At 29.8% G+C, this 72089-nt stretch overlaps 2 long non-coding RNA genes across 12 annotated transcripts; both read left to right on the forward strand.

Annotated features, from left to right (window-relative positions):
• Positions 1-20303: 20303 nt before the first annotated feature.
• Positions 20304-23017, forward strand: LOC147801923 (uncharacterized). Its single transcript, XR_015430530.1, has 3 exons — positions 20304-20332; positions 20761-20902; positions 22920-23017. It is a non-coding gene; the product is annotated as an uncharacterized LOC147801923 (long non-coding RNA).
• Positions 23018-24405: 1388 nt separating this feature from the next.
• LOC147801924 (uncharacterized) lies at positions 24406-59235 on the forward strand. Of its 11 annotated transcripts, XR_015430492.1 has the most exons (12): positions 24406-24535; positions 26130-26245; positions 28013-28121; positions 29737-29837; positions 34588-34643; positions 36127-36201; positions 40877-41014; positions 43765-43795; positions 44621-44759; positions 46958-47031; positions 51241-51404; positions 55897-59235. It is a non-coding gene; the product is annotated as an uncharacterized LOC147801924 (long non-coding RNA). The 11 variants fall into 11 exon arrangements; XR_015430497.1 differs by lacking the exon at positions 29737-29837; XR_015430495.1 differs by lacking the exons at positions 29737-29837; positions 34588-34643; positions 36127-36201 and adding an exon at positions 42737-42762.
• The last annotated feature ends 12854 nt before the right edge of the window (positions 59236-72089 follow it).

The following is a 72089-nucleotide window of genomic DNA, read 5'->3' on the forward strand; positions in this document are numbered from 1 at the left end:
ATTCTGACGATTTCGGTACTTAGAAAAATTCTGTTGAATTTGGTACTTAGAAAAATTCCGTCGATTTCGGTACTTTGAAAAGACTCAGAAGTTTTCGGTACTTAGAAAATTTCTGACGTTTTCGGTACTTAGAAAAATTCTTACGATTTCGATACTTATTAAACATTCATAAGTTTTCAGTACTTAGAAAAATTCTGCCGATTTCAGTACTTAGAAAAATTCTGTTGATTTCAGTGCTTCGAAAAGTACTGTCGATTTCGGTACTTAGAAAAATTCTGTTGATTTCGGTACTTAGAAAATTTCTGCCTTTTTCGGTACTTTGAAAAGACTCAGAATATTTCAGTACTTAGAAAATTACTGACGTTTTCGGTACTTAGAAAAAGTCTGACGATTTCGGTATTTAGAAAACATTCAGAAGTTTTCGATACTTAGAAAAATTCTGTTGATTTCGGTACTTCGAAAATTTCTGCCTTTTTCGGTACTTTGAAAAGACTCAGAAGTTTTCGGTACTTAGAAAATTTCTGACGATTTCGGTACTTAGAAAAATTCTGACGATTTCGGTACTTAGAAAAATTCTGATGATTTCGGATCTTAGAAAATTTCTGACCTTTTCGGTCCATAGAAAATTTCTGACGTTTTCGGTACTTAGAAAACATTCTGAAGTTTTCGGTACTTAGAAAATTTCTGCCTTTTTCGGTACTTAGAAAACATTCAGAAGTTTTCGGTACTTAGAAAAATTCTGCCTTTTTCGGTACTTAGAAAACATTCAGAAGTTTTTTGTACTTAGGAAAATTCAGTCGAATTCGGTACTTAGAAAAATTCTGTTGATTTCGGTACTTGGAAAATTTCTGCCTTTTTCGGTACTTTGAAAAGACTCGGAAGTTTTCAGTACTTAGAAAATTTCTGACGTTTTCGGTACTTAGAAAATTTCCGATGATTTCGGTACTTAGAAAAATTCTGACGATTTCGGTATTTAGAAAATTTCTGTCTTTTTCGGTACTATGAAAAGACTCAGAAGTTTTCGGTACTCAGAAAATTTCTGACGTTTTCGGTACTTAGAAATATTCTGTCGAATTCGGTACTTAGAAAAATTCTGTTGATTTCGGTACTTAGAAAATTTCTGCCTTTTTCGGTACTTTGAAAATTTCAGACGTTTTCGGTACTTAGAAAATTTCCGATGTTCTCGGTACTTAGAAAAATTCTGCCTTTTTCGGTACTTTGAAAAGACTCAGAAGTTTTCGGTACTTAGAAAATTTCTGACGTTTTCGGTACTTAGAAAAATTTTTACGATTTCGATACTTATTAAACATTCAGAAGTTTTCAGTACTTAGAAAAATTCTGCCGATTTCGGTACTTGGAAAATTCTGACGATTTCGGTACTTAGGAAAATACAGTCGAATTCGGTACTTAGAAAAATTCTGTTGAATTTGGTACTTGGAAAAATTCCGTCGATTTCGGTACTTTGAAAAGACTCAGAAGTTTACGGTACTTAGAAAATTTCTGACGTTTTCGGTACTTAGAAAAATTGTGATGATTTCGGTACTTAGAAAAATTTTGACGATTACGGTACTTAGAAAAATTCTGCCGATTTCGGTACTTTGAAAAGACTCAGAAGTTTGCAGTACTTAGAAAATGTCTGACGTTTTCGGTACTTAGAAAAATTCTTTTGATTTCGGTACTTAGAAAATTTCTGTCTTTTTCGGTACTTTGAAAAGACTCAGAAGTTTTCGGTACTTAGAAAAATTCTGCCGATTTCGGTACTTAGAAAAATTCTGTTGATTTCAGTACTTCGAAAAGTACTGTCGATTTCGGTACTTAGAAAAATTCTGACGATTTCTGTACTTAGAAAAATTCTGATGATTTCGGATCTTAGAAAATTTCTGACCTTTTCCGTCCTTAGAAAATTTCTGACGTTTTCGGTAATTAGAAAACATTCTGAAGTTTTCGGTACTTAGAAAATTTCTGCCTTTTTCGGTACTTAGGAAACATTCAGAAGTTTTCGGTACTTAGGAAAATACAGTCGAATTCGGTACTTAGAAAAATTCTGTTGATTTCGGTACTTGGTAAATTTCTGCCTTTTTCGGTACTTTGAAAAGACTCGGAAGTTTTCAGTACTTAGAAAATTTCTGACGTTTTCGGTACTTAGAAAAATTGTGATGATTTCGGTACTTAGAAAAATTTTGACGATTACGGTACTTAGAAAAATTCTGCCGATTTCGGTACTTAGAAAAATTCTGTTGATTTCAGTACTTCGAAAAGTACTGTCGATTTCGGTACTTAGAAAAATTCTGTTGATTTCGGTACTTAGAAAATTTCTGCCTTTTTCGGTACTTTGAAAAGACTCAGAATATTTCAGTACTTAGAAAATTACTGACGTTTTCGGTACTTAGAAAAAGTCTGACGATTTCGGTATTTAGAAAACATTCAGAAGTTTTCGATACTTAGAAAATTTCTGACGTTTTCGGTACTTAGAAAAATTCTGTCGAATTCGGTACTTAGAAAAATTCTGTTGATTTCGGTACTTAGAAAATTTCTGCCTTTTTCGGTACTTAGAAAACATTCTGAAGTTTTCGGTACTTAGAAAATTTCTGCCTTTTTCGGTACTTAGAAAACATTCAGAAGTTTTCGGTACTTAGGAAAATTCAGTCGAATTCGGTACTTAGAAAAATTCTGTTGATTTCAGTACTTGGAAAATTTCTGCCTCTTTCGGTACTTTGAAAAGACTCAGAAGTTTTCAGTACTTAGAAAAATTACTGACGTTTTCGGTACTTAGAAAAAACCTGACGATTTCGGTATTTAGAAAACATTCAGAAGTTTTCGATACTTAGAAAATTTCTGACGTTTTCGGTACTTAGAAAAATTCAGTCGATTTCGGTACTTAGAAAAATTCTGTTGAATTTGGTACTTAGAAAAATTCCGTCGATTTCGGTACTTTGAAAACATTCAGAAGTTTTCGGTACTTAGAAAAATTCTGTCGAATTCGGTACTTAGAAAAATTCTGTTGATTTAGTAACTTAGAAAAATTCTGTCGATTTCGGTACTTAGAAAAATTCTGTTGATTTCGGTACTTAGAAAATTTCTGCCTTTTTCGGTACTTTGAAAAGACTCAGAAGTTTTCGATACTTGGAAAATTTCTGACGATTTCGGTACTTAGAAAAATTCTGACGATTTCGGTACTTAGAAAATTCTGACGATTTCGGTACTTCGAAAAATTCTGTTGAATTTGGTACTTAGAAAAATTCCGTCGATTTCGGTACTTTGAAAAGACTCAGAAGTTTTCGGTACTTAGAAAATTTCTGACGTTTTCGGTACTTAGAAAAATTGTGATGATTTCGGTACTTAGAAAAATTCTGACGATTACGGTACTTAGAAAAATTCTGCCGATTTCGGTACTTTGAAAAGACTCAGAAGTTTGCAGTACTTAGAAAATTTCTGACGTTTTCGGTACTTAGAAAAATTCTTTTGATTTCGGTACTTAGAAAATTTCTGTCTTTTTCGGTACTTTGAAAAGACTCAGAAGTTTTCGGTACTTAGAAAAATTCTGACGTTTTCGGTACTTAGAAAACATTCTGAAGTTTTCGGTACTTAGAAAATTTCTGCCTTTTTCGGTACTTAGAAAACATTCAGAAGTTTTCGGTACTTAGGAAAATTCAGTCGAATTCGGTACTTAGAAAAATTCTGTTGATTTCGGTACTTGGAAAATTTCTGCCTTTTTCGGTACTTTGAAAAACTCGGAAGTTTTCAGTACTTAGAAAATTTCTGACGTTTTCGGTACTTAGAAAATTTCCGATGATTTCGGTACTTAGAAAAATTCTGACGATTTCGGTATTTAGAAAATTTCTGTCTTTTTCGGTACTTTGAAAAGACTCAGAAGTTTTCCGTACTCAGAAAATTTCTGACGTTTTCGGTACTTAGAAAAATTCTGTCGATTTCGGTACTTAGAAATCATTCAGAAGTTTTCGGTACTTAAAAAAATTCTGTCGAATTCGGTACATAGAAAAATTCTGTTGATTTCGGTACTTAGAAAATTTCTGCCTTTTTCGGTACTTTGAAAATTTCAGACGTTTTCGGTACTTAGAAAATTTCCGATGTTCTCGGTACTTAGAAAAATTCTGCCTTTTTCGGTACTTTGAAAAGACTCAGAAGTTTTCGGTACTTAGAAAATTTCTGACGTTTTCGGTACTTAGAAAAATTCTTACGATTTCGATACTTATTAAACATTCAGAAGTTTTCAGTACTTAGAAAAATTCTGCCGATTACGGTACTTAGAAAAATTCTGCCGATTACGGTACTTTGAGAAGACTCAGAAGTTTGCAGTACTTAGAAAATTTCTGACGTTTTCGGTACTTAGAAAAATTCTTTTGATTTCGGTACTTAGAAAATTTCTGTCTTTTTCGGTACTTTGAAAAGACTCAGAAGTTTTCGGTACTTAGAAAAATTCTGCCGATTTCGGTACTTAGAAAAATTCTGTTGATTTCAGTACTTCGAAAAGTACTGTCGATTTCGGTACTTAGAAAAATTCTGACGATTTCTGTACTTAGAAAAATTCTGATGATTTCGGATCTTAGAAAATTTCTGACCTTTTCCGTCCTTAGAAAATTTCTGACGTTTTCGGTAATTAGAAAACATTCTGAAGTTTTCGGTACTTAGAAAATTTCTTCCTTTTTCGGTACTTAGAAAACATTCAGAAGTTTTCGGCACTTAGGAAAATACAGTCGAATTCGGTACTTAGAAAAATTCTGTTGATTTCGGTACTTGGTAAATTTCTGCCTTTTTCGGTACTTTGAAAAGACTCGGAAGTTTTCAGTACTTAGAAAATTTCTGACGTTTTCGGTACTTAGAAAAATTCTGACGATTTCGGTATTTAGAAAACATTCAGAAGTTTTCGATACTTAGAAAATTTCTGACGTTTTCGGTACTTAGAAAAATTCTGTTGATTTCGGTACATAGAAAATTTCTGCCTTTTTCGGTACTTTGAAAAAGACTCGGAAGTTTTCGGTACTTAGTAAATTTCTGACGTTTTGCCTTTCTCGGTACTTTGAAAAGACTCAGAAGTTTTCGGATCTTGGAAAATTTCTGACGTTTTCGGTACTTAGAAAAATTCTGTCGATTTCGGTACTTAGAAAACATTCAGTAGTTTTCGGTACTTAGAAAATTTCTGCCTTTTTCAGTACTTAGAAAACATTCAGAAGTTTTCGGTACATAGAAAAATTCTGTCGAATTCGGTACTTAGAAAAATTCTGTTGATTTCGGTTCTTAGAAAAATTCTGTCGATTTCGGTACTTAGAAAAATTCTGTTGATTTCGGTACTTAGAAAATTTCTGCCTTTTTCGGTACTTTGAAAATTTCAGACGTTTTCGATACTTAGAAAATTTCCGATGTTCTCGGTACTTAGAAAAATTCTGCCTTTTTCGGTACTTTGAAAAGACTCAGAAGTTTTCGGCACTTAGAAAAATTCTTACGATTTCGATACTTATTAAACATTCAGAAGTTTTCAGTACTTAGAAAATTCTGACGATTTCGGTACTTAGAAAAATTTTGATGATTTCGGTCCTTAGAAAATTTCTGACGTTTTCGGTACTTAGAAAACATTCTGAAGTTTTCGGTACTTAGAAAATTTCTGCCTTTTTCGGTACTTAGAAAACATTCAGAAGTTTTCGGTACTTAGAAAAATTCTGACGTTTTCGGTACTTAGAAAACATTCTGAAGTTTTCGGTACTTAGAAAATTTCTGCCTTTTTCGGTACTTAGAAAACATTCAGAAGTTTTCGGTACTTAGGAAAATTCAGTGGAATTCGGTACTTAGAAAAATTCTGTTGATTTCGGTTCTTGGAAAATTTCTGCCTTTTTCGGTACTTTGAAAAGACTCGGAAGTTTTCAGTACTTAGAAAATTTCTGACGTTTTCGGTACTTAGAAAATTTCCGATGATTTCGGTACTTAGAAAAATTCTGACGATTTCGGTATTTAGAAAATTTCTGTCTTTTTCGGTACTTTGAAAAGACTCAGAAGTTTTCGGTACTCAGAAAATTTCTGACGTTTTCGGTACTTAGAAAAATTCTTACGATTTCGATACTTATTAAACATTCAGAAGTTTTCAGTACTTAGAAAAATTCTGCCGATTTCAGTACTTAGAAAAATTCTGTTGATTTTAGTGCTTCGAAAAGTACTGTCGATTTCGGTACTTAGAAAAATTCTGTTGATTTCGGTACTTAGAAAATTTCTGCCTTTTTCGGTACTTTGAAAAGACTCAGAATATTTCAGTACTTAGAAAATTACTGACGTTTTCGGTACTTAGAAAAAGTCTGACGATTTCGGTATTTAGAAAACATTCAGAAGTTTTCGATACTTAGAAAAATTCTGTTGATTTCGGTACTTCGAAAATTTCTGCCTTTTTCGGTACTTTGAAAAGACTCAGAAGTTTTCGGTACTTAGTAAATTTCTGACGATTTCGGTACTTAGAAAAATTCTGACGATTTCGGTACTTAGAAAAATTCTGATGATTTCGGATCTTAGAAAATTTCTGACCTTTTCGGTCCTTAGAAAATTTCTGACGTTTTCGGTACTTAGAAAACATTCTGAAGTTTTCGGTACTTAGAAAATTTCTGCCTTTTTCGGTACTTAGAAAACATTCAGAAGTTTTCGGTACTTAGGAAAATTCAGTCGAATTCGGTACTTAGAAAAATTCTGTTGATTTCGGTACTTAGAAAATTTCTGCCTTTTTCGGTACTTTGATAATTTCAGACGTTTTCGGTACTTAGAAAATTTCCGATGTTCTCGGTACTTAGAAAAATTCTGCCTTTTTCGGTACTTTGAAAAGACTCAGAAGTTTTCGGTACTTAGAAAATTTCTGACGTTTTCGGTACTTAGAAAAATTTTTACGATTTCGATACTTATTAAACATTCAGAAGTTTTCAGTACTTAGAAAAATTCTGCCGATTTCGGTACTTAGAAAAATTCTGTTGATTTCAGTACTTCGAAAAGTACTGTCGATTTCGGTACTTAGAAAAATTCTGTTGATTTCGGTACTTAGAAAATTTCTGCCTTTTTCGGTACTTTGAAAAGACTCAGAATATTTCAGTACTTAGAAAATTACTGACGTTTTCGGTACTTAGAAAAAGTCTGACGATTTCGGTATTTAGAAAACATTCAGAAGTTTTCGATACTTACAAAATTTCTGACGTTTTCGGTACTTAGAAAAATTCTGTCGAATTCGGTACTTAGAAAAATTCTGTTGATTTCGGTACTTGAAAAAATTCTGTCGATTTCGGTACTTAGAAAAATTCTGTTGATTTCGGTACTTAGAAAATTTCTGCCTTTTTCGGTACTTTGAAAAGACTCAGAAGTTTTCGGTACTTAGAAAATTTCAGACGATTTCGGTACTTAGAAAAATTCTGACGATTTCGGTACTTGGAAAATTCTGACGATTTCGGTACTTAGAAAAATTCTGTTGAATTTGGTACTTAGAAAAATTCCGTCGATTTCGGTACTTTGAAAAGACTCAGAAGTTTTCGGTACTTAGAAAATTTCTGACGTTTTCGGTACTTAGAAAAATTCTTACGATTTCGATACTTATTAAACATTCAGAAGTTTTCAGTACTTAGAAAAATTCTGCCGATTTCAGTACTTAGAAAAATTCTGTTGATTTCAGTGCTTCGAAAAGTACTGTCGATTTCGGTACTTAGAAAAATTCTGTTGATTTCGGTACTTAGAAAATTTCTGCCTTTTTCGGTACTTTGAAAAGACTCAGAATATTTCAGTACTTAGAAAATTACTGACGTTTTCGGTACTTAGAAAAAGTCTGACGATTTCGGTATTTAGAAAACATTCAGAAGTTTTCGATACTTAGAAAAATTCTGTTGATTTCGGTACTTCGAAAATTTCTGCCTTTTTCGGTACTTTGAAAAGACTCAGAAGTTTTCGGTACTTAGAAAATTTCTGACGATTTCGGTACTTAGAAAAATTCTGACGATTTCGGTACTTAGAAAAATTCTGATGATTTCGGATCTTAGAAAATTTCTGACCTTTTCGGTCCTTAGAAAATTTCTGACGTTTTCGGTACTTAGAAAACATTCTGAAGTTTTCGGTACTTAGAAAATTTCTGCCTTTTTCGGTACTTAGAAAACATTCAGAAGTTTTCGGTACTTAGAAAAATTCTGCCTTTTTCGGTACTTAGAAAACATTCAGAAGTTTTTTGTACTTAGGAAAATTCAGTCGAATTCGGTACTTAGAAAAATTCTGTTGATTTCGGTACTTGGAAAATTTCTGCCTTTTTCGGTACTTTGAAAAGACTCGGAAGTTTTCAGTACTTAGAAAATTTCTGACGTTTTCGGTACTTAGAAAATTTCCGATGATTTCGGTACTTAGAAAAATTCTGTCTTTTTCGGTACTTTGAAAAGACTCAGAAGTTTTCGGTACTTAGAAAAATTCTGCCGATTTCGGTACTTAGAAAAATTCTGTTGATTTCAGTACTTCGAAAAGTACTGTCGATTTCGGTACTTAGAAAAATTCTGACGATTTCTGTACTTAGAAAAATTCTGATGATTTCGGATCTTAGAAAATTTCTGACCTTTTCCGTCCTTAGAAAATTTCTGACGTTTTCGGTAATTAGAAAACATTCTGAAGTTTTCGGTACTTAGAAAATTTCTTCCTTTTTCGGTACTTAGAAAACATTCAGAAGTTTTCGGCACTTAGGAAAATACAGTCGAATTCGGTACTTAGAAAAATTCTGTTGATTTCGGTACTTGGTAAATTTCTGCCTTTTTCGGTACTTTGAAAAGACTCGGAAGTTTTCAGTACTTAGAAAATTTCTGACGTTTTCGGTACTTAGAAAAATTCTGACGATTTCGGTACTTGGAAAATTCTGACGATTTCGGTACTTAGAAAAATTCTGTTGAATTTGGTACTTAGAAAAATTCCGTCGATTTCGGTACTTTGAAAAGACTCAGAAGTTTTCGGTACTTAGAAAATTTCTGACGTTTTCGGTACTTAGAAAAATTCTTACGATTTCGATACTTATTAAACATTCAGAAGTTTTCAGTACTTAGAAAAATTCTGCCGATTTCAGTACTTAGAAAAATTCTGTTGATTTCAGTGCTTCGAAAAGTACTGTCGATTTCGGTACTTAGAAAAATTCTGTTGATTTCGGTACTTAGAAAATTTCTGCCTTTTTCGGTACTTTGAAAAGACTCAGAATATTTCAGTACTTAGAAAATTACTGACGTTTTCGGTACTTAGAAAAAGTCTGACGATTTCGGTATTTAGAAAACATTCAGAAGTTTTCGATACTTAGAAAAATTCTGTTGATTTCGGTACTTCGAAAATTTCTGCCTTTTTCGGTACTTTGAAAAGACTCAGAAGTTTTCGGTACTTAGAAAATTTCTGACGATTTCGGTACTTAGAAAAATTCTGACGATTTCGGTACTTAGAAAAATTCTGATGATTTCGGATCTTAGAAAATTTCTGACCTTTTCGGTCCTTAGAAAATTTCTGACGTTTTCGGTACTTAGAAAACATTCTGAAGTTTTCGGTACTTAGAAAATTTCTGCCTTTTTCGGTACTTAGAAAACATTCAGAAGTTTTCGGTACTTAGAAAAATTCTGCCTTTTTCGGTACTTAGAAAACATTCAGAAGTTTTTTGTACTTAGGAAAATTCAGTCGAATTCGGTACTTAGAAAAATTCTGTTGATTTCGGTACTTGGAAAATTTCTGCCTTTTTCGGTACTTTGAAAAGACTCGGAAGTTTTCAGTACTTAGAAAATTTCTGACGTTTTCGGTACTTAGAAAATTTCCGATGATTTCGGTACTTAGAAAAATTCTGTCTTTTTCGGTACTTTGAAAAGACTCAGAAGTTTTCGGTACTTAGAAAAATTCTGCCGATTTCGGTACTTAGAAAAATTCTGTTGATTTCAGTACTTCGAAAAGTACTGTCGATTTCGGTACTTAGAAAAATTCTGACGATTTCTGTACTTAGAAAAATTCTGATGATTTCGGATCTTAGAAAATTTCTGACCTTTTCCGTCCTTAGAAAATTTCTGACGTTTTCGGTAATTAGAAAACATTCTGAAGTTTTCGGTACTTAGAAAATTTCTTCCTTTTTCGGTACTTAGAAAACATTCAGAAGTTTTCGGCACTTAGGAAAATACAGTCGAATTCGGTACTTAGAAAAATTCTGTTGATTTCGGTACTTGGTAAATTTCTGCCTTTTTCGGTACTTTGAAAAGACTCGGAAGTTTTCAGTACTTAGAAAATTTCTGACGTTTTCGGTACTTAGAAAAATTCTGACGATTTCGGTATTTAGAAAACATTCAGAAGTTTTCGATACTTAGAAAATTTCTGACGTTTTCGGTACTTAGAAAAATTCTGTTGATTTCGGTACATAGAAAATTTCTGCCTTTTTCGGTACTTTGAAAAAGACTCGGAAGTTTTCGGTACTTAGTAAATTTCTGACGTTTTGCCTTTCTCGGTACTTTGAAAAGACTCAGAAGTTTTCGGATCTTGGAAAATTTCTGACGTTTTCGGTACTTAGAAAAATTCTGTCGATTTCGGTACTTAGAAAACATTCAGTAGTTTTCGGTACTTAGAAAATTTCTGCCTTTTTCAGTACTTAGAAAACATTCAGAAGTTTTCGGTACATAGAAAAATTCTGTCGAATTCGGTACTTAGAAAAATTCTGTTGATTTCGGTTCTTAGAAAAATTCTGTCGATTTCGGTACTTAGAAAAATTCTGTTGATTTCGGTACTTAGAAAATTTCTGCCTTTTTCGGTACTTTGAAAATTTCAGACGTTTTCGATACTTAGAAAATTTCCGATGTTCTCGGTACTTAGAAAAATTCTGCCTTTTTCGGTACTTTGAAAAGACTCAGAAGTTTTCGGCACTTAGAAAAATTCTTACGATTTCGATACTTATTAAACATTCAGAAGTTTTCAGTACTTAGAAAATTCTGACGATTTCGGTACTTAGAAAAATTTTGATGATTTCGGTCCTTAGAAAATTTCTGACGTTTTCGGTACTTAGAAAACATTCTGAAGTTTTCGGTACTTAGAAAATTTCTGCCTTTTTCGGTACTTAGAAAACATTCAGAAGTTTTCGGTACTTAGAAAAATTCTGACGTTTTCGGTACTTAGAAAACATTCTGAAGTTTTCGGTACTTAGAAAATTTCTGCCTTTTTCGGTACTTAGAAAACATTCAGAAGTTTTCGGTACTTAGGAAAATTCAGTGGAATTCGGTACTTAGAAAAATTCTGTTGATTTCGGTTCTTGGAAAATTTCTGCCTTTTTCGGTACTTTGAAAAGACTCGGAAGTTTTCAGTACTTAGAAAATTTCTGACGTTTTCGGTACTTAGAAAATTTCCGATGATTTCGGTACTTAGAAAAATTCTGACGATTTCGGTATTTAGAAAATTTCTGTCTTTTTCGGTACTTTGAAAAGACTCAGAAGTTTTCGGTACTCAGAAAATTTCTGACGTTTTCGGTACTTAGAAAAATTCTTACGATTTCGATACTTATTAAACATTCAGAAGTTTTCAGTACTTAGAAAAATTCTGCCGATTTCAGTACTTAGAAAAATTCTGTTGATTTTAGTGCTTCGAAAAGTACTGTCGATTTCGGTACTTAGAAAAATTCTGTTGATTTCGGTACTTAGAAAATTTCTGCCTTTTTCGGTACTTTGAAAAGACTCAGAATATTTCAGTACTTAGAAAATTACTGACGTTTTCGGTACTTAGAAAAAGTCTGACGATTTCGGTATTTAGAAAACATTCAGAAGTTTTCGATACTTAGAAAAATTCTGTTGATTTCGGTACTTCGAAAATTTCTGCCTTTTTCGGTACTTTGAAAAGACTCAGAAGTTTTCGGTACTTAGAAAATTTCTGACGATTTCGGTACTTAGAAAAATTCTGACGATTTCGGTACTTAGAAAAATTCTGATGATTTCGGATCTTAGAAAATTTCTGACCTTTTCGGTCCTTAGAAAATTTCTGACGTTTTCGGTACTTAGAAAACATTCTGAAGTTTTCGGTACTTAGAAAATTTCTGCCTTTTTCGGTACTTAGAAAACATTCAGAAGTTTTCGGTACTTAGGAAAATTCAGTCGAATTCGGTACTTAGAAAAATTCTGTTGATTTCGGTACTTAGAAAAATTCTGTTGATTTCAGTACTTCGAAAAGTACTGTCGATTTCGGTACTTAGAAAAATTCTGTTGATTTCGGTACTTAGAAAATTTCTGCCTTTTTCGGTACTTTGAAAAGACTCAGAATATTTCAGTACTTAGAAAATTACTGACGTTTTCGGTACTTAGAAAAAGTCTGACGATTTCGGTATTTAGAAAACATTCAGAAGTTTTCGATACTTACAAAATTTCTGACGTTTTCGGTACTTAGAAAAATTCTGTCGAATTCGGTACTTAGAAAAATTCTGTTGATTTCGGTACTTGAAAAAATTCTGTCGATTTCGGTACTTAGAAAAATTCTGTTGATTTCGGTACTTAGAAAATTTCTGCCTTTTTCGGTACTTTGAAAAGACTCAGAAGTTTTCGGTACTTAGAAAATTTCAGACGATTTCGGTACTTAGAAAAATTCTGACGATTTCGGTACTTGGAAAATTCTGACGATTTCGGTACTTAGAAAAATTCTGTTGAATTTGGTACTTAGAAAAATTCCGTCGATTTCGGTACTTTGAAAAGACTCAGAAGTTTTCGGTACTTAGAAAATTTCTGACGTTTTCGGTACTTAGAAAAATTCTTACGATTTCGATACTTATTAAACATTCAGAAGTTTTCAGTACTTAGAAAAATTCTGCCGATTTCAGTACTTAGAAAAATTCTGTTGATTTCAGTGCTTCGAAAAGTACTGTCGATTTCGGTACTTAGAAAAATTCTGTTGATTTCGGTACTTAGAAAATTTCTGCCTTTTTCGGTACTTTGAAAAGACTCAGAATATTTCAGTACTTAGAAAATTACTGACGTTTTCGGTACTTAGAAAAAGTCTGACGATTTCGGTATTTAGAAAACATTCAGAAGTTTTCGATACTTAGAAAAATTCTGTTGATTTCGGTACTTCGAAAATTTCTGCCTTTTTCGGTACTTTGAAAAGACTCAGAAGTTTTCGGTACTTAGAAAATTTCTGACGATTTCGGTACTTAGAAAAATTCTGACGATTTCGGTACTTAGAAAAATTCTGATGATTTCGGATCTTAGAAAATTTCTGACCTTTTCGGTCCTTAGAAAATTTCTGACGTTTTCGGTACTTAGAAAACATTCTGAAGTTTTCGGTACTTAGAAAATTTCTGCCTTTTTCGGTACTTAGAAAACATTCAGAAGTTTTCGGTACTTAGAAAAATTCTGCCTTTTTCGGTACTTAGAAAACATTCAGAAGTTTTTTGTACTTAGGAAAATTCAGTCGAATTCGGTACTTAGAAAAATTCTGTTGATTTCGGTACTTGGAAAATTTCTGCCTTTTTCGGTACTTTGAAAAGACTCGGAAGTTTTCAGTACTTAGAAAATTTCTGACGTTTTCGGTACTTAGAAAATTTCCGATGATTTCGGTACTTAGAAAAATTCTGACGATTTCGGTATTTAGAAAATTTCTGTCTTTTTCGGTACTATGAAAAGACTCAGAAGTTTTCGGTACTCAGAAAATTTCTGACGTTTTCGGTACTTAGAAATATTCTGTCGAATTCGGTACTTAGAAAAATTCTGTTGATTTCGGTACTTAGAAAATTTCTGCCTTTTTCGGTACTTTGAAAATTTCAGACGTTTTCGGTACTTAGAAAATTTCCGATGTTCTCGGTACTTAGAAAAATTCTGCCTTTTTCGGTACTTTGAAAAGACTCAGAAGTTTTCGGTACTTAGAAAATTTCTGACGTTTTCGGTACTTAGAAAAATTTTTACGATTTCGATACTTATTAAACATTCAGAAGTTTTCAGTACTTAGAAAAATTCTGCCGATTTCGGTACTTAGAAAAATTCTGTTGATTTCAGTACTTCGAAAAGTACTGTTGAATTTGGTACTTAGAAAAATTCCGTCGATTTCGGTACTTTGAAAAGACTCAGAAGTTTACGGTACTTAGAAAATTTCTGACGTTTTCGGTACTTAGAAAAATTGTGATGATTTCGGTACTTAGAAAAATTTTGACGATTACGGTACTTAGAAAAATTCTGCCGATTTCGGTACTTTGAAAAGACTCAGAAGTTTGCAGTACTTAGAAAATTTCTGACGTTTTCGGTACTTATAAAAATTCTTTTGATTTCGGTACTTAGAAAATTTCTGTCTTTTTCGGTACTTTGAAAAGACTCAGAAGTTTTCGGTACTTAGAAAAATTCTGCCGATTTCGGTACTTAGAAAAATTCTGTTGATTTCAGTACTTCGAAAAGTACTGTCGATTTCGGTACTTAGAAAAATTCTGACGATTTCTGTACTTAGAAAAATTCTGATGATTTCGTATCTTAGAAAATTTCTGACCTTTTCCGTCCTTAGAAAATTTCTGACGTTTTCGGTAATTAGAAAACATTCTGAAGTTTTCGGTACTTAGAAAATTTCTGCCTTTTTCGGTACTTAGGAAACATTCAGAAGTTTTCGGTACTTAGGAAAATACAGTCGAATTCGGTACTTAGAAAAATTCTGTTGATTTCGGTACTTAGAAAAATTCTGTCGATTTCGGTACTTAGAAAAATTCTGTTGATTTCGGTACTTAGAAAATTTCTGCCTTTTTCGGTACTTTGAAAAGACTCAGAAGTTTTCGGTACTTAGAAAATTTCAGACGATTTCGGTACTTAGAAAAATTCTGACGATTTCGGTACTTGGAAAATTCTGACGATTTCGGTACTTAGAAAAATTCTGTTGAATTTGGTACTTAGAAAAATTCCGTCGATTTCGGTACTTTGAAAAGACTCAGAAGTTTACGGTACTTAGAAAATTTCTGACGTTTTCGGTACTTAGAAAAATTGTGATGATTTCGGTACTTAGAAAAATTCTGACGATTACGGTACTTAGAAAAATTCTGCCAATTTCGGTACTTTGAAAAGACTCAGAAGTTTGCAGTACTTAGAAAATTTCTGACGTTTTCGGTACTTAGAAAAATTCTTTTGATTTCGGTACTTAGAAAATTTCTGTCTTTTTCGGTACTTTGAAAAGACTCAGAAGTTTTCGGTACTTAGAAAAATTCTGCCGATTTCGGTACATAGAAAAATTCTGTTGATTTCAGTACTTCGAAAAGTACTGTCGATTTCGGTACTTAGAAAAATTCTGTTGATTTCGGTACTTAGAAAATTTCTGCCTTTTTCGGTACTTTGAAAAGACTCAGAATATTTCAGTACTTAGAAAATTACTGACGTTTTCGGTACTTAGAAAAAGTCTGACGATTTCGGTATTTAGAAAACATTCAGAAGTTTTCGATACTTAGAAAATTTCTGACGTTTTCGGTACTTAGAAAAATTCTGTCGAATTCGGTACTTAGAAAAATTCTGTTGATTTCGGTACTTAGAAAAATTCTGTCGATTTCGGTACTTAGAAAAATTCTGTTGATTTCGGTACTTAGAAAATTTCTGCCTTTTTCGGTACTTTGAAAAGACTCAGAAGTTTTCGGTACTTAGAAAATTTCAGACGATTTCGGTACTTAGAAAAATTCTGACGATTTCGGTACTTAGAAAATTCTGACGATTTCGGTACTTAGAAAAATTCTGTTGAATTTGGTACTTAGAAAAATTCCGTCGATTTCGGTACTTTGAAAAGACTCAGAAGTTTACGGTACTTAGAAAATTTCTGACGTTTTCGGTACTTAGAAAAATTGTGATGATTTCGGTACTTAGAAAAATTTTGACGATTACGGTACTTAGAAAAATTCTGCCGATTTCGGTACTTTGAAAAGACTCAGAAGTTTGCAGTACTTAGAAAATTTCTGACGTTTTCGGTACTTATAAAAATTCTTTTGATTTCGGTACTTAGAAAATTTCTGTCTTTTTCGGTACTTTGAAAAGACTCAGAAGTTTTCGGTACTTAGAAAAATTCTGCCGATTTCGGTACTTAGAAAAATTCTGTTGATTTCAGTACTTCGAAAAGTACTGTCGATTTCGGTACTTAGAAAAATTCTGACGATTTCTGTACTTAGAAAAATTCTGATGATTTCGTATCTTAGAAAATTTCTGACCTTTTCCGTCCTTAGAAAATTTCTGACGTTTTCGGTACTTAGAAAAATTCTGTCGATTTCGGTACTTAGAAAAATTCTGACGATTTCGGTATTTAGAAAACATTCAGAAGTTTTCGATACTTAGAAAATTTCTGACGTTTTCGGTACTTAGAAAAATTCTGTTGATTTCGGTACATAGAAAATTTCTGCCTTTTTCGGTACTTTGAAAAGACTCGGAAGTTTTCGGTACTTAGTAAATTTCTGACGTTCTGCCTTTCTCGGTACTTTGAAAAGACTCAGAAGTTTTCGGATCTTGGAAAATTTCTGACGTTTTCGGTACTTAGAAAAATTCTGTCGATTTCGGTACTTAGAAAACATTCAGAAGTTTTCGGTACTTAGAAAATTTCTGCCTTTTTCAGTACTTAGAAAACATTCAGAAGTTTTCGGTACATAGAAAAATTCTGTCGAATTCGGTACTTAGAAAAATTCTGTTGATTTCGGTTCTTAGAAAAATTCTGTCGATTTCGGTACTTAGAAAAATTCTGTTGATTTCGGTACTTAGAAAATTTTTGCCTTTTTCGGTACTTTGAAAATTTCAGACGTTTTCGATACTTAGAAAATTTCCGATGTTCTCGGTACTTAGAAAAATTCTGCCTTTTTCGGTACTTTGAAAAGACTCAGAAGTTTTCGGTACTTAGAAAAATTCTTACGATTTCGATACTTATTAAACATTCAGAAGTTTTCAGTACTTAGAAAATTCTGACGATTTCGGTACTTAGAAAAATTCTGATGATTTCGGTACTTAGAAAATTTCTGCCTTTTTCGGTACTTTGAAAAGACTCGGACGTTTTCGGTACTTAGTAAATTTCTGACGTTCTGCCTTTTTCGGTACTTTGAAAAGACTCAGAAGTTTTCGGTACTTAGAAAATTTCTGACGATTTCGGTACTTAGAAAAATTCTGATGATTTCGGATCTTAGAAAATTTCTGACCTTTTCGGTACTTAGAAACTTTCTGACGTTTTCGGTACTTAGAAAAATTCTGTCGATTTCGGTACTTAGAAAAATTCTGTTGATTTCGGTACTGAGAAAATTTCTGCCTTTTTCGGTACTTTGAAAAGACTCAGAAGTTTTCGGTACTTCGAAAATTTCTGACGATTTCGGTACTTAGAAAAATTCTGACGTTTTCGGTACTTAGAAAACATTCAGAAGTTTTCGGTACTTAGAAAATTTCCTTGACGACGTTAATTTCGTCGTACGTTAAAACGATTGGACCTGAATTTAACGTACGACGTAAAATTTTTAAAAAAATAATAAATATGTAGAATAACTTCATTAAAAATTATGTTATGAAATTAAGAGAATTCCAACTATGTACTGTATATTTTATTGATACTTTTCATTTACATTTTAATTTTCTTTGACTTTATCCATTTTTCAATTTTTTTCACCTGCCTTTCTTTTTAAGTAACGAGGCGGTTTCTATTTAGATAATGAATTTTTATAAAAGTTCTTAACGACAGAATAAACGTATTACTGTTTTATATCAACTGTATCATTTCGAAATCCATTCTTTACATAGTTGTTCATTTACTTTAGAGAACACGCTGAAAATTAAATTTTGTTCTTTTGTTTTTCTATCAAAATTTTTTCAAGTTGCAATCGCGCAAACTGGCATTTCTATAATAGTTTTAAATTCTTGTAAATTCACTGCAAAAACTGAGGAAAGTCATTATAGAAAAATTCAAAATAAAAAGTAACATTTTTTAAAACCACGTTTTAGTAGTGGAGAATAATAATTAAGAAAAAAATTGAAAAACGAAAAACGTGGGGCTCATGAAATACATAACAGTAATGTTATATTAGTGTGTGTATGTGTGCTCTTGAGAATATGTGTATGTATATCAGTGATTGTAATTGTATCTGAATGTGGATCTGGAATATGCTTTTGTATATGCATATGTATGTAGATGCATATGTGGCTGTGCATGTGTATGAGTAAGAAAATGTGTATATGTAGTGTTATGTATTTCATGCGCCCCACGTTTTTCGTTTTTCAATTTTTTTCTTAATTATTATTCTCCACTACTAAAACGTGGTTTTTAAAAATATTACTTTTTATTTTGAATTTTTTTATTTTAAACTATGATTTTTTTAATTTTTATTTTATATTTTTAAAAAATTATTATTTTTTAATTATTATTCTTCACTACAAAAAAGTGGTTTTTAAAAATATATAATTTTATTTAGATTATTTTTCTTAGTCAAGATTAGTCAAGACTACTACAAGACCACTACTAAAGTAATAGAACTTTCATTTTAAATTAGGGATACAAAAATCTTTATAGAAAAACAATACCTTTACGACTTTCATTAGTTTTACGCTGATGACAACCAAAACAATCTGGAAATGAATGAGGAAAAACTGGATCCTACCACGTGATTTTTCAGCCAATAAAAATACTCCGACAACAAAAGTCTTTTCACCTGACACGTAATAATTTGAAATAATGGAATCGACAACAAAAGACAATCTTAAAAATAATTTTTTTTTTAAATTTTAGTTTTATTTTACTTTGCATGTCTTTTTTCTCTTCATTTTCATGCATTGTCATCCAATTCTGAACTGTGTGCTAAATTTGAAGTTTGTAGCTAGTCGGGAAGTTAGTTTAAAATCTATTACAAAATTCCACCCGGACAGACATACACGAAGGCAAGTTTATATAAACGTGGTAAAATAACAAATGTCTTAGAATCTCTCGCAAAAAGATATGCTCCAATATTAGTAAGAGATAGTAAGGCCGAACGCTCCGTTCTTGAAGTAAAAGTGCGAGCTTTGCGCCAAAGTGACCTCACTAGAGAAAATAGGAGGATTGGCGCGGCGAGAGCTACTTCAAAGGAGTGAACCAGCCCTTCTATTCTCTTTAGCCCTGACTGTGACCCCCCTAATTGGCCTATAAAAATTCTCTTCAGCAGCCTTGATCGGACCATAGACTCCTACCTAGAGTCCGAGTTTGAAAATTATATCTTGATATTAAAAGGAGCTAGGGGGTCTTGAAATTTGAACCTTTCTCGAGCCATTTTATTTTTTTATCCTTTTTTTTATTATTTCTTTACGCTCTCTTTGCTGAACTTCACACACAGAAAACACCCCATGCATGCTAGAATATCCAAAATGTTACAATGGATGTCGAAAAAGAGCAAATAAACTGATTTTCCTGGATTTTTCCAGTTTTTTCCCATTTTCCCTATAAAACTTTGTTTTCCCTACATGCAGGAAAATCCAGAACATCGAAAAACACATAAAAAAAAATAATGTAATTTAAAATAAACAAAATAAAAAAAGAGCATTTTTTGAAAATTTGACCGTCCCTGGGATTCGAACCCAGGACCCCTCCCTCCTGCAGCGAGCCTGCTTGTCTGGTGGCCTACCTTCCAGCCCTTATGAAAATTTAAGGTATATTTAAGGTTGATTTGAGGTATTTTTGAGGTATTAAGGTCGTTTTGAGGTATATTTGAGGTATATTTAAGGTTGCAGAGAAAACAGCAATAAAAATTATACCTCGTAAAGGTTGTAATTAAGGTGTACGAGGTTGATTTATATATACTTCAGCCTGTTTTGAGGTTGTTTAAAATTCACTTCAAATCAACCAGACTGATAAGGAGATTTTTAAGGTATACCAGGTTTATTTTCTTACACTTGTAACAAAGGAGGTATTTTTGAGGTATAAAATTTTTTACCTTATTTCAACTAACGATAAAAAGGTATTTATTGAGGTATATGAAGTCATTTTATTTATACCTAAGCTTATTTTGAGGTTGCTTTAAATTCACTTCAAATCATGCAGACTGATAAGATGATTTTTAAGGTATACGAGGTTGTTTCTCTTACACTTGTAACAAAAGAGGTATTTATGAGGTATAAAAAAATCAACCTTATTTCAACTAACGAGAGTGAGGTAATTACGAGGTATAAAAAATATACTTTTTTTCTACTAACGATATTGAGGTATTTATGAGGTATAAAAAAATATACCTTATTTCAACTAAAGAGAGTGAGGTATTTATTGAGGTGTTGAAGTCATTTTATTTATACCTAAGCTTGTTTTAAGGTTGCTTAAAGTACACTTCATTTTAACTAACTCACTTCCCAGAGTTCCATGCGAGCCGGCAAATGGCGTGTGTATTGACAATCGAAAGTCTATTCGAAATTCGGTAAGTGTGCTTGACATTTATTAATTTAGTTTTATCACTTTTAATCAAATATTCTTCAATTTTGAAACTTAAATTTTATTATTTTTGTTTTAACGACGCGTCCTGTTCTTAAATAATTTAAGTTTGGAGGATATTCTTAGAGGCTATCGTTGTAGGCTTAGCAATAAGAGAGAATAACCGAAATATTTCTCGTCACTGTTTTGGGTAACATTACTGGTGAATCGTTACAGCAGGTTATGCACAGTATATTTTATTGTTTGTAGGTCAGTCAAATAGAACTATTCTTTTTATTTTGCTTAAATGTATATGTTTTAACGTAGCAGTACGCACGCTGATTAATTGAGAAAAATGTTCACAATTTCTCTTATAGATAAATCATTGAAAATTGAAAGATTTTTAAAATAGCAATGGCGTATATATATTTACAGAGCTTATCCACAGTTCCCTGATATTACTGAGATGGCCTAGGCTGTAAATAGCACATGCGCGGCGGCGCAGAAGAAGAGACAAGCAAGCTACTGCTCAGCCTTCCCCTAGGATATAGTTCTGAATTTATGCCTAAAAGAAAAAGTAATCTCTGCTAATAAACTACAGAGTTTATGTAATTGTTGATAACAATAGTTTGCTAGATATTTGATAATTGAAAACTAGTAACTGTACTAGCTCACTTCTTCATGTTTGATCACAAAACTGCTATTTTCATTACATGTTATTTTCTCGCATTTTACCCACGTTAATTATTTACTAAGCAGATTGTTATTACTTATTAGAATATTGGGCAGAATGAAATTAAATCCGATTTCAAGTTTATATGACAATTTGTTTCAAGGTTATGAGCTTTTTCATGCAGCTGTTTATGGTTCACTACTTCAAAAATTTGCGAATTTCGGAAATCTTAAATATTTTAGAAATAAGTCAGTATAGTATGCAATTTTAATCCTGAATTGAATAAAATCAATTGCAAATAAAAACATTTATTGTTGAAATTAATATGCATTATTTTGAGTTTCATCCTATGGGATGTGTATTTATATTTAAACAAGTGTTTGTAACAACTAACTATTAGTTTTATTCTGCTCGGTATTATAAGTTATATAGAAGATATTATACTCAACTTATTTTAAAAGTATTATTTCAAATCATTCTCTCTTAGACATTTTCCTCACATAAAATTACTCACAACTTTAAAATAAATGCTCCTTATCAGCTTGTAATTTGTTCTATTCGATTGAGTGTAAAAAAAGAATAAAAATTGGTACATAACTTTAAAATTTTAATTTATTAAACGATTGTAGATTCTTGATTACATTGATTAAAAATTATTAAAATAACTATTTTTTAAGAAACTCTGATGTGATTGACAATAACATAAGTCCTTTTCAGAATCAGAGTCAAAAATTTAAAAAAAAGCTGCTAGTTTCATGAAGTCTGACAAAAAGTTGAAAAATATAGAGTAGGTTTATTGAGTTTAAAGATTTTTAAAAAAGAAAGGGAAGGAAATCTAATTATTAAACTTACAAGTACCATAATGCTACAGATGTATAGAAAAATAAAAAGTGTTAAAATTGCATAATAAGATTGGAATTATACAGGGTGTTTATAAAGTCCCGGACCTATTTTGATGTTTAATAACTCATAAAATAATAAAGATAGATTAAAGTTAATAACATTAATGGTTAGATAGACTCAAAAAGTTTCATGACTCTTGTCAATGAACTTCCACGTGTGCCCCCTTCGTCGCACGGAGAATATCAAGTCGGTAGTCAATTTCACGAGAGGTAGCTTTCTTTTTTACAGAAAAGACAATCTCATCAGTCGTATACTTAGACATATTGGAAAACTTCGTATTTCCACAACTAGAAGAGCTTCAGCCACATGTCTTTTTGCAACAAGATGGTGCACCACCTCATTGGGGTATCATCGTTCGTAGTTCTTTGAATGACCATTTTACAAGAAGATGGATTGGGCGAGGAGGTCCAATTCCTTGGCCACCCAGATCACCTGATATAACGCCGCTGGACTTTTTTCTTTGGGGATTTATAATAACAATGTTTACAGGAGGATCGTGTCGAACATTGATGGCCTAAAAGAAAGAATTACAACCGCAATAGCCTCTGTGGATGCCGACATGCTTGCCGCTACCTGGCGTGAAATTGACTATAGACTTGATATTCTCCGTGCGACGAAGGGGGCACACGTGGAAGTTCATTGACAAGGTTCATGAAAGTTTTTGAGTCTATCTAACCATTTATGTTATTAATTTTAATCTATCTTTATTATTTTATGAGTTATTAAACATCAAAATGGGTCCGAGACTTTATAAAAACCCTGTATATTTGAATTTCTGTAAGTGTTGTTAATGGTAATATTGTCTTCAGTGTATTTTATTTTGTGGCTGTGATACATGTCATGCTTTTTAGCTACGAGGATTGAATAGAAATGGCGGATGATATTTATCTGAAAAGGAAAATTAATTTCATCCAGATAATTTGAATGATAAAAAAAAATACTTTCTAATATTTTAAGACCTGCCACTATTATTGTAAATATGACTTTCTTACTAATTTATATTTTTTTTTCCTTTTAGGTTCCAATAATTACAAGTTTCAACATGTAGACGGAAACAGTATTTAAAATAATTTTGTTGGTTTGTAAAAAAAGTGAAATTTTAGTTTTAAATAAAAGTACTTTGAATTTCAGCTGACTAATTATTTAAATTTGTAGTTTTATAGCTTTAAAAATTCAAACACCTTAGACAACTATCTTCTAAAAATACGAGTATGAGTTCCTATAAATAATTTTTACTAACTGTAGAATTTGGATAAGTGTTATTTTAAGATGATTTAAATCAATCTATTAAAATTATAGAAGAAGTGTGCATTTGAAACTTTCTTTTATAGCTTAACAAAACAAGCAATTACTGCTGAAGGTTTAACATTAAAAATTTCAGGTTGATAAATGATCTCTACTAGTGAAAAAAAAATGTAATGTACATTATTCTTCATATAATATATATAATATCTTTATATATATATTATGTTTTTTATATAGTGAGTCTAAAAATTTATAAACTAGGTGGTCCGTATAACACCTCACCTTCGTAAGTGCTAAAAAAAAATTGATAAATGATAAATTAATACTTCTAAAAATACAAAAATATATACTTGAGGTTACGAAATTATAACTTAAGGTAGAACATGGAACACATGGCGCTAATTAAAAATAACCTTTCCAATTGTTGAAAATACACTTCAGGTTGATTTATAACAACCAGAAGTGTAAAATGGCCCACCTTAGGTTGAAAAATATATAATCTCTACAAGCATAAAATTATATACCTGAGGTTGAAAAACAATTACCTGATGTCGAACAAAATACACATGAGGTAGATTTATAATAAGCTGAAGTGTAAAATGACACACCTTAGGTTGTTGAATAAATACTTCCACAAGTGTAAAAAAATATACTTCAGGCTGAAACATATATACCTCTGGAGGTATATTTAAGGTACATTTGAGGTTGATTTAGAGGTATTCATTTGCACCCTTTTCAACCTTTACGACGTATTTAAACAACAACCTCCTTTATACCTTTAAAATATACCTCGTTTATACTTCATTTATACCTCGATTTTTTCATAAGGGAGTCCACGGTGATACGTGAAGCCTACGACAGTTTCGCTTCAAAAGCTCTCTCCTCTCATCAAGATTCTTTTGCTAGAAACAAATATATATTTTTCTAATTTAAAATAACATAAATGCTGTGTTTACGAAGAAAAAAAAATTAATTGAACATATGGTAATTTTTTAACAAAGATACATTTTATTTTAGTTAATTTTTTATTAAATAATTAAAATATTTTCTCCCATATGAAACTTAAATTAATTAAATTTAATTTAATGAATGAATCAATGTTTGAAAAAAATTTATGGATTATCCCTTTGTACAGTACTGGGACATATACGTCCCACTTTACTTAGTTGTAAATTAAACCCTCTAAATCATCAGTGGGATAATTTAAGTCCATTTTTCGCAGCTACTGCCCTCTATAAACGTTTTGCGATATATATTATCTATGAATACAATTTCTTTTTCAGAATCTGGCATCACCTGAGGCCTTCCAAGTGTGCCGTTTGTTTACGTCTTTACTTTAATTTTTGAGTGAAATTTATGGTGTTTTTAAATGAAATTTAAAGATGTCTGGTGAGTATATTAACAAATTTTCCTTAATATTTAGGCATTTTTCTTTAGAAAATTATAAAAATATAAAGTTTAGTTATTGTTCATGTTTTGAAAAAATCGACTTTTGTTTTTGTTATGCAATGAATAAGTTGGATTTTAGCATTCTTCAAATTGAAAACAGTTGCTTGTATGATAAAAAATGTATTGTGATGTTACATTTATTCAATCTGAAATATATTTTATATGTTTTTTAATGTACAGTCGGTCCTCTATTTAACGTTGTCACTAAATCCGATTAATAAGTTCGTTATATGGAAAATTTATTAAGTAGAAAATCACCTGTTGACGTACTTAAACAACACAAAACGAGTTTTTAATTTCGTATACACTGGAGATGATAAAAAAAGCAATTGATACACTTGAAAACTAGTATCTACTATTTATTTTATAAATCTTATTCATTAAAGAAATCTGCATAGGTAACAGGAAAAGGACAAAACATTATCTAGTGTTACACTATCATGCTAAATATTTTTAACCAAATAAAGCTAAATTTGTGTATAAAATTATTGTTGCATTTATAATAAAATTAATTTTAAATATACGTAACCATATGCGCTCTTAACTTTAATTACTAGCGATAAAATCCATTAAGTTTGTCTGAGTTTTTCGTTTGAAATACAAACAACGAGGGAAAGGAATTTTACTGCTTTCTCTAAAAGTTAAGTGGCATCAAAAATCAATTCAAGGTCATTTCCCCCATAAAATGAGCTAACAAGTTTGAAATCTTTTGGGAAAGTGGATCTCAAAGGAAAGTACGTTAAATAGAAAATTCACTTTGCTATTTCGAAGTTATTTTGTGAAGAAATTTCCAAAATTTTCTTAGTTCCTCGAAAAAAAAATCTCAAAATAGAGAAGTTCGTTAAATAGAAGTTATTAAAAAAAAAAAAACTTTATTAAGAAAAAAAAAGGAATGGAAAAAAATCTACATTTTTTTTTCTTTATAGGATGCAGCTGCCAATTAAAAATACACTAATCAGATCATTTCTTATTATATTATGGAAGATAAATTAATTTCTAATTTTTTATGGTGATGAATTCAGGGGTCATACACTTATTTCTTGTTTTCAACAGGTGCGGTAATAAACTTTGTAGGGGTTGGTTCACAATTATTGATGTGCCTCTTTTATTTAGTTCTTAAAATGATCAATTCTAATCTTGTCTTTTAATTGGGGAAATTAGGTTTATTCACTAAAGCACATTAAGCAGCATATTTACTGTGTTCGAGATTATTTTAAGCAAAATGGAACATTAAATAATTAATGTATGAATAAATACTTTAGATAATTATGTGTTAATGCAACTTCTTTGATAGTTAAGGATTTTTTTTTCTTTTCTTTTTGTCCTTTAAAAATATTTTTTATTTATAACAGTTTTAGACCAGGCTCTTCTTATGTTGTATAGAGAAATGAAAGTTGGTATGAAAACTGGGTACTAACCTTTTAGTTAAAATCTATATAATTTGTATACTTCTACAAAATTCATGCAGTAAAAATTATTGCATCAAATATTGTTGTATTGCACATACCTGTTAATAAAGCATGTTCTTATTCAGCTCGTGTCGCAAGATATTCAGCGAGAGCAAAGAACGGAGTGAAATGTCCCGCCTACAGTTTAAGGATGTCAGGTACAGCCGAAGAAATCAATAAGCATGTGTCTTTCTGCATACAGGTTCATTTATTCATTCCTCTTTTAAATAAAATTTGCTGTTTCTCTCGGTTGTTGCCATTGTCCCTATAACTAGTAATTTAAATATCACAATGTATTGTCAAAAAATATAATAGTTTTACAATTTAACTAATTCCTATTATTCTTGCATCTGTCAATTTTTTCGTTGTCCAAATAAAATTCATCAACACTCACAATATCGTGTTTATTAATTATCGTTACATGTAATATTTTTCATTGCAACTTTTTGATATGCTATCTTTTTGATGTTTGATATCTTGTGAAAGGGTTTTCCCTAAAGAATAACATATTGAATGTTCAGACAAGTTCGAAAAGGGAGTGAGTTTTTAGTATTTGATATCACTGCAATATGAAGGGGAAAAAATAATAAAACTAGTGATAACGCATCTTATGAAGATTTTTACGAGCTTACCATATTATTGTTTTATTTTTAGGCAAACATGTTAATTTCCGGATAATTTCTTTCCCAAGAAAAGAAAAAGTTTTTAGCAAGTTAAAACTATTTTATTTTATATGTGGAAAAGATAAATGCTTTGATGTGTTCAAAAGTTTTTATTTTCATCTTTACTATGACTTGGAATATCAAAAACCTTTACAGTTGACATTCTAGTATCTGCTTTTGTCCTGTACCTTAAAAAATGATTAGGTAAATATAAAATTGTTTATAGATTTGTAGGAAAGGTATTATCAATTATGCCATCTATCTTAAGGTATCCCAACATAGAATAGAGTTAATATGACTTATAGAAAGGTGAGTTGGAGTTGTATTTTTGTAGTGGTAGACACACTACAGTACTTTCCCATCCAAATTTTTTTCTGTGATAAAATTCAATGAGGGATACCACCAGTTGATTTATTGCTGCTTCATGCTAAGCCGGGAGAGCTGTATTAAGATCACCAGGCTTTGAGTGCTGATCGTGAGAGCTGTATTAAGTTCGCAGCTGCTCTTGTGTTGCAAAAAGCAGTTGAGTGTATGTAAGCAGACACATTGCGTGATGGGGGCAATTATGCAGTCACAGATAGCATGATAACTGTTTGATGTTTACTATCTGCTGAAGAAGGCGCATTCAAATCAAAATAGGTGTGTACAGATGGCATCTCAAATGTAGGGCAAGTATTATCGACCGTGCCATCTTTCATCAATCTAAAGGTACCAGAAATTGAGACAATTTGCAGACTTGATCATTATCTCTTGAAATACTGGACTGATTTTAATGACATTTAATATGTACATATTATGATACAATACAAAACAAGTAACCATTCAACAATTGTAATACACATGCATGATCGTGCGTAACACTCGTTAGAGTATTAAATTGGCGTTGGACAATTCTGGCCAATTGCCACAGGAAATGATAATGTGCCTTATTTCACATATGAAATCACGCTGCAAGGCCTGTATATCTGTGAGAGAGGACCATACCCCCTATTAACTTTTTTTTTTTTTTTGTTTATTCAGCAACCACTATTTAATACCTTCTGGCTCCAATGAGTGTTTCGCACGATCATGCCTGTGCATTACAATTGTGAAATGGTTGTTTTGTATTGTATCAATGTATGTACATATCAAATTTTATTGAAATCGGTCCTGTAGTTACAGAGATAATCGACCAAGTTTGCAAATTCTCTTAATTTCTTACACCAGTGTGGAATTGAGTTAACTTGTTTTATACTAATGAATTATAATTGTATTTTTGTAGTTGTAGACAGACTATAGATTTAATTAAATCTTCTTCTTTTTTGAAGGGCGAAGATTCTGATGTTAATGTCGATGATACTGACAGCTTTGAAAAATATGAAATTGGTGATGAGACTAGAATACGACCTATTAGTTTAGTTCCTGGAGGATATAGATGTAAGAATTACTTCCTGTTTTTTTTTTTCTCTATAAAACGTATAAACATACATTTTCTTTTGATTAATCTGTATTTTATTGAATTCAGGGTATCCGCACACCTGGAAAGTACACCCGGTATTAAACAAAATTTGTCATGAAATGTCATAATTTTTACTATTTTTTTTAAAAAAAATCATGAAAAGTCATGGATTTAGGTCACCAAAAAATCTTATTTTTAAAATGGAATGTACCCCCTCCCCCCCAATTTCATGGTGTTCCGAATATCTGAATTTGTAACAAAACCCCCCTCACAGTCATATTTTATTGAAATATAAAATGAAGATGCAGAGTTTTGGTTATACCTATCAGTTCAATGAATGTTATTATAATGCTTTTTTAAATTTATTGTTGTGTTTTTGTCGGGGAAAATAGTAACTTCGTTAAGTCATGAAAAATTCTTGGAATTAATCATGGAAAGTCATGAATTTGAAATTCTAAAATGTAGCAGATACTCTGTGAATTCAGCATATTTTTCAATTTTTGTAAAGGGAATTAAGTAAACTCTAGGTTCATTTCTTTAACACGTTGAATGCCACACTAATTTTACATGTCTTGCCTGTCTGCCAAAATGATTTTCTCAGTATGCATTGCATATTTTGATGAAATATTATATACAACAAAACATTTAATTTTTGCTATCATTCGTGTTATCAAAATTTACTCGAATTATGTGTTTCTAATAATCTTGGCTTCACCAGTGACCCCCATGGCATTCAACGTGTTAAATCAACTTGACTTAACTCATTTTAGGCCAACCATATACATTTTATAGAATGTGGTGTTATTTTCATTGAAATATGCTTATATTACATTCGTTAAGACACACAAAAAAGTTTCATGCATGAAAAATTATATTTTATTTAAGAAATAAAATGGGGCATATAGGCACCATTCACCAAATTAATGAACAAACCATTTAGTTAAACACTTGCTTTTTCTATGGAATTTTTTCATTTACTGACTTGCAACTTTAATCCATCATAAGAAGCTAATGATAAATCTCAAAAGGACTAATTATACATTTTCAAAAAATTTCATTTGTCAATAACCATTTTAAGTTGAAAAACTTTGGTAGTTTTAAAATTTCTCAATAAAAAGTGTTTACTCCAATTGAATTACTATTAATTTTTGGGGTGTCTTAAGAACCCTTGACAATAGCAGAAAAATAAAATTAGTGAAAAATGTACTCCACAGTGTTAATAAATTTTTTTTTATTTAAATGGTGTGTTTGTGCCCCTTTCTCCAAAAATGAGTTAAATCAATTAAAATCAACTAATATTTTTAAAAATCATTAGTTTGAATCAAATTTTTTTACAAAAAAAAAATCTTTCAATGAAATTTTCATAGTTTTATTTATAAATATATTGCTCTGCTAATAAGTTTCAAGCAAAATTACGTTAGTACTAATTCCTATGCATTCTAAAACTAGGGATGGATAATTTAACTGTTTAAAAACACATTCTTGAAAAGTGCAATTAATTTTAATATTACAAATATATTTTTATATCATAAAATTATCTTTGTTTAAAGTGTAATTTTTTAAGAAAAAAAATTTATTACTTTATATTTATAGATGATTGTGCTCTGAATTTCCGGATTTTTCGCTAACCATGTTCCGTAGGCTTCTGGAAATCCAAGGTCCAGAAGTTTCAAGAAATCATTGACCACATTAATGTATAAAAATTCTTGTATATTTTATTTAAAAATATTAGAACTAGAATTTATACTTGGCATTTCTTTCATTTATAAATATATTTTCTCAAAGAATAATAAATGTGATTAGAGATAAAAGTAAACTTATACATAATTCTTCATTTAAATTATGCTGTATATAATTTATTTAGAATTTCATGTTTTGAAGATATCAATGGTTTAAATTTATAAAAACATTAATTTTTTGAAATGGGTTATTAATGATTTTACTCAAGAAAATTTCAGGATTTTTGAGTTAGGTTCACAATCACCCCTGTATATTTGTAAACCTTTAATAAAAGTATAAAAGGTAAGGGAGCCATTTCCAAAAATTAAAAAATAACTTAATGACCATGAAATTATTGCATTGATTCATTTGTTATCTTTCATTTTTTCAGTAGTTCATTATGATGCATTTGTATATATTATGTGCGATAAAATAGATTTTTGTGCAATAATATTGTTCAAAATTATTTTAAATAATATTTTCTGCTATAATTGCCTATATAAAATTTATCTGATGAATTAAATTTAATTATTCATTTCTAAAATAATCCCTTTTTTATGTTTATTTGGGGCAATCAGAGATTTAGGACACATTTTAAACCGTCCTGTCCGAAACCATTGAATTCACAATTTTAAAAAAAGCGAAAAATGAAAGGTTAATTTTTGAACAGAATGAAGAAAAGTTTTTGTTTTATTAAAAAAGTTTATTATTGTTTTTAATATAGCATTATTTATCCTTATGCAAAAGCATAATTTATCAGTATTAAAAGCATATTTATTCATATTTAAAGGTATTCACTTTTGTTGTTCATTGAATTGTGGAGCTTCATAAGTTATAAATCTTTTCTTATTTCCATTAATAAGTTACAGCAAATTGTATAAAAAGTTTCAAATATTTATAAATTTATGTAATTGTGTGTACAATAGTTATTCACGTAGAATTTTTACCTTTCTCCAACGTTCAAGGTTTAGGACATTCTAAGACAGTTTTGAACACCCATAAGTCTTGTCCAAATTTTGCTTAAGACATCTACAAACCTCAACCCTGATTTCAAGTGATCAATGATTGTGTAAAATTTGAATTCCATTTAAATCATCTTTTGTTCTTTAAAATGAATTTTAAGTAATTTTTTAATTTGTGTGAAAGGAACTGAGTATATTTTTATGATGGCCTTTCCAAGCAATCAGTGTTTATGTGAAATTGTAATTCTTTAATTTCCTTTATGTTTTAACTGCTCTGCATGGAGATTCTGTTAGACAGACAGCTGAAGATGAAGATCTGAATGTAGATGTTGATGATACAATAACTTATGGGGACCCTCAGTATCCTTTTTATTCCATCAATACCTAATTTGTATTTTAATGTCATTTTACAAAGGTATTTTTATTTGTAAAACTAGCAGGGGAAAGGTTAGCCTGGAAAAAATTCTTGAGTAGGTCCACCCTGGGCTGTCGAGCCATTGATGATGATTTTTATTTGGAAATTTCATTTACTTTTCTTGTGGTGCCCAGGATACCTTTACTTTTATAATTTTATGTTGAGCAATTATTGTTGCTTGAATCTGGTGCATAGCATTTTTGAAAAGTGTTTAAAGGTGCTTATTTTCGTTTTTTAAAAGACCTTAAAGGTGCTTTATTCATTGGGTGTTTTTAAAAAGTGCTTAGTTTTCCCTTTTCTAAAATAAGATTTTTTTTCTTTAGTATGTCTATTTTCGCCACATATTGTGCAAAAGCTTGCTTTTCACTTTGTATTCAACGTTTTCACAATTCATTCAACCACAATCCATTTTGACCTACTGTAGGTCAAAATAGTAAATAAAATAGTAGGTCAATAGTAAGGTAAAATTATTTTACATGTTTGATGAAATGCTTGCGAGTCTACTGAGCTGAGTTCAGTGAGATTTTAGCACTCTCGTGCTATCCTGCTTCATTTTACAAAATATTCTCGATTTTAGTCTTCATTTTCCACCCTCTGAAATCGAATCGAAAAATCTCTCGATCTTTTTATGGTGACTGATATAATCAAGAAAAGTAATTATTTTATCATGATCATGAAAAGTATTTTGTGTTTTGTTAAAGTACATAGTGCTTAAAAATATTTTTTGAGTACTTAAAATGACTTAAAAGGAGCTTATTTTTGTTGAAAGATTTGGCCATGCAGCTAGGCTATATATTAGTGAAATTGGCACTTATTTTTTGAGGAATATCATTTCAAAGGCAAAATAAAAATAAATACATACAATAAGTTATCTAAAATAAAACTTTCTTCTGCCATGAGGCCTTTGAAATATGGAATTCTAGAAAATTCGATATTTCAAGGTCCTTGCGGCAGAATAATTATTATTTTATAGAATTATTATTATTTTTTCTGGGCAGTTTTACATCTTTTTCTTTTTTATTTTCAAAGGGGTTAATCCGAAACTGCTAATTTCTGTTTTATTTAAATAATATAGGAGTAGTAAGAAATATTTTTGCTTTAATTAAGTATTTAAATTTGAAACCCTTTCACTATGAATAAATATCTTAAACTGTGTTCCTTTTATTATTATTTTCAGTACTTTTTAAGCAAAATAATTTTTTGATATAAGTGTTTTGATTGCAAAAAAAAAAAATAGTTTTTAATAATATATTTTTTTGCAAAATGTGAAAGAATTTTATAAAATTCATACTTCATTTTGTTTTTAGCCTAACAGGTGTTTTTTATTTTGCAGTCAAATGACAGAATATTTGATTTCAAATCCCAGTTTGTTGCTGCATCATTTTGTACTAATAACTGAACAAATTTAGCTGAAAAACAGTTTAGTTATTCTATTTGCAATTAAAAAAAAGTATATCATATTATAAGGAAGCTTTTGTGATGTTTGTATGATAACAGATAAAATGTTTTTTAACCAGATAAAAGTGACAATTTGCACTTTATACTATACCTCTAGTTTGACTATGGTAAGAACTCCCCTCGCCACAAAGTCTGAGGCTTTCTGCTGCTATGGAAACAAGACTAGCACATTTCTGGGAGGGTAATTCTTGTCACTCTAGAGCTAACACAATTGACCGAAGAAAGAGTTCATTTCTCTTGGCTGACTGGAGGCAAAACTTACCCTAAACAGTGACCCCACACCCTTACTTGAAATAGTTTTACCTCGCTACCAAAGTCACCGCCGCAGGTCCAGACAAATGGCATGGGACTTCAGACAAACTCTATTTGTTTGATAACCATTGGTTAAAAGTTACATTGTAAATTCGTTCTGTAGTTCCACAGCATGTTATTGTATACTTCTCTAATTACAATGTTTCCTTAATTAAAATTTGATATTCTGAAATTGGTGTGATTTTTAACACGTCATCTGAAAAAGATAGATCAGATTTGGAACAGCTTCGAAAGGCCGTGTAATTATTACTTTTATTTTATTTGTATATATTGGCATGCTTTATTTTCAATGTTAGCTATACTATTATTTTTCAAGAAATGTTTTGATAATTTCAGTGTACATTATAAGGTTGGTATATTGCTGCACACTAGTACAAGATTCTGTCCTTTTTCTTAATAATTTAATCAAGTAAAAATGAAATCTAAATTTATGAAAAATTCATATTGATTTAATATTTCTCCTCGGCTTGCTTCGGAACAAGTTATTACTCAATAATGAAGTGAGCTATCTATGGGCAGAACATTATCCATAGAATTAATGGTGACTCATGGTCTGAAACCATGAGTATGATTGCTCCCCCTTGTCACTTGATTTAATTTTATATTTTAAAACCGTAGTTGATCAGTCGACCCAATTTTGGGATTGCGTCTACTGATGTCCAACTCCGTAGTCTTATACTTTTAAACTCAATTTAGAAGACAAGAAAGCTCCTATATCAGTATCCCCAAAGGTGTGATTTGTTATGGGAACACAGAGGACTTTGTGACTCAACGATCTTTTGGACATGGGCCCAGTGCCCTGCCAGTTACTACAGCTACTAATTCTGCATGCGTTATTATTTTTTTTCATGCTTGTACATAGCTGCAAACTCAATTGCATTTTCCAATAGGCTACAGTATTTTGCCAGTTTCTCCTGGTTTAATAAATATTCTCCTGGTTTTTGTGCATTTTAGAAAATTCCCTAAAATTGAGTAAGTTTCCTTAAAAAAGTCCCTATTGAAATAGAATTTTTGTGCAGATTATTGCTTGCTTGAATATTTAAATAAGTGTCACTAATTTTAATTATTAATTGCTAATTTTAATTATTAATTATTGATTCTAATTTTAATTATTAATTGCCCAAAAGAGAATAACATCAAAAAATATGGGGTTTAACTATTCACAAGGAAACAATCATAGATTTTAACTTTCTTGTATTGATATCAGAAATAAATTAAATAAACCCTTTTTGTATAATATTGCTCATGCTTCAGAAAAATGTGTTTTTACAAAAAATTTAGATTTAGTCCTTACTAATTTTTAACTCTTTCAATTTTTGTATCTACAATATAAGCATTTTGAGAATTACTTTGAAATTTGTCATGATAACAAACATGTCCAGTTTTTACTCTTATTTTTTTATAGCATTAAGTTACAAAATTACTTTAGTTAGTTAAAATAATAGTGCTGATATTGTTTTCATTATAAAGTTCTGTTGGAAAAAAAGTTGTATTTCGGGTTAGTGCTTAAAAAAGAGTTAGTAAAACTATCATGCATTACCTGCAAAAATATTAAGTTTGTATTTTTTTTTCTTCCAGAGATTCATCTGCACATCCTCAAAATTTAGAGATAAGTCATAAATGGTCTATAGCAGGTAAGTAATTAGTTTTATCTTCTAACATTAATTTTTTGTTTATGTGCTTAGATACAGATAAGTTTGATAACATTTATAGGTAAAAGGGGGCAATAGAGGGCACTGACCAGGAAAAATGTGTATTGATATTATTTGATAAATTGTGATTGATTAAATGTGTTCTATATTTTAGTCACTGACCCACAGACTAGTAATATTTTATTTTCTCAATTTCTACCTCCGGAAGTATGGTTCCCTGTTACATACCTGTCAAGTCTCCTGTTTTTTAACGAAAAACGTCCTGTTTTTTTCCTGTTTTTAATTTTAATTACATAGGTTTATAGAAACATTTTTTAAAGCATATATCTATAAAAAATTTAACGCAATTTCAGATAATACAAATTTAGTGACTCACTGTCTGTGCTATATTGTTTTAATATTTCAGTTAGAACCTATTACTGGAATTAATTGTCATCCTTGGCCTTCTAAACAAATTAGTACTACTTTTCTGATAAGTTTAATTTTTAGTAAGTAGCAGTTTCATTGTTTTCAACCTTTTTTATTGATTTTAATTACATAGGTTTATAGAAACATTTTTTAAAGCATATATCTATAAAAAATTTAACGCAGTTTCAGATAATACAAATTTAGTGACTCACTGTCTATGCTACCGTCTTCACATTAATCAATGAGCATATCTGACATAAGAAACAAAAAATAATTAAATATTAAAAAACGTGTAATAAGCTCCTTTTTCAATTACTCTGAGCTATAACCTAGCAAACATCACTAATGTTATTTTAAAATATGTGAAAGAGAAAAAATAGCTATCTGCAATTTCGTACTTATTAATAATTAGTAAAGTTGTAAACCAATGAAAAAAATTTTTTTTTCAAACATTTCTCTTTAACGAAATAATTGAAATTTTCAAATGACTTTAGAAGCTGTAACTGGACCTTTTCCCTACTGTCCAAGTGTCAGGACACTAGAAATACTGAACCAAGTTACAAATTTTATTAAAAATTTAATAAGGGACATTCACTAATTTACATTTGTAATCTAAATCTATTAAGATGTTCTTAGTTTGCTTGATTCCTTACATATCTTTATAAATTCAGTATGATCGATAATATTAATCTTGTTAATGTTTTTGGTCAATGTACGTTTATAAATAACTCTTATTTAAATCTGAAACATTCAATCGATAACTTTTTTAAATAATATTTTAACTAATTATTAATTTGAATTAAAATTATTTTTTACATAATCAAATAAAGTTGTTATTAAATTTAAAAATAGAATAAAATCTCAATATCAATTTGTGCATACATTGTTATTATTGTGGAGCTCTTTAAAAAGAAAAGAGCCTTTTCTCAGAAACTAGTTATTTTATTATGATCATGTAAAGTCTGTGAAAATGATTTTGCATTATGTTGGCAGGTATATATAAGAAATTCTTTTTTTTTTTCGAAATTAAGGTGATTAATGTGGTTTTTCTTTGTAGGAATCTTATACAAAACCTGTTGTATCCACAACCTGTTGGCATGTGCATTGTGAAGAATGTTGGCTCATGACAATGGTAACTATATTTCCTTCCTCAGAAGGCACTTACTTAAGCCTTCTGATAAAAGATATATTAATAATCATTTTTTTTTCAAATTACTGAACAAAACTTTCATAAATGCAGATTTAGCAATTTTTAAATCAATACAAATCTTTAATATTTTAAAAACTTTTCAAACAAAAAACAATATTTGATATTAACTTAATAAATTAAATTTACATTTTTTATTTTTTACATTTGTTTTTTCCTCTCACTGTTGTGTTACTATAAGCTGTTATGTTAAAAAATGCTATAAAAAAAATGGTCAAGTTTATATTTTTGTTTTCTTTTATTCAATTCCTATTATTAGAGTTCCACACTCTCCCTATATATCTTGTTCAAATTTTCAATCGTTGATAAAATACTTTTTTTTTCATCCACTCAAGTTCAAATACATTTTGTTTTTAAACTTGTAGTGGGTGTGACACTTGATGCTAATACAGTTTTTTCAATTACTAATTCATTCATTAAATGTAATTAATTAATTTTAGTTTTACTTGATAAGAAAAATTGTAATTATTTAATAAAAAGTAACTAAAATAAAAATTTTCTAGTTTACTTTTTTTTTTTTTTTTAGTCTACTTGAAGTAAAATATTTAATTTTTTGAACATTTAAATAAATTAAAACTATGTAATTCTGTTTTAATTGATGTGTAAGTTTTTTTCTTTCGTGATATATTTTATAGCATTTTGACAGATGTATAGAATATTTACGTATATATATATATTCAAAAGTAGAGAAAACATGGAAAATATTACAAAACAAAGAAAAAAGGAGGAAAATTAATAAAAATTCGGAAAATAAAAGATTATATTTTATTTTATAAAATTATTAGAAAAGATTTTATAATTTTTTGCGGATTTTTATAATTTTTTTTCGGATTTCTACTACTATTTTTCTTTTTTTCATTGTTTTGTAATTTTTTCCATTTTTTCTCTACTTTTTGAACTTATTTTATCATCTCTATTTGCTTGCAGCTTATGCACAGTAAATAAAACTTATTGTTTTTCTTAATTTTCTTTGTTTTTTTCTTTTTGTATTTATTTATTATGCTATATGTATATATATATATTGTTGCTTTAACGCTGTATGATATACCAAATATGATACAGAAACGTTAGTTTTTGGTTCGACAATTGATTGTTAGGTGGAGCACTGGCAGTATGAATTTCTTAATTGGCTTTTAAATATAGATCTATATTTCAGATATGCTACAGCAGTTTTGTAGAAACAGCTGAACTTTTATCGCTATAATGCAACAATTATATCTACTATGTTAAATAAACATGATCACTATACTTTATACATAAATTAGATTCAATTATTTTAACAATTCAATGCGTACAAACAGAGAATGAGGATATGAAAAAAAGCAAGCAACTACTTTACAAAGAAAATTATGTTAACTTCATTCTTTTGTTTTCAGTACTTTTAACCATTGATACAAGCTTCCTTTTGTGTTTAATTTGCTGAATTATTTATTGTTTAATTTGTTTATTTCTAATAGTTTTAATTTTATTGTTGGAAATGATTTTTTCTTTTAAAACAATTCTTGCTTAATTTCCAAATCTTATTGATATGTCATTCTTGCTAATTTTAATTTATGACACAACTTGCCATGAAGGTTGGACAAAATAACAGAAACACTTCTATGCAAACAGATTTTTTAATATTTTTCAAAAAATACTTAGAAAATTATTTAATAACTTTAGATGTGTTTAGTTCATGCGATTTCTCATACATATTAATAAAGTTTAGAGCTTTCAAAGGTTTGAGGGACTGGCAATAAATTGCAATCGAAATTTTTTTTTTAACACACTAAGCAATAAGCTTGTAACTTGCATCGATTACTTTTGTTATGATATGCAATAACAGCATAAAATTTCGTAAGCCTAACCTAAACATTCATGGAAAAATAGACATTTGAAAGAAAAAAAAATATTGAAAATGCAAAAAGTTTCTAGTAATTTTGTTGTTTCTAGTAATTTAAAATTCCAAAATTGATATGAGGGCTGTAACTGCAATCTGGAAAATATGATCGTCGTTGTCAAGAGAGCAATAAAAATTCTCCTCGATTTTAATGATTTTACTAATAATTTAATTACCATAATTATATGTATTATTATAGTAATGTAAATTTAATAACTCCTTAATATTAATTTCATTCTTTGCATATTTCACCATGTCTCTAACGGAGAAAACATCATTTTTAAAGACTCTTATTCTATGCACAGAGTGCAAAAAGGTTTCTTTAAAAATGAAACCTTTTTGCACTCTGTGCAAAGAATAAGAGTTAGATTAATCATTATCATCAATGGCTCGATAACCCTGGGTGGACCTTGGCCTTCTGAAGATGTTTTTTCCAGTTTAACCTTTTTCCTGCTAGCGTTTTCCAGTTTTTAGTGTTTAAGATCAAAAGGTCTTTTTCTAGGCCAATCTCAAATTTTGCCTGCTCTCTTTTGTGGTACGGTCTTCGTCCATTCTGATAGTGTGTCCTGCCCATTTTATTTTTTGTCGTTTAATAAAGTTAATAATGCCAGGTTCTTTATATGAGTGATAAAGCTCTAAATTTGTTCTTCTAAGCCACACAAACTTCAAAAATACTTCTCAAGTCCTTTCTCTCAAAGGTACCCAAAATAACTTATCCGTACAAGATAGGGTCCAAGTTTCAGAAGCATATGTTAAAATAGATCTTAAAAGAGATTTGTACAATAAAACTTTTGTTTTTCTATGAATTACATAAGATTTATATATTTTCGAATTCCATTCAAACATCTATTGGCAATAATAACTCTCCTTTGTATTTCCATTGTAATATTGTTCCTGTTAAATTAATAGTTTATTAAATAAGAGCAAAAATTTTAAATTCAAAGATATACAAATTTTTATATAACTTTAAATGACAAAATCTGCTGATTTTTACAATTCTGAGTGCAAAATATATTTGACTTGATTAAATAGTTCTACAAATAATTTAATTTATGAAAAAATTACATTTAAAAATCCAAAGTTTCAACTGCTTTCCCGACTAAACTATTCAGACCTAATCTTCCAAAAGGTATATCCATTTGGAAGAAGTACATACTTTTCAAATTTTCTCGGCTAAAAATATTATCTGCTCAAATTAGTTAGAATATGCAGGGTGTTTATAAAGTCCCGGACACATTTTGATGTTTAATAACTCATAAAATAATAAAGATAGATTAAAATTAATAACATAAAGGGTTAGATAGACTCAAAAACTTCATGACCCTTGTCAATGAACTTCCACGTGTGCCCCCTTTGTCGCACGGAGAATATCAAGTCAATAGTCAATTTCACGCCAGGTAGCGGCAAACATGTTGGCATCCACAGTGGCTATTGCAGTTGTAATTCTGCCTTTTAGGTCATCAATGTTCAACACGATCTTCCTGTAAACATTGTCCTTTATAAATCCCCAAAGAAAAAAGTCCAGCGATGTTATATCAGGTGATCTGGGTGGCCAAGGAATTGGACCTCCTCGCCCAATCCATCTTCCTGGAAAATGGTCATTCAAAGAGCTACGAACGATGATACCCCAATGAGGTGGTGCACCATCTTGTTGCAAAAAGACATATGGCTGAAGCTCTTCTAGTTGTGGAAATACTTCCAACATGTCTAAGTATAGGACTGATGAGACAGTCTCTTCTGTAAAAAAGAAAGGCCCAATGACTCGGTCCTGAATTAGTCCACACCACACATTAACCTTAGGGAAATCCCTTTGTGTCTCACGGTATTTATGGGGGTTTTCAGATCCCCATATACACACATTATGGTGATTAACAATGCTAGAAACATGAGGGGATGCTTCGTCGGAGAACATTATGCGCTTCAGAAAATCAGCAGCATCTTCTATCCTTCCTAACATATCTGTTGTAAACCTCTAAAAAAGAAGGGGGCGCACATGGAAGTTCATTGACAAGAGTCATGAAACTTTTTGAGTCTATCTAACCATTTATGTTATTAATTTTAATCTATCTTTATTATTTTATGAGTTATTAAACATCAAAATGGGTCCGGGACTTTATAAACATCCTGTATATTGTTAGGCACTCTTATCATTAAGGTTGCATTTTAGTAGGTAAAATTTTGATCAAAAGCGCTTCATTTTTTTTTTCTTTTCTTTTTAATTTTATTATTGTTTTTTTTTTTTTTTTTTTTCAATTCAATTCCTTTTATTACTTAATACTCTATTTATATCTCGCTCGAATTTGCAATTGTTAATAAAATACTTTTTATTTATCCACTCAAGTTCAAATACACTTTTAGTGGAGGACATTTGATGTTTATACAGTTTTCTCAAATATTAAATCTTCTTTTAAATTCAATTAATTAATTTTTGTAGTATATGGGGAAAAAAATTGTAATTATTTAATAAAAAGTAACTAAAATAAAAATTTTCTTTGTTGACCTCTAAGTAGGAATTGACTTTAAGAAATCTTTTTTTATATTATTTTGCACCACTGAAATGTATTTTTATAATTAATGTTCTTTTCCGACTGCGTCTCATGGGTCTCAAATAAATTAAAACAAGGAATGTTTTATCAGGTCACTTATAGTTGTTTCTCATATGTTAATTTCTAAAATGAATGTTGTCTCAATACTGAATAACTTTTTTTTTTTCATTTATAGGGTGTAAAGAAACTTTGTCCCCAATGTAATAGGATCGTTTTTCCATCAGATTTAAGAAAAATTTATCTATGAATCATCAGCCACAATCATTGTATATTTGTAAATATTTCATCTGAATTGTATGATGTCCAAAGATTAGTAAATATTCTGTTTTTATATACATTGTTCTGAATTTATTTTTATAAGTTCAAAAAATTATAATATGTTTCAAATATAAACTGCTAGTGAGATATATTATTAAAAATCAAGAATTCTTTTCTTTAATAAACTATTTCTCACAAGTCAGAAAAAATTGCATTATTTTTACAGAATGGAAAGTGACCAATCAGAATTGTCAATAGCAATAATTAAGTTTAATAATTCTATCGTGTATTGTAATTATTCCGTATAAAAATTCTAGTTCTCAGAAGAATATTTACACTGACTTCATCTAATGATGTTTTGTTTCCTGACAAAATATTTGACGCATAAAACTGACATATTTGACGCAAAATTTTATCTAATTGAAAACATTTTATGTATTTTTTTTCTGACAGTCTAATTACTAGTAGAAACCTTTTTTTTTTATATAATAAACAGTCTAATAGTTACTAAAAAAAGTGTTAGATTATCGGAATTGTAGTTAAGTCCAAAAAAGAGTAGTTTGAAAAATTTATTTTGTAAATTAAAGAAATTTCATACTTAAGCAGGGTTCCCATGGTATTTGAAAGTCCTTGAATTTTGTTGAAAAAAATCTGGGCCCTGAAAAGTCCTTGCATTTTGCACTTGAAAAGTACTTGATTTTGTAGGAATTAAAATAATACCAATCTTTCTTACAAAAAAGTGGTAAAATGTGGTAAATTCAATGGAGGATTATTGAAAAGGGGTTAAAGAAGTTGCAAAACTTTTTTGTCCTAGATTTTTCACACCAGATTATTGTTGATCTCTATGATATTTTGAAAGTTGAAATTTCTAAAAACAATTTAGGTTTTGTAGTCAATAGTTTTTGAATGATATAGGGTGAATCGATTTAGAAACGTGTTTAATGTGTTAACTTCATTATTACGGCAGGTTAATATTGTTATCCTATTTGTTCTTTTAATTTATGAACGAAGGATAATTTTTTATCATTTATGATCAAATTTTTACGTTTAGTTTTTACTGCTAATAAATAAAATTTAATTCGACAGGTTTCATTAATTATGAATAAACATTGTGATTTATATAAAATGTTCTACAAACTGCGATTTTAATGAAAGTGATTAATGAATCACATATTGTGTATTACTTTAAAGTGATTTGCAAATTACTCATCAGGATTCATGTTTTATAAATCACACATCATGATTCACATTAAAGTGATTTATCAATCACACATCATGATTTCAATTAAAGTTATATCTGAATCTAATGTGATACATAAGGAATTAATTTATGAATCATGCCTCAAAGTTCTCATTCTAGTAGTTTACAAATCACGCATTGCAATTCACAAAAGAGAGATTTAAGAATTACCACTCACAATTCTCATCAAAGTGATTTTAGAATCACACATAGATGTTCTATATTAAGAACCTTTCGAATTGCAGTTTGCTTCATTAATGATCACAATTCACATTAAAACTATTAACTGATCACGCAACAGAATTCACATTAAAGTGATTTATGTATCACACATTGTGATTTACGTCTTGTTATTTCGTACCTTTTGTATCATTTGCTATTCATTTACAATTTACAAATCTCACATTGTGATACATGATTTACGCAATCTTTGGGACTTACTTCACCTTTCTTATAATTTTGATTTAAATATAGTATATCTTACATATAGTATATTCATATAAATGCGATTTAAAAATCACACTTCACATTTTATAGATATATTTTAAAGAAAATAAAGCTCGGTAAGTCCTAGTTAGTTATCTGTAAAATATTGTTCTACAATAGATTTTTATTATGTTTAGCATACATTATCGATATTCTGAAGTAACAAAATAGATAATTTGTTATTAAAATTGAAACATGAAAATTGTTAAATGGATACATTTTGAAATTTGATCTAAGATAGTAAAAAAAAAGGCATTTATATTTCAATAACCGTGCAATTACACAAACTTTATCAATTATTTACTAAGGTTGTTTAATGTAATATGCATTATTCATTCATTCAGTTTCTATAATTCTAATTCACTTCATTAAATTTTTCATGAAAAGCTTCACTGATGCTAGTTTTTAAATGTTGGCTTTATCTCAATTGGAATTTTTCAAAATGATTTGAAACAGCAATGTAACTATCAACTATTTGTATTATCAGCTGATAAATTTAATAAATAATTTTTTTTTTGGTTGTTAAATAAGCATTTTGCTTTAAATATATAAAATTTCTGCTTCTACGTAATTGTAAAATCTGGTTGACATGTACTTTAGAACATAATTGTAATACCGAATAGATTCTTGAAAAGTTCTTGAATTTTTTTTTTAAAAAATTGAGTGGATACCTTGCTATGTTCCCTTATGTTTAAATAATTACAAATAAGTGCAAATTTGTCATACTTGCCAAGGGACACATTATCTAAATTTATTTATCCCTGTACTATATATGTCTATCTTACCATCTCAAGTGTTTTCTGATAATTATTTTGTTTCAGAATTATGCTCATCATCTGAAAGTAGAATCGAATGAAGATAGTTTTTAAAAATGATTCTTTTTTTTACTGACCTTTTTATTTATTTTTATTTAAAATTTACTTTTTGTATTTAAAAACTTGTTTTATTTTCTTTTTTTGAGCAAAAGATTTTTTTTTAATTTTCATCATTAGTAGTTATTTTTTTTCCCTGTGCAATTGCTTGACAAATAGCATTAAAAACAGTTCAAAACCCAAAATAATTTTTATTTTATCTTACAGAATATAAAGATATGTGTCATTTACAAATCTGGTAAATACTTCATATTCTCCATGTAAACTTAACTGAACCAGCTGTTGTTATAAATCTTCAAAGAAAATAAAAATTATTATAGTTGTTTTCCAATAATATTATTAAATTTTTCTAATGTGTAATATTAACACATTAGCAGTTTTTACTTAAATGAACTTTTTTTTTAAAGATAGAAAAGAGAGATTTTTAAATTGTAAAAATTTGCAATTTTTAACTATATAACATTTAAAATTTTTGTCAGTCCACTACCTACTTTCTGTTAAAGGTTATTTATATATATATATATATATATTAATCTTTTAATGAGATACTCTCAGCTAAATTACCTTTCTTTAAATGATATTATTATTTGTCATAACCAATAAATAGTTGCTTACTTTTTACTGATTTAAAGCAACATATTTTTATATATTTCAGTTTATTTTTGATACCTTATAAATCTTTAATATCCTTTTATAACTTACTTATATGTTTAAGTATATTTTGCATGACAAAACTTTTTTTTTCTATTTTTGTATTAAATAAACTGACGATTGATTATATTGCTATGATTCTTTTATAATTTTTCATATCAACATTAGTCAATATACTTGAACACTTTTGTCCAAAAAAAGCCCCGCATAGTTTTTCACAGTATATTATTTAGAGAACATTTTTCCTGTAAAAAAAACTATCATATCCTATTGACTTGATTGAAATTATCATTTAAGTGATAATGATAATTACAAGAAATTAAACACTTACAAAAAATTTGAAATACCAATTTTTTAATCAAACATTTATTATTTTGAATGCCTATAATTTTTTTATTCTCTATTTTTTCAGTTCATAATTCGAGGACCCATATTGAGAAAACTTATTTAAAAAAACGCTAGTGAAACAGATTTTGGAAGATTCAAAAAGTCCATCTAGTCCCCAACTTCTTTTGAAACCAAGTATGGAAAATATGTGTTCCTTTCGAATGGTAACTATATATGGTGATAAATTTTATTATTATCCTTTTTTTAAGCTACTTGTAAACAACCTTTGACTTATTGAGTTCTTGCAATGCCTAAAGGTTTTTTTAAAATCTATTTTACTCTCTCTTAAACTCTTTTCTTCTTTATTACTCAATATAAAAGATGTATATTGAGGAGAAATGTCAATAAAAATTGACTCAGAAGCAAAATACTCTCCCTGTATAGATTATATAAACTGCGAACAAAGAATTGTAAGTTATTAATTTGTAACATAAGACCAAAAGAGTATATTGCTTAACTGTCAACTCTATTGGATTTAACATAATTACTAACATAGTACTAACATAACTTACATTAATTTAAACTATGTACCCTAATTTGGTTCTTGATCATTTTTACTACTGGCTAAATTAATCTGGATGGTAATATAATAAATATCAGGCTGTTCCAAAATTGTTTCTCTCTTTCTTCTTGCAAAGAATAATGAAATGAATTTTAAGATAATCTTATCATTTGTGTGTATGTGAACTTCAGACGGCAGATAGAAATACTGTTGTTATTCACTATGTATAACAAAATAACATTAAATCAAATGAATAAGGATATAAAAAAATACTTATTTAACCATATAGCCTAGTGAGTAATGACAGATTTACTTATCTGAAAGTAAACAAATAATTTTTTAAATATATAAAAGTTTACTTCTTGCCTGTTACTCTTGATTAAACTGCCAGACTCTACACAAAATTGAAAGTAAGAGCGTACAATAATTTTTGATTGACCAGCCATAAAAACTTTAAAATACAATGTTGATGTTAATACGAAGCTGTTATTCTAAGAGGGAAGCTTGTTTTTAAATTCCTTTTGAAAGTAAGATGAAGGTATTACTAATAAATAGTTTTTTTTTCACGCAGCAGCAGGTCTAAGAGATATTAAAATAAAAAAATAGAAAGAATTTAATGTGAATATGTTATGACAGACTTAATTACAAAATAGTTGTACCAAATTTATATCTTGTAAAGTTATAATAGTAACTATATATAATAGTATAATATAATAATATCTAATATATATATATATAATATATAATAGTATCATATAATAGTAAAGTATAAAATTAAAAGTTATAATATATAAAGTTATAATATATTTAAAGATTAATAATATCTTATATCTTTGAAATCCCTTTTTTAAAATTATGAGTAAACAGAATAAGTGTTCATGTTCATTTAATGTGAAATCATAACTGTAAAGTATTGCAATTTTTTCTATTTTGATTACTATAAAAATTCCTAAAATTCCCTATGTGTAAAATATTTAGTTCATTATGCAACAATTATCATGAAGTTTGTATCATTTTGTAAAATCTACTGGATTTTTTTCTATCCATGTTGGAATCTATGTCTTAATGTTGACTTTTAAATTTGTGTCCCATTCATTTTGTCCAGAAACAGCCTTTCACTAAAAAGAAGTGGGAAAAACTTTCATTAAAAAAAATGAAAAACTGGATGAAATGAATAAAGAAAATAACTATTTTCAATTTATTTATTTTAGTTTTCTGCAGAATTTTAAAATACATGAATCATTTAAATTTAGTTGCATACTAAACAACATTCAATTACAAAAATAAGAATGGTATTTAATTTGTAATTGTGAATAACTTTTGTTATTTGCAGTAGTATGCAATCTTCAGTATGTGATTTCTTAATTGAAAAGCATTAAAAAAATTGATTATGATATTTTAGCAGTTTATGGCATAAACTGTTGAAATATTATAATAACTGCCTTTTTAGAAAATATAAAAATTTATATTTCATTTCTAACTTTTAAGTAAAATATTAAAACTCTACAATCATTTTAATTTCTTTAGAAATGCATTAAATTTTTTTTTATTCCTAAGTGTTGCTTTTTTATTATATTGATGTATTAAACAGCTTGGAAATTAATACTATTATTTAAACTTCATTGCAATTAAAAACTGTTTTTTCCACTTCGGTTGAAAGAAGCATAATTTATTTCTTACTGAATCTAGAAACTTGAAACGTTTCTTCTTTATTTATATGTTAATTTTAAATTATTTTAATCTCTATTAAGTTATATTTATTTAAAACTAGTATGAAATTTAAATTCTTCTATTATTCATTATATTTTGTTAAAAAAAATTACATTCAAAAAATAAATGTTTAAATTTTTTTTCTTTTAGGTCTGGTAAAATTCCAAACATTTATAAAAAATACAAGATGTCTTGCCATGACAAACAACAAAATCTTATTGCAGGTAACATTTAAATTGTTTTCTAATTGCACATTTTATCTGTATAGGTTTTATTTTTTGGTTGTTTTATCATAGCAGTTGTTAATTAATGTATTTATTTCCTAGCGCTTCATACTACAAACATGTAAAAGTTATATTAAAAACTTCATGTGAGTTTTATGGAGCAGCTAAGGTTTTATTTTGCAATGAGGGATAGCAAAATTCAATCTCAGAAACAAACTTTTCAAATTAAGTTTGATGTTAAAATTAAACCTAGAATGATCTTTTTTTATATAGAGGCTTTTCAATTATTGTGCTATGAGAGTTGAATTTTAATCTATCAAATACAAATGCTTCATAGTGGCTATATTCTGTTTTGTAACATTTTTGTCTAAAGTACAAATACCACAAAACGGAATTGTTTATATTTAATTTCATTAATAACACTTGAGAAAAATTTTCTTATTTTCCATTGCATGAAATTTTTGAAGGATTCTTCGATACTTTTGTATCGAATACAGCTTTTCTATAGACAACCTTTTTAGTCTATTTTTTGTCGAAATGTGCAAATTTAAAAATGTTGTTTAAAACATGAGATACGTTATACATGGTGTGTAGCGTTTTTAAAAAGTCCTTAAATGTGCTTACTTTCGATTTTCGTTTTTTAAAAGTGCTTTTTTCAATGGGTGTTTTTAAAAAGTGCTTAATTTTCCCTTTTCGAAAATGAGATTTTTTTTTTATTTACCATCTCGATTTCCACCACGTATGCAAAAGCGTGGTTTCCACATTGTTCTATTCAATGTTTTCACAATTCAATCTAACATAATGCATTTCGGCGTACCCTCAGTCCGTAGCGTATGAAGGCGACAATCATTTTACATGTTTGCTGAAATACTTGCGGGTCAGCATTTGCGTATACTGAGCTGGGTTCTGTGAGATTCTTGCACTCTTATGTACAACTCTGCTGCAATTGGCAAAAGATTCCCAAGTGCAGGCTTCATTTTCAGGGGTCGCATTCCCCCTAAAATTCATAAAATTCCTAAAACTATGTGCAAACCCTAAAATTCCTAAAAATCTGATAAAATTTTGTTGGTGTTCCTAAAAAATTAGAGTTATAGGCTAAATATAAAAAAAAAGCAATAATCTAAAATATAAAAATTTAACTACATTAATTAAAACTTTTAATTTTGCCACATGGGAATTCTGATCCTGAGAGAGGTTTTTCGATAAATATCGCAATGCTTAATGTGAGTCATCATGAGAATACTATTATGTCTCTTAGACTAATCAAAGATACCATTCAAAATTATGGAAGAGTGTTGAAGATCACAACACTATTGAGGGTAGTAAAAGAATCTCACAAATCATATCAAGATTATATATTAGAAAAATGATCATGATTAATTTGTTTTTCTCTAACTTCTAATATAAATTGCTGATTTGAAATCTAATAATATCACACAATAGTTTTTCTTAATAAAGTAAGGTAAAGGGTAATAATAAAGGTGTGTAAATAATAAAGTAAAAGGGTAATAATAAGGTAAAGGGTAATATTGGTGTTAATTTATTTTTTCTCTTGATTTATTCTCACTTTTGCCTGTTCCTGAATTATGCACTTAATTTCTGATGGGTAATATGTAAAGATGAAATTTCATTTTTACACTTTAGAGATTTCATTCTTGACTTAATAAATTTCAGAGCTTTATTTTATGGCTTGCAATTATTTATGATATGTGTGGATGAATTGTAATAATCTTTCTGTTATGTAATAAATTACCGTGTGATCTGTTTTTATCCTAGCAAAATCATATATTACCCCTAAAATTTACCTAAAATTTTTTGAAAAAAGTTCCTAAAATTACCCTAAAATTTTAAAAAACTTTGCTGCTACCCTTGCATTTTCCACCCTCTGATATCGAACCGAAAAATCTCTCCATCATTTTATTGTGGTTTATATAATCAAGAAAAGAGTTTTTTTTTTTTTTATCAGAAACTTAGTTATTTTATCATGATCATGTAAAGTCTCTTTAAACTATTTTGCATTTTGTTAATGTATAAAGTGCTTAAAAAGTACTTAAAATGTGCTTATTTTTTGTTGAAAAATTTGTCTATGCACCCTGTTATATATTTCATGCAACAGAAAAAAATTCTTATTTTCTGTTGCATGAAACTTTTGAATGATTCTTTCATACTTTTGTATTGCTATATCAGGGTGGCTACCCACCTGGAATTATCAGGGAATTTTTTTTATACTGGTGAAAACCTGAAAAAATCAGGGAAATTTGGGTAAAAGCCTAGAAAAATCAGGGAATTTTAAAGAAAAGCAGGAATTTTTTTTTTCAATTTAAATTAATTTTACCATCAGTTATACCCCCTTTTTTTGGATGGACATTTATTGCCAAACAGTTGGAATATCATCAACTTAGCAATACTTTACTTGTATCAAAATTTGCTCCATTATAACCCTGTTGAACTAGAATACCACATGAAACTCCCATGGCTGCTAAATGAGTGAATAAACCTTTGACCTCTTTGGAGAATATAGGACTGTACAGTTTAGAATGGGCAATGATTGTAGGGAAAGAGGTTAGGATATTTGCTTCTGATAATAAAAGTAGAATTTTTTTTCCCTTCTAGTCTGTGGTCTGAATCCATTTGATGTTCTAGTTTGTTCCTATTTGTTGCTTTTGGGATATTTCTTTTTTGAAAAAATGTTTTAGTATTTTTAACCTAATAAAATTCTCCGGAAATTACTTGGTTATAACCTAATAACAAAAGATTTTATATAGCACTAGCTTTTTTACTCTCATTCAATGAAATCAGTGGATTATTTCTCGGCAAAGCCAATCAATTGCACGTTTTCTTGCAATCACTAACAGCAATGTTTGACAATAAATCGTTTCAATTGTTGCATAAATTCTAATTTTCTCAATTTCATTTTAGACTCTTATTACATATTTTAATTATAAAAAGGTTCTTTTAAGTACCAGCTACAGTAGAGAACCATTTATCCGGGAAATGAAATGGGGAAGAATTTAGCTTGGTTTTCCTGCTATTTTGAAGTACAGTAGAGAACCATTTTTCTGGTATCCAGTAAACCGGGAAACCAGGAAGAATTTTTCTTGGTTTTCCTGCTATTTTGTAGTATAACGATTATTAAAGATAGCAGAAATTTGACTCATCCTCGAAGTTAGTAGAGGGAAAGGGGGGAATTTTTCTCCTTGTTTGCCCAGAGAAACTTCAATTCTTCCCCTGACCGTGAAGATCATTAGATCGAGATGGGGCAGGGAAGGAACAAATGTTTTATTTTCTCCTGTGTGTCAGTTGTTTTTCTGATAAGCGGCCGTCAATCAAACGCATGCTGTTTTGGTTTTTTCTTTGGTTTATGAGGGGGTGGGGAATATGCATTGCACATGCAAAATATGTTAACGATAAATATGTTAAGGAACTTGAAACTTCTGGTTAGGAGTATTGACACGTGAGATTTATTTTAAATTCACTTTACTTACTCAGTTATCCTTTATTTATTGTGTTGAATTGTTTTATTATTTCAGATAATGCATTATTGATTACGAGCAAAACGTTTTATAATCACCAGTTATATTCATCTATTTGACATCGATTAGCAAAACAATGTTTTTTTTTTAATAAATTCTGATTTTTTAGAAATGCTGTATCATTAGCAAGTTTGTTTCTTAATGTGGAATCACATCTGCTTTCGATAAAAATAGTCTTTTTGTAAAAAATAAAATAAAAGAGTGTTCATTAATTTAAGCATATAATTATTTGTTAATAAAAGCAGACGATTATTTTATGAAGCAGATAGCAGTTTTCCTTTTTTTAATTTTGATTCTGGTTTCCTGATTCTACTACATTTGAGTTTTTTAATTCCGTTGATCTTATAATATCCTGCCTTGTTCCAGGTTTTAATATTTATGTTAGTGCCTTTTTTAAATGTTGTTTCCATTCGATAATTTTCAAGTGTTGTTTTTTATTTAGATTAATAAGTTTTCTTTTCATCGTTTCCTCCCCATATAATTAAGTATGAAATATATTGCTTCTTTTAATTATTGGTTTTGTTTTATATTAGTTCATTTGGGGATTTTAATTATTATCAAAAAATAAATATGTGAATTTTGTATTTTTTAAACTTGTTTTTCTTGTCTGAACTTGCAAATGTTTTTATCCTTTTAAATGTTATTTTTCTACCATTTTTTTTTTTTTTTAATCTAGGAGATCTTTTCGTTTTTTTCTTGTTTCACTTTTTTCTTGTAATTTGGGTTTGATAAAACATCGATTAACGGCACTTTTGGCTGATCCAGAAAACCGGGAAATTCAGTCATCGGGGATAATGATGGTACCGAGCATCCCGGTTAATTAGTTCTCTACTGCATATGGTAAATATTTGATTTTTGATTCAAAATACGAAATGTGTAGTAATTAAAATGTTGAACGTATGTAAATGTTGTTTGCAATCTAGAGAAATTTCTGAAGCTATTTCTCCTTTTACCTTAAAAACCTGGCAAAGACTGAGAAATGTATAAGAAATATGTTAAACGATGTATTAATATAAAATCTCAAAGGATTTTATTCATGTGCAGGCAAATAAATGAGCCAACCATTTAAGGTCCAAATATAAAAAGTGTTAATCGAAGGAAAGAGTTCTGTCGCATGATATTGCTTAATACAGCAACAGACATGTGATCTATATTTTTTTCCCTTTACTTTTTTGTTGCTTAAATTATCTGAACTTAATATAATTCTAATTAGTTATGTGACATATCCATAAGAAATTACTGTAATCGGATAAAATAATCAAGAATTATTAAAAAAAAACTCATATTGATGTAATTTTCATGTTCAATGAGAATATATATTTTTCTTAACTATAGAAAAATTGTTAGCCAAAACACTATTTCTTTCGCTGAATTTACAATTTATCGCATTCAGCAAATATTTTGCTTGGGCTCTACGTATGTATTTCTTGGAAAGAATGAGAATGATACTTTGTTAGGGACAGGTTTCTAGTTGTAAAAACAAAAAACTAATTTAAACTAAAAAACTATGTGGTTAGATCAGAATTCTTTAAATATTTTTATTTCAGATTAGAAAGCGAAATGAATAAGATTGAAAGAATTTTACCATCTTTTTTTATAGAGTGTGCAAGAAGAAATTTGACAATTCTGCATTTGCAACATTCATTTTTGTATTCTGACTATCTCTTATAATAACGCTAATTCCAAACAAACTACATTATCTATACATTGATTTAACTTTAGATACTGATTTAATTAAAATATGATCAATGAATTTTATAAAGAGCACTGTTTAGATAAAATAAAGTACAAAATAGCTTTATATTGAAATATAAATATAGTGTCTCTCAAAAAAGTTCATACACTAATGACTTTCAATGAAATAGGGCTCTGTCTGTTAATTAAAATGAATATTTTAGAATGGAGATATATATATATATATATATATATATATATATATATATATATATATATATATATATATATATATATATATATATATATATATATATCAATAAAAATATACTCTATTCTTGGCAAAACTGCGTGGAATATTTTAAAAACAAAGCAAAAGTTTATTTTTAAGAAAGTCGTCATACACTTTTAAAAAAACTCTGCCTATTGGTAAATATTCTAATTTTTAGTATAATTAGAATATTTACCAATTAAATTTACCAGTAGCAATTTTAATATAAAACAAAGTTACAATAACCAAATTTTTGGCTCATAATTGTAAATTATATTTTAAAATATTTAAATAAACAGGTTTATTCATTATGCCATCAATAAATGACTAATTACCTTATCCTTATGATCTGCACCAAGATACAAAGACACCATCACCACGTTTAACTGTTCCAACTGTTTTGGATAAAGTTCCTCTCTGCCTTATAATGCACATCAAAACCCAATGTATTAAGTTTGTTTCCATTCCGATTAAACATTATTACTACGTTAGGAATCTATTTATCATTGAATTTGCAAAGTAAAGCCTCATCGAAAATGAAATTTAAGCAGAATATTTTTATTAAATTTTGCAGAAATTTTTACAACTTTCAAATCTGAATTTATGAATTTTTTCGCAAATTTTATAATTTTAATCTCAGGTCACGCTGATATGAAGTACCTCTTTCAAGCATTTTACCTCATGTTGCACAATGGAATGGGACAAAATAGACTAATTTAGCAATATTCATTACTGATTTACCTCTTATGATGACAAATAATCATCTTTCAAAGGTTGTCAGTTATATAATTATGACTATGAGCCACTTATAAATGATAGAAGAAAATATTATGGAATTAGCCAGCAAAAATTAAAATATAATTTTTCTAACAAAAGTTTGATACTAAATTGCAAATAAATAAATAAATGAAAATTAAATTAAAATAATTAAATAAAACAAATTAAAGTGATAGACAATAATTTTAATTCTGAAATCCTAAAGCATTTAAGTGTACAATGATTGTAAAGTAAAATTTTTGTTACTTTTTTTTATTGAGTTCTTAACCCCTTAACTGCCGAGTAAAAATAACGTGATTCACTCCCCAGTGCCACCGTTTATCGCTCAAGTGCACTTTCTTACACGGTGTTTTGGTGGGGAAAAGGATGCACGCTTTGCAATTTATAAACAGTTTAATTTTACAAGACAAGATAAAGGAAGGAAAGAAAACACAAAATTTAAATTAAATAATAAAAATACAATATAAAACATGTTAAAACTTAGCTGTTGTATGATAAATCCTGAAACATGGTTGGACACATAAACCAACATCACATTCATAGCACTGATAGTGAGATTCACGACGAATTTTTTTTCTTGATCAAACAGCACATTTTCGCGATGCATTTTTCTTTGAAGACGTTGATGGAAAGAATAAAAAGCACCAAATACATACGGGAAACAAAAGCGAAAAAAGAATAAACCTGACCTTACTCAAATAAATACAAGCGATTAATACGATATCACTTTTCCATAACATCCTTTTCCCATTCCCCCTCCTCCGAAATTAGTAATACATTCGCAAAGCAAACACTTTTAAGGCCATTTTACAGCATTCTGAAGTAGGGGGTGTAGTTCTATTTATAGCAGAGCAATGCAAAGCATCGTACTTCGGAAAAGCGTATATATACGTCTGCGGCAGTTAACGCATCGTCTGGCCGAGACGTATATATACGCCCGCGGCAGTTAAGGGGTTAAAAATAAACTTTTGCTTTGTTTTTAAAATATTCCATGAAGTTTTGCTAAGAATAGATTATGCATCTTTTTATTAAATACCCATTCTGAAATATTCATTTTAATTAGTGAAAAGAGCCCTATTTCAATAAAAGTCATAAGTGTGCGAACACTTTTGGAAGCCACTGTAAAAATAAAAAATTTTTGAGGTATAATTGCTTAGAATCCTTTTCTCTTGCTTAATGAAAATATATTAAACAATACTTATTCAAGGTTTTTTTTTTTTTTTTTTTTGGTCACTCTTTATTTCACATTTGGTACCTACTTAATGTATCATATTAAAACATTTTTTATTCAATAAAAACAATGCATTCTGCTACTTAAAGACATTTTCTCCACATCTGTCTTAATTTTTTAGAAATTTATCCAAACATTAAAAAATAAAAAACAATATCTTACTAAGTTACAAATTATAAGAAACAATATCTTACTTACGAATTAATTTAGTACGATTATTTTTTCTCGGTGATATATTAAAAATATAACATTTTAAATAAAATATTTCATAATATGGATACTTTTCTTGTACCTATCCTGCACTTTATGAGAAAAAAACATGACGACCTGGAAATTTTAATATGTTTATATGAAAAAATTCAGGGAAATTTGAAACTGGATTTAAGTGACCACCCTGCTCAGTGTTGGTTGATGTAAATATAATTGTATTTAATGTAAATTTTTGTCATGTAGAGGTTTGTTTGATTTCAATTTAATCCATTCTATGGTATTTTCCTGATTTTAAACTGGGTCTTATTATTGTTTATTTAACCTTATTTTTCATCTTCTCTAATTATAATTTTCTATTTACAATACCAGTTTGCTTTTTACATTTATATAACTATTCTGCTTTAGATATTTTAATAATATTTATAGCATTTCCCTGAAAATGCTCATACGTCATGAATTTTGCAGAAAATTTCCTAAATTGTAAAGGCATTTTTTACAATAAAAAAATTTCGAAGGATAAAAATATTTTTTTAAGATTTATTGCAGTTTTATATTATTATTAGTTTTAAATCTAAAAGATTTTAATAAAATTTACTGGGGTTTATTAGTTTTTTATTTACTTTATCAAGTATTTTTCCAAAAAATCTATTCTGAGCTCTTAAGCTTTTTAACTTATTGTAAATGTTTTGGGAATGTATTATTTAATATTTGGCCTTGGTTTTACAGACTACTGTAGTGTTGCTACAGCTTACTAGTTATGCAGCCTCTTTTTTATAATATCTAATCTTTTCTTTTTACAGTCTCTAATTTTAGATTGATTTTTTTTTCTTTCTATTTTTATATTTCATGTCTTTGAATGTTTGCATTTTTAAGTCGAGGGGGAAATTTATAATTTTAAGTGAAAAAATTGAAAGTTGTATGGATTAAGAAAGGTATTTATTAGTAAAAGACTATTATCATGAAAAATAAACAAATGACTTTGAACTGACAGAGAGTAAATATAAACTATTAAAATCTTTTTTAAAAAAATTCATTTAATTGAAAAGTAAGCGTACAAAGATTTATCTGCAGCTAATTGTGTGTTAATTTTTTGTCATTTTTACTAAAGTGAGTTTTTTATAATTCTTATTTTATATATTTTTATATATAATTCTTATTTTTATATATAGGGGTGCAGCGTAGATCTACCTCCTAGTGGTGCATCCTGGTAACGCTTTGTGGCTAAATGATCTATAACTTTGGCTAGTACAGACATCAAAGAAAGTTGTCCCTCTCACTAATGCCAAGCGCCTAACCAAGAAAAAGATGATGGCTCTCACTTTAAACCAATACACAGAGAAAAATTCTGGTAAGATCTGATGGAATAATCTCAGAAATCTTCCTACGTGGCCAAAACGTAGGGCAGTTGGTGAGTTTCGACTGACTACCGGACGCGACTGCCTCCTCTAACATCTCCATCAAATTCATGTTGCTCAAGAGCCTTTCTGTACGCTTTGTGACCTTCAAGCAGAGATGGATGCAAACCACATTCGTCTTTGCCCAGCACTGGGGGATATCTCTTTGTGTGACTGTTACTGGCGTGCAAGAGACTTTTTGGGGTCATGGACTTTTCTTGCCATGTTTGTTTATTTTGTTGTTCCTCCATTGTGGTGAGTGGTCTTTTGTAACCTTGGCCATTGGAAATAAAAAAAAAATTATATATTGCTTGTATATTAAGATTATAAATTGTATTCTTTTCATGTTAATTGTGCTTCTAACATAGGGAAAGTATTGTAAATAGAGAATAATTTTTTATACATATTTAGATGGTTATACAAATGTTTCAGGAAAGTGGGCTGCAACATAAAAAGCTTTAATCTTTTTATGTTATTTTATTATCTAAATCTTTTTCTTAGTTTATTATTCAAAACTAAACATTTTCTCACACTTTATTATTCACTCATAATTTTATTCACACATATAAATTTTATTCTTTTCATGTTCATTGTACTTCTAACATAGGGAAAATATTGTAAATATAGAGTAATTTTTTATAAATTTGCCTGGAACTTTAATATATATATATACATGTATATATTATTGCCATTCATACATTTCATGTTTGAAGTACTTATTGATTTTAATTTTATAGCTTGTGGTCTTTGAAGGTGAAGAATAAATTCTATGTGGTTTTTTGATTATTTTCCTGGCATTTGCCTGGAATTTTTATATTTAATATTTTTGCTTTTCTTAAATTTTTGCTTCAATTATTTATTGATTTTAATTTACAACTGGTATTATCTACAGATGAAGAAATTGTAGTATGATCGGAAGTTCTCTTTGCTTTCATAATTTCTTTCTAGCATTTGCCTGGAACTTTTATATTTCATATTTTTCTACCTATTATAAATTCCTTGGTTAAGGTGTTAGTTGATTTCAATTTATAGCTTGTGGCCTTGAGATAAAGATGAAATTGCAATATAGTTATTGGACCTACAGTTTTCCTAGCTTCTTGTAAAAAAGGAATTATTACTTTTTTTTTCTTAAATTATATTGCCTTGTGCTAGAATTTGCAAATTGTACTTTTATTTTTCTGACTTTCATTAATGGTGACATTTCCATAATTCAGTTATTCCTTAATCTTAATTTAATTAAAATGATCTTAAAAATTCAAAGAATCATAATATGATTAACCTGCTGTTTTCCTTGCTACTGAAAGTTTTCTTTTGAGCCTGTAGTTGTTGAGTTGCTATTTTGAAACTAATGTATTTCAGTTTGTAATATAAGATTGTCATAATGCATTTGGATTTGCAGCTATCTTAATTTACTGGTACATGTGTGGTTCACTCTAAGTATCTATTCTTTGTTTTTATTTGTGCTATAATCCATGAGATATTTTACTAAGAACTTAATCTAGCGTTCTTGATCTCTTCTTTCAAATTTAGCCTACAGACTTGGTTTTAATATTTTCTTGGTTTTATTCTTAGTTTTCTTTTCCTGGAATATCTTCTCCAATTTTTGCATAGAAACATTTCTTCATTTAGTACTTTTACTATACTATACCTAAAAGTACAGAGTAGTACTTTTTTTGTTATTTCATTTTATTTATTATTTTTTGCTCACACAGCTATGACCTTTTCAGTTTATAAAAATATATACCTTTTAAGTTCATAAATGTATATATACTAATGCATAAGTATATATTTTTCCATCTTTCAGCTTTCTCTTGGGTTTAGTCATTGCGCATAATCACATTTTTATTTCCGATTAGTTTAAATGTTTCATGTGGTATCATTCCTTGGGATAAGTGTATGAAGTATCATATAGCCATATATGTATATGGCTAAATAACTAACTCTGTTGAATTGATATTAGTAAACTGTGAAACTCCTTGGAGTTGGTGATATTTAGTCATTAGTTAATGAAAAGGAAGCCAGAATGTTCTGATATTGAAAACTTTGAAGGGTATACTTTTTATTTTCTGTTGATTTGAAGAAGAAAAAAAACATTGTAAAAACTTACAAATGTTAGATTTCTGACTTTAATGTTTTCTTGCTGTTGGATTATTATCATGAACTATTTTCTTTCGGATAAGTTATAATTTTACAGCTTTGCTTTTCTTATTAATCATTCATTTAAGTAACTATATTTAGATTTCCGTTCACAATATTTTTTTTATAATACATTTTATCTTGAAATTCAATTTCATAATATGTGAGTTGCTAACCATGAAGTTTTTTTCCAGATTATTTTTAATGTTCTAAGCATGAAAGTACTCTTTTCCAAAGAATTATCATTCCTGAATGATTTATTATATGCTAAATATTCGTTTCCATTAGAAAAGGTAACATCAAAAACTTTACATAAACCAATTTAGTGCTTAGAAATAAAGTTTCTTGTAATATAAAGTTTCTTTACAATATGAATCCAATTATTAAATTATTCTCTCCTTGCAAACTTGTAATTTTGCAACTGAACTTGCACTTTTTTTCTTGCTCTTTAAATATTTCTTCTTACAATTGTATTTCTACATATAATGATTTTTTTTAGCAAGGATTTTTATTATTGGTTAGTTCTGATGGTTATTTATTTTTAAGTTCGTAAATATATTTTACAGTTTGCTCTTTGACTTAGTTAAAACACAAATTTAATTATTTCAAATTACTTTAAATGTTTTGAGTCTTAGAGCACTTTTTCCTTATAATTAGTGTGTGAAGTATCATCCTTTGAGTCATCAAAAAAGATATGGCTAAATAACTGACTCCATTGAAGTTGATGTTAGTAAAACTATGCAGCTCTTTGGAGTCAGTGATATTTGGCAAAGAGTTAATGAACCAGAAGCAAGAGAGTTCTTATGATGAAAATTGATTTAATTGACTTTGCCCGGGTATGACTTTTTTTTCCTGTTAATATAAATCAATCCAACATATTTGGTCAAATTTAAAGATATTGAGATTTCTTATTGTAAGATTTCTTTTTAATGTTCTTAAAACTGTTCCTAAATAAAGTTTCTATAATGTTTTTCTAAACTTTTTATACTTGCCTTTTTTATACAAAAAAAAAATTTTTTTTTGGACAATATAGTTTATTAAAAGTAGAGATAATAGATTACAGATTGGAAATCATAATGAACAGATTCTTTTCTAAAATTAATTATTTGACAGAGGCAGAGTTTTCTAGAATATTGCATCAAAAGACTAATAAAGCATAATTTTTATTTGAAAGGTTTTAATGAAAAAACAGTTTTAATACAGTTCTTTCAAAGTTTAACAATTAATTGAAATCAATAGCTCTCCAAATGAATCTATAATAAACTTTTATTTTACGTTTGATTAATGTTTGAACTACTAAAATAGTATGTAACTTTGCGAATTTGTTTTAAAAAAAATTTAATAAAGGGAAAAATTAAAAAATAACTTCTGTTTTACTAAAAAACTAAAATAATAAATGTTTGTTTTTGCATGATATATGTTTAGTACGTTTAGCCCCGGTAAATTCTATAACATCACTTTAAAACAAAATAGAGATCAAGCAATTTTTTAAAAATGCCCTCATTTTATAGGTTTGTTTCAAAAAATTAAATTAATTAATCATCAAACAATTTTTGTCTCAAAAAATATATTTGCCTGCTCTATCTTCTGGAAGTTCTTTAAAATCACGGAAAAATCAATACACTCAATTACGTTTAAAAAAAACTCAGCAGATTCTTTAATTTTTTTTTTAATGATATGCTAAAAACTGACTATTTTGCTTTTTTTAAGATGTTTTTACAGTATTTAAAATTATTTTATCTAAATCCTCTTTGATAAATCGCAAAACTGTTTAATTAATCTGTTACTTGACTCCCCAGAAGCAGAAAGTGCCTAAAACTGTGACGTACGTCACAGAACAAACGAAATCCTGCAGAACAATTTGTATCTTGAATAGAATTCTCTTTAGCTTTGACCACTTGCTGTTTCCCTGGAGTGATGTTGCTTTAAAAGAGGAACATTCAGCACATTTATCAGTATTCTCCCTCTCCCATATCATTCTGAGGAGGAAATTAAAGAATAAGCTTTTGGCTATAACATTTTTATAAAATGGGTGTATCAGTGTTTAGCAGACAGCAGGAGAAATCGATCACCTATTTTATCGAGAAAGCTTCTAAATCAAGCCGTAAAAGATTTAAATTCCGAGATTTCCAATTTCATAAAGTTTATGACTTTTATATTTTCCATTCCCATTTCAGAAGCAATTTGTGAATCGTGGGGATCCACGATTGACAGAATTGTTTCTGAAAGACCAAATGCTTTTGATGGAGATGAAGAAGTTGTTGGAACAACAGCCAGCGAATGTTTGTGTTTGCAAATGGTGCACCATTTGGGCACTTGTCCCTTCGAAAGATTTTTAAGGCAGCCCTTATTTTAATGTTCGGACCTTCATGTCATAGGTATTTTATTAATAATTCATCATCGTCGCCATTAACAAAATTTGTACTTCAAAAGTGATTGAAAAAGTAACAAATCAAGAATGTTTGCCTTGGTTTAAAAAATAATGTAGTGTATCTGTGTATGATCCTGTATTTTAATAAGTGAAAATATAGTATTTTAACTTAAAGTTGACTTTTTTTCGCAGTTAAATGCTTGCAGAACATTTGTATAAATTAATGAGTCCTGTTGCAGAACATTTGAAAATATTCTGCTTATGGGCTTTACTCGATCCAGTTATAAATTAAAATTTTTATCACGCCTAAATAAGAAATGAAACTGCCGTTTTTTATTTTTACATAGATTAACTGATGATGATTTTTGAGATCACGACGGGAAATAAGAAATTTCTATTTTCTTTACATAAATTGAATTTCTAACAATTTGTAATATTTAATCTGCCATAATTACTAAGAATGATTTCGACCGGCATTTCATGAACTGATAACTAAAGTCGTTGCTTAACCTCTTCCCTGATTATCCCGAGTTAACTCGGATATATTGCAAATTATTTATCATCCCGAGAAAACTTAGCAGAATTTGTCATTTTGTTTTATCACGTTTTTACACGGTCGGAAGCGAAAAACTTAACCTGCTGTTTGCCAAGTTTTATTTGTATGTTGGACTGCACACGTGTTTTGTGCGATTGTATAAACGATGGTTGCTGAATTTACATAGCCAATAAGAGTAAAAACGAAATGATGTATTCCTTCACTGACGTTTGAAAAGTATCACTTTGTGTTGTGTAAGAACTATCACACAAAAGACTAATATTTAACTTTTTTCATTTGCCCGAAATAACTCGGAATAGTAAACTGATTTTAAATGAAATGTTTCTTACACATGAAAAAATTCAAATAACAATTTAAAACTTGTGCTATATCTTTTATTTTAGTTCCTCGTATTTATTAATAAAATAAAATAAAAAATATGTTCATTTTTTGCATTTTTTTTCTTCAAAATAATTGGTATGGGAAGTAGTTAAAAGATGGGGGCTATATCTATTTTAGTTGTTCCCAATTAACGCAATCAATGGATTTTTAATCTACTCATATCACATTTGCCGATGGCCGATGTTTTCGCTAACTGTTTGGCAAACTCAACCAAGATTTGCAGTCAGCGCTTTCTTTGTCATCCCCAGATGAGGAGAGAAACGGAGAAGTTCTGCAAATAGGAGTAATGTTTGTTTGGGAGGTTTAAAAAGATCTGATTCCGCTTTCTATGCGTGAGCTGGTAATCCCACCTCTTCAAAAACAATGGTTAGAATAAAGATCTTCATGATTAAAAAAATATAAATCTCAAAACTATAAAAAAAAAAGTTAGAATTTAACACCTCTTTATATTTAAACTTTATTGATTTCAGTAAAGCCTTTGATTCAGTTAAGAGAGGGAAATTTTATCACTTTATAATATACCAGAGAAATATATTAACATAATCAAAGACATGTATTATAACAGCAAAGCATGTATAGAAGTAAATGGAGAATTAACTGAATTCTTTTTGGTAAAAACTGGCGTGAGACAGGGATGTATTTTATCAGGATTTTTATTTATACTGGTGATAGACTGGATTATGCGAAACAGCTTGAAAGATGAAAAAAGAGGAATAAGGTGGAATTTCACAACTACTTCAGAAGACCTTGATTTTGCTGATGACATCGTACTTTTTTCATCCAAGTGTACAGACCTTCTGCTTAAAACAGACAAATTCAACAAGTATTCAAATAGTGTAGGTTTATTCATAAACAAGAAGAAAACTAAAGTAATGAGAATAAATCAAAAGAAAAATGACAAAATTAAAATCGAAAATCACGAAATAAATGACATAGAGTCATTTCGATATTTAGGTTCTATTGTAGATAAAAAAAAAAAAAAAGGTGGAAGTAGCGAAGATATTAGACAGAGAATAATCAAAGCAAGAACATGTTTTAAGGGATTACATAAATTTCAGTCATATATATTGAAATAAAGACAAAAATAGTTGTTTACAAAGCTATTGTTAGTGCAGTACTATTATATGGCGCAGAAACCCGGAAACAGACTAAGATCGAAATACGAAAATTAGAAACCTTTCAAAACAAATGTTTAAGATTTATTTTTAAAATTTTCTGGCCTTCAAAAGTATCAAGTCAAAATCTATTAAAGAAAGCTAAAATAAAAACAATAGAAGATGAAATTAAAAAACGAAGATGGAGCTGGCTCGGACATATCCTTAGAATGCCCAAAGAAAAAATTACATCTGTCTTACATGGGCCCCTGATGGTAAAAGAACAAGAGAAAGACCCAGACTTAGCATCCAGCGCATGTTTTTGGGCGAATTAAAAGAATGTGGAATATCTGACTGAGAGGAAGCAAGATCTAATTCTAGAGACAGGAGGCGTTGGAGGGATATGCTAGAGGCCTTAAGTGCCCAAAGGCACGTAGAGGATAAGTAAGTAAGCATTAAAAAAAAGAGAAGAAAATAGTAGAAAGTGAAAGTTAAATAAAATTATTGCAATCTCAAGTGAAATGTGTTCTTGTTCCTGTTTAATTTATCTGGTTTTAAATCGGCATTGCCATTTTAAAATGGAAAATAAAGTTATTTAATTGACAAATTATAATTCTGATGGTCAGATAAATTCTTTTCCTCCCTCAGCAGAATTCAAAGTTTAAGCATTAAAATTTTCACAAATGCATACCTTAAACATTTTTAAAACTAATGCATAAAGAAGTTTCCAAAAAGTTAATTACCACAATTACATTGATTATCCTATATGATTTTGATTAGAAACAACTAGATAAATTTTGCTCAACACTATTCCCTTCTCAAAATGTTATGGAAACAAATTATCCCAATTTTAAAAATATGTTGTTGTTTTTTTCTAATTAAAGTAGTTTTTATTACTGATAATAAAATTTTATAGAATTTTTTTATGAAACTTTTGTATAAAAAATATTTTTTCGTTATTTTAATTGCTTAAGCTTTAATTTGAGATTTACCTTTGTTTATATAAATTATGTTTGTTGAATAAATGATATTTTATATGGTTTATTTCAAATAAAAAAGAATATGTTACGGATTAAGTGTTTCAGCTCCGCTCTACATAATATCGTTATCCTATAAGAAAAGAATAAAACAATGAATTTAAATGAAGATTATTTATTCAACCCAATCGTGTTATTTCCCTGATTTTTGAATTAACAATTTTCTTTTTTTAAGTATATAAACCTGTAAATATATACCATTTTTTGTCAATGAAAGCAAAGGACGTGAAAGAAAAAAAAACATTGAAATAAAAAATTAAATAAAGGTGAGTAGGGAAGGAACAAATAAGGCTTAAGTTTCACATTAGAAAATTTTTTTTTAAAAAAATCAGGAAACGTTAGATCTTTAATAACACACAGAAGAGAGTTTTGTACTGCCTGATACTTTGAAAGGCTACCCTACCTCTACCGAGCTGGGACAGCATCGTACACCGCCACACTGAAATTTCTTTCGCCCCACCCAGACAAAAGCATTGCAGGCAACAAAGTGGATGTGAGTCAGAAGAAAAAAAACATTGAAATTAAAAAAAAAAGGTGAGTAAGGAAGGAACAAATAAGGCTTACGTTTCACATTGGAAAAATTTTTTTTTTTAAAAAAATGAGGAAACGTTAGATCTTAAATAATAGCACACAGAAGAGAGTTTTGTACTGTCTGATACTTTGAAAGGCTACCCTACCTCTACCGAGGTGGGACACCATTGTACACCACCACAATGAACTTTCTTTCGCCCCACCCAGACAAAAGCATTGCAGGCAACAAAGTGGATATGAGTCAGAAGAAAAAAAACATTGAAATTAAAAAAAAAGGTGAGTAAGGAAGGAACAAATAAGGCTTACGTTTCACATTGGAAATTTTTTTTTTAAAAAAATGAGGAAACGTTAGATCTTAAATAATAGCACACAGAAGAGAGTTTTGTACTGCCTGATACTTTGAAAGGCTACCCTACCTCTACCGAGGTGGGACACCATCGTACACCGCCACAATGAACTTTCTTTCGCCTCACCCAGACAAAAGCATTGCAGGCAACAAAGTGGATATTAGTCAGAAGAAAAAAAAACATTGAAATTAAAAAAAAAGGCTTACGTTTCACATTAGAAAGAAAAAAAATTTTAAAAATGAGGAAGCGTTAGATCTTTAATAATAGCACACAGAAGAGAGTTTTGTACTGCCTGATACTTTGAAAGGCTACCCTACCTCTACCGAGGTGGGACACCATTGTACACCACCACAATGAACTTTCTTTCGCCCCACCCAACAAAAGCATTGCATGCAACAAAGTGGATATTAGTCAGAAGAAAAAAAACATTGAAATTAAAAAAAAAAGGTGAGTAAGGAAGGAACAAATAAGGCTAACGTATCACATTGGAAATTTTTTTTTTAAAAATGAGGAAACGTTAGATCTTAAATAATTGCACACAGAAGAGAGTTTTGTACTGTCTGATACTTTGAAAGGCTACCCTACCTCTACCGAGGTGGGACACCATTGTACACCACCACAATGAACTTTCTTTCGCCCCACCCAGACAAAAGCATTGCAGGCAACAAAGTGGATGTGAGTCAGAAGAAAAAAAACATTGAAATTAAAAAAAAAGGTGAGTAAGGAAGGAACAAATAAGACTTACGTTTCACATTGGAAAAAAATTTTTTTTTAAAAAAATGAGGAAACGTTAGATCTTAAATAATAGCACACAGAAGAGAGTTTTGTACTGTCTGATACTTTGAAAGGCTACCCTACCTCTACCGAGGTGGGACACCATTGTACACCAACACAATGAACTTTCTTTCGCCCCACCCAGACAAAAGCATTGCAAGCAACAAAGTGGATATGAGTCAGAAGAAAAAAAACATTGAAATTAAAAAAAAAGGTGAGTAAGGAAGGAACAAATAAGGCTTACGTTTCACATTGGAAAATTTTTTTTTTAAAAATGAGGAAACGTTAGATCTTAAATAATAGCACACAGAAGAGAGTTTTGTACTGCCTGATACTTTGAAAGGCTACCCTACCTCTACCGAGGTGGGACACCATCGTACACCGCCACAATGAACTTTCTTTCGCCTCACCCAGACAAAAGCATTGCAGGCAACAAAGTGGATATTAGTCAGAAGAAAAAAAAACATTGAAATTAAAAAAAAAAGGTGAGTAAGGAAGGAACAAATAAGGCTTACGTTTCACATTAGAAAGAAAAAAAATTTTAAAAATGAGGAAGCGTTAGATCTTTAATAATAGCACACAGAAGAGAGTTTTGTACTGCCTGATACTTTGAAAGGCTACCCTACCTCTACCGAGGTGGGACACCATTGTACACCACCACAATGAACTTTCTTTCGCCCCACCCAACAAAAGCATTGCATGCAACAAAGTGGATATTAGTCAGAAGAAAAAAAACATTGAAATTAAAAAAAAAAGGTGAGTAAGGAAGGAACAAATAAGGCTAACGTTTCACATTGGAAATTTTTTTTTTTTTTTAAAAATGAGGAAACGTTAGATCTTAAATAATAGCACACAGAAGAGAGTTTTGTACAGTCTGATACTTTGAAAGGCTACCCTACCTCTACCGAGGTGGGACACCATTGTACACCACCACAATGAACTTTCTTTCGCCCCACCCAGACAAAAGCATTGCAGGCAACAATGTGGATATGAGTCAGAAGAAAAAAAACATTGAAATTAAAAAAAAAGGTGAGTAAGGAAGGAACAAATAAGGCTTACGTTTCACATTGGAAAAAAATTTTTTTTTTAAAAATGAGGAAACGTTAGATCTTAAATAATAGCACACAGAAGAGAGTTTTGTACTGTCTGATACTTTGAAAGGCTACCCTACCTCTACCGAGGTGGGACACCATTGTACACCACCACAATGAACTTTCTTTCGCCCCACCCAGACAAAAGCATTGCAGGCAACAAAGTGGATGTGAGTCAGAAGAAAAAAAACATTGAAATTAAAAAAAAAAGTGAGTAAGGAAGGAACAAATAAGGCTTACGATTCACATTGGAAATTTTTTTTTTTTTAAAAATGAGGAAACGTTAGATCTTAAATAATAGCACACAGAAGAGAGTTTTGTACTGTCTGATACTTTGAAAGGCTACCCTTCCTCTTCCGAGGTGGGACACCATTGTACACCACCACAATGAACTTTCTTTCGCCCCACCCAGACAAAAGCATTGCAGGCAACAAAGTGGATATGAGTCAGAAGAAAAAAAACATTGAAATTAAAAAAAAAAGGTGAGTAAGGAAGGAACAAATAAGGCTTACGTTTCACATTGGAAAATTTTTTTTTTTAAAAATGAGGAAACGTTAGATCTTAAATAATAGCACACAGAAGAGAGTTTTGTACTGTCTGATACTTTGAAAGGCTACCCTACCTCTACCGAGGTGGGACACCATTGTACACCACCACAATGAACTTTCTTTCGCCCCACCCAGACAAAAGCATTGCAGGCAACAAAGTGGATGTGAGTCAGAAGAAAAAAAACATTGAAATTAAAAAAAAAGGTGAGTAAGGAAGGAACAAATAAGGCTTACGTTTCACATTGGAAAAAAAATTTTTTTTTAAAAAATGAGGAAACGTTAGATCTTAAATAATAGCACACAGAAGAGAGTTTTGTACTGTCTGATACTTTGAAAGGCTACCCTACTTCTACCGAGGTGGGACACCATTGTACACCACCACAATGAACTTTCTTTCGCCCCACCCAGACAAAAGCATTGCAGGCAACAAAGTGGATATGAGTCAGAAGGAAAAAAACATTGAAATTAAAAAAAAAGGTGAGTAAGGAAGGAACAAATAAGGCTTACGTTTCACATTGGAAAAATTTTTTTTAAAAAAAATGAGGAAACGTTAGATCTTAAATAATAGCACACAGAAGAGAGTTTTGTACTGCCTGATACTTTGAAAGGCTACCCTACCTCTACCGAGGTGGGACACCATCGTACACCGCCACAATGAACTTTCTTTCGCCTCACCCAGACAAAAGCATTGCAGGCAACAAAGTGGATATTAGTCAGAAGAAAAAAAAACATTGAAATTAAAAAAAAAGGTGAGTAAGGAAGGAACAAATAAGGCTTACGTTTCACATTAGAAAGAAAAAAAATTTTAAAAATGAGGAAGCGTTAGATCTTTAATAATAGCACACAGAAGAGAGTTTTGTACTGCCTGACACTTTGAAAGGCTACCCTACCTCTACCGAGGTGGGACACCATTGTACACCACCACAATGAACTTTCTTTCGCCCCACCCAACAAAAGCATTGCATGCAACAAAGTGGATATTAGTCAGAAGAAAAAAAACATTGAAATTAAAAAAAAAAGGTGAGTAAGGAAGGAACAAATAAAGCTAACGTTTCACATTGGAAATTTTTTTTTTTTTAAAAATGAGGAAACGTTAGATCTTAAATAATAGCACACAGAAGAGAGTTTTGTACAGTCTGATACTTTGAAAGGCTACCCTACCTCTACCGAGGTGGGACACCATTGTACACCACCACAATGAACTTTCTTTCGTCCCACCCAGACAAAAGCATTGCAGGCAACAAAGTGGATGTGAGTCAGAAGAAAAAAAACATTGAAATTAAGAAAAAAAGGTGAGTAAGGAAGGAACAAATAAGGCTTACGTTTCACATTGGAAAAATTTTTTTTTTTAAAAAAATGAGGAAACGTTAGATCTTAAATAATAGCACACAGAAGAGAGTTTTGTACTGTCTGATACTTTGAAAGGCTACCCTACCTCTACCGAGGTGGGACACCATTGTACACCACCACAATGAACTTTCTTTCGCCCCACCCAGACAAAAGCATTGCAGGCAACAAAGTGGATATGAGTCAGAAGAAAAAAAACATTGAAATTAAAAAAAAAGGTGAGTAAGGAAGGAACAAATAAGGCTTACGTTTCACATTGGAAATTTTTTTTTTTTAAAAATGAGGAAACGTTAGATCTTAAATAATAGCACACAGAAGAGAGTTTTGTACTGCCTGATACTTTGAAAGGCTACCCTACCTCTACCGAGGTGGGACACCATCGTACACCGCCACAATGAACTTTCTTTCGCCTCACCCAGACAAAAGCATTGCAGGCAACAAAGTGGATATTAGTCAGAAGAAAAAAAAACATTGAAATTAAAAAAAAATGGTGAGTAAGGAAGGAACAAATAAGGCTTACGTTTCACATTAGAAAGAAAAAAAATTTTAAAAATGAGGAAGCGTTAGATCTTTAATAATAGCACACAGAAGAGAGTTTTGTACTGCCTGATACTTTGAAAGGCTACCCTACCTCTACCGAGGTGGGACACCATTGTACACCACCACAATGAACTTTCTTTCGCCCCACCCAACAAAAGCATTGCATGCAACAAAGTGGATATTAGTCAGAAGAAAAAAAACATTGAAATTAAAAAAAAAAGGTGAGTAAGGAAGGAACAAATAAGGCTAACGTTTCACATTGGAATTTTTTTTTTTTTTTTAAAAATGAGGAAACGTTAGATCTTAAATAATTGCACACAGAAGAGAGTTTTGTACTGTCTGATACTTTGAAAGGCTACCCTACCTCTACCGAGGTGGGACACCATTGTACACCACCACAATGAACTTTCTTTCGCCCCACCCAGACAAAAGCATTGCAGGCAACAAAGTGGATATGAGTCAGAAGAAAAAAAACATTGAAATTAAAAAAAAAAAGGTGAGTAAGGAAGGAACAAATAAGGCTTACGTTTCACATTGGAAAAAAAAATTTTTTTTTTAAATGAGGAAACGTTAGATCTTAAATAATAGCACACAGAAGAGAGTTTTGTACTGTCTGATACTTTGAAAGGCTACCCTACCTCTACCGAGGTGGGACACCATTGTACACCACCACAATGAACTTTCTTTCGCCCCACCCAGACAAAAGCATTGCAGGCAACAAAGTGGATGTGAGTCAGAAGAAAAAAAACATTGAAATTAAAAAAAAAAGGTGAGTAAGGAAGGAACAAATAAGGCTTACGTTTCACATTGGAAATTTTTTTTTTAAAAAAAATGAGGAAACGTTAGATCTTAAATAATAGCACACAGAAGAGAGTTTTGTACTGTCTGATACTTTGAAAGGCCACCCTACCTCTACCGAGGTGGGACACCATTGTACACCACCACAATGAACTTTCTTTCGCCCCACCCAGACGAAAGCATTGCAGGCAACAAAGTGGATATGAGTCAGAAGAAAAAAAACATTGAAATTTAAATAAAAAGGGTGAGTAAGGAAGGAACAAATAAGGCTTACGTTTCACATTGGAAAAAAAATTTTTTTTTAAAAATGAGGAAACGTTAGATCTTAAATAATAGCACACAGAAGAGAGTTTTGTACTGCCTGATACTTTGAAAGGCTACCCTACCTCTACCGAGGTGGGACACCATTGTACACCACCACAATGAACTTTCTTTCGCCCCACCCAACAAAAGCATTGCTTGCAACAAAGTGGATATTTGTCAGAAGGAAAAAAAGCATTGAAAATAAAAATAAAAAAGGTGAGTAAGGAAGGAGCAAATAAGGCTTAGGTTTCACATTAGAGGCTTTAGTTAGACGGCTTCGAAATTCGAACCCTTCCCCGTAATTTTATTTTATTTATTATATTTTTATTATTATTCCATTATGCATTCTTTAACAAAGAAAGATGCACACTTTTACTCATAGAACACCTTACGCATTAGAAACTGTCGAATATATTGCAAAAATAATTTACAACAATGGAAATAAGCCAATTTTCCTTGATTTTTCCAGTTTTTACCCATTATCCGCAATTTTCTCAATTTAAAAAAAATTATTTTCTATATGTAGGACCCTCTATGATTTGGAAAAACACCTTGAAGTAATAATATATTGCAAAATAATCGGAAGAAGAAAAAAAAGTTTTTTTTTGAAAAGTTGATAATAATGGGATTTGAACCTGCGCCCCCTCGCTCCTGCCGTCAGTTACTTGTCCCGTGTCCTGACCACCATACAACTAGAACACGTGAAGCCGGACACAATTTCTCTTCAAAAGTCCTCTTTCTGTCAGCTATTTAATAGAACTTTGAAGGGGCCCCCTGCTATCCCTAATTCATCTATAAAAATTTCCTGCTGCAGATATTTTTGGACCATAGACCCCAACTCAGCGTCCGAGTTTCAAAATTACAACTTAATATTAAAGGGAGTTAGACGGCTTCGAAATTCGAACCGCACCCCGCAATTCTATTTTATTTATTATATTTTTATTATTATTCCATTATGCGCTCTTTAACAAAGAAAGATGCACAATTTTACTCATAGAACACCTTACGCATTAGAAACTGTCGAATATATTGCAAAAATAATTTACAACAATGGAAATAAGCCAATTTTCCTGGATTTTTCCAGTTTTTACCCATTATTCGCCATTTTCTCAATTTAAAAAAAATTATTTCCTATATGTAGGACCCTCTATGATTTGGAAAAACACCTTGAAATAATAATATATTGTAAAATAATCGGAAGAAGAAAAAAAAGAAATTTTTTTAAAAGCTGATAATAATAGGATTCGAACCTGCGCCCCCTCGCTCCTGCCGTCAGTTACTTGTCCCGTGTCCTGACCACCATACCACTAGAACACGTGAAGCCGGACACAATTTCTCTTCAAAAGTCCTCTTTCTGTCAGCTATTCAATAGAACTTTGAGGGGCCCTCCTGCTCCCCCTAATTCACCTATAAAAATTTCCTGCTGCAGATATTTTTGGACCATAGACCCCAACTCAGCGTCCGAGTTTCAAAATTACAACTTAATATTAAAGGGAGTTAGACGGCTTCGAAATTCGAACCCCACAACGTAATTTTATTTTATTTATTATATTTTTATTATTATTCCATTATGCGTTCTTTAACAAAAAAAGATGCACAATTTTACTCATAGAACACCTTACATATTAGAAACTGTCGAATATATTGCAAAAATAATTTACAACAATGGAAATAAGCCAATTTTCCTGGATTTTTCCAATTTTTACCCATTATTCGCCATTTTTTCAATTTAAAAAAAATTATTTCCTATATGTAGGACCCTCTGTGATTTGGAAAAACACCTTGAAATAATAATATATTGAAAAATAATCGGAAGAAGAAAAAAAAGAAATTTTTTTGAAAAGTTGATAATAATGGGATTCGAACCTGAGCCCCCTCGCTCCTGCCGTCAGTTACTTGTCCCGTGTTCTGACCACCATACCACTAGAACACGTGAAGCAGGACACAATTTCTCTTCAAAAGTCCTCTTTCTGTCAGCTATTCAATAGAACTTTGAGGGGCCCCCCTGCTACCCCTAATTCACCTACAAAAATTTCCTGATGCAGATATTTTTGGACCATAGACCCCAACTCAGCGTCCGAGTTTCAAAATTACAACTTAATATTAAAGGGAGT

Source organism: Parasteatoda tepidariorum, chromosome 11, assembly GCF_982258835.1.
Source record: "Parasteatoda tepidariorum strain Cologne lab strain chromosome 11, Ptep-v5.0, whole genome shotgun sequence".
Taxonomy (NCBI): domain Eukaryota; kingdom Metazoa; phylum Arthropoda; class Arachnida; order Araneae; family Theridiidae; genus Parasteatoda; species Parasteatoda tepidariorum.